At 34.1% G+C, this 72089-nt stretch overlaps 1 pseudogene; it reads right to left on the minus strand.

Annotated features, from left to right (window-relative positions):
* Positions 1-15786: 15786 nt before the first annotated feature.
* On the minus strand, positions 15787-35967 carry LOC110209227 (nucleolin-like; annotated as a pseudogene).
* Between the last annotated feature and the right edge of the window lie 36122 nt (positions 35968-72089).

Raw genomic sequence — 72089 nt, forward strand, 5'->3', positions numbered from 1 at the left:
TTTTGCATTTTCTTTTTTTTTAAATTCTTTTGAATTTGTTTGATTGATTCTTGATGTCTTATAGAGTCATTAGCTTCCACTTGCCCAATTCTAGCTTTTAAGGAATTGTTTTCCTCAATTAGCTTTTGAACTTTCTTTTCCATTTGGCCATTTTATGCTTTAAGATATTGTTTTCTTCAGTGGATTTGTGTATCTCCTTTTCCATTTGGCACATTCTGCTTTTTAAGGAGTTGTTTCCTTTTTCCAAGCAGTAGACTCTTTTTTCATTATTCTCTTGCATGACTCTCATTTTCTTTTCCCAGTTTTTCTTCTACCTGTCTTATATAATTTTAAGCTCCTTTTTGAGCTCTTCCATAAGTGCTTTCTGGGCTTGAGATCATTTTACTCATAGATCTTTTCCCATTATTGTTCTTCTGAGTTTGTGTCTTGATGTTCCCTTTCCCCATAATAACTTTCTATGATCATATATTTTTGTTATTTTTTGCTCATCTTTTTTGGCCTTTTTCCTTTCTTTTAAATTTGAGTTCTGCTCCTGGGCTGGAAGGGGCACTGTTTAAAGCTTTTTGTGCCGGGAGATGCAGGCACTGGCTGTTTACCTGGTACTGCACTGAGGTGGTTGTATGTGGGGTGGTTAGCAGTGCTGGAGGCTGTAGGGGTCTAGCAGCTTAACTGTTGCTGAGCTGGGGTCCTGCTGGTGGTGTCTGGCATGTGCAGTGCTCATGTGGTATTTCTGCATTTCCCTGGGGCTACATTGAAGCACATGGTGGTCTGGCTGCTGGCAGTTGCCTGTTTGCCCCAGCCTACACTGAAACAAGTGTCACAGATGGCAGCTGCCTATTTGCTTAGTCAGTTGTGGGGTGGGTGTTTACCTGTTTGCCCAGGACTACACTGAAACACATGGAATTTGGCCACTAGAGGTTGGCTCTCTACATGGAGCTATACTGAAGCAAGTGGTGGTTCTCAGAGTTGGAGTCTTCCAATTCTCCTGGCTATGCAGAGGTATGTGGTGGGTCTTGGCATTGATGTTTGCTTTCTCCACTGCACTGGGGCTCAGGATCTACCACTGGTTTGCTGAGGTAGAAGTTGCTGCAGGCTTACTGGGAGGTTTCCTATGCTAGACTGTGCTTCCCTTCTACCTGAGCAAGACAGACCTTTCCTGGGGATCTTCCAAGTTTCTTGGGCTGAAAGATTGCTTCATCATTGTTTTTGCTGCTTCTGCTGTTCTAGAATTTGTTTTGAGGCACTGTTTTTTAGTTGCTTGGAGGTGAATATGGGAGAGTTATGGCAATTTACTGCTTACTCCTCCATCTTAGCACGCAGAACCCAACTACCATTTTAGGCAATCAATTCCACTTTTGGATAACTTTAATTTTTTCCCCTATACATTAACCTAAATTTTTCTCTGAAACTTCTAAGTCTAATTTTGCCATCTGTGGCCAAGCAGAATAAATCTAATCCTCTTTCTACAAGGCAGTCCTTTTAATTCTCGAACGCATTTTTTTTATCCTCCTCAGTCTTTATTATCCAGTTTAAATATCTCCATTTCCTTCAACTGATCCTTGTATGGAATGATCTCAAGGCCTGCAATCATCCTTATGACACTCTCCATCTTATCAATGTCCTTTTTAAAATGTGTTACTGGAAAGTGCACATATTGTTCCAGATTGAGGCTGACCAGGGCAGAGAATAGAACTATAACCTTACTAGTTGTTAACACTATACCTCCATCAATGATTAGCTACATTGATTGTCTAATCACACTGATTGTACTGAACTTGTAGTCTACTGAAGCCATCAGATCCTTTAAAGACCAATTACTACCTAAAAATGCCTTTCTCCATAGTATAGTTACTCATGAAGTTGATTTCTTGAACTACCATGGAAGACTTTACATTTAATTTTATTCAATTTCTTAGACTTATCCTGGTGTTCTACTTTATCACAATTCTTTTGGATCTTGACTCTGAAGCTATCCTTTCTTGCTGGCTCTCCTTTTGTATTTGTTTTGTCATTAGAATGTGTATTTTTTTGAGAATAAAGATTGTTTCATTCTTTCTAATTATACCTCCAGGGCCTAGCAAGTAGGTGCTTTGTTTGTGATTGATTAGCTAGTGTGATAAGCATGAGTTCTATGCTTTTATCAAAGTTACGGACAAAAATATGACACAGAAGCAAGCACACATTTCTTGTGAAACTAATATGTAGGAGATTAAAAAAAGAGAGAGACAGTGGCTCTACCTTGTGGGTAGATACTATGGTCTGCATTTCAACCAGCTATTTAATTGTGTATAGGAAACTCTGCCGCTTATCCCATATATATGCATTGTATAGCTCCCTGAAAGAAGCAATTACATTTTAGGAACATGTCTAAAATTTATTTCAACAAAGTAATCATATTTCTCAAACACAGCATGTAATAAAAAGAAAGTGTTAGACATTCACAGTACATAATAAAAGCTTTTGTAACAGCTGAAAAACAATGTAAAATCTTTGATAATTTCCCTGGAGTTGCATGATTTTTGTGTGTAGGAGCTTGGAAAATTCCAAGGAAATATTTATTTCTTATACTGTTTATGGCTAATTTGGCTTTCTTAGGCTATAGTCTATGGTCTACAATAACATGCTTTTCAAACTCCAAGAGAGATCAATAGCAATATAAGAATTTTGGCCAAGATGGTTACTTAAATGCCTAGCTTACAAAAACTACTCCCACAAAAAAATGAAATTTATATATAGTTAAATAATTATCAAGAAATTTAATAAGGAACTAAATGACTTAGTCATTAGAGTAGAACAGTATGAAAAGTCAGGAATGGCTTTGGAAAAGGATCCCATGAGAAACAAATTAGAGCTAATGCAAGCAAATAATATGGAAGCCTTTGAGTGTGACTAGAAATAGGCCAGAGATAAATGCAGAAATGCAGCAATAACAGAACCCTGTAGAAATCACCAGAATGGTCAGAAATCAACACTGTCAACCTTGGGAGTAACCATGAGGAGCAACAATCAATGTGGCCATGGAAGCACTCAAATGGGAATACTTTGGGGGCAATAACTTTATGGCCTTAGAGCTATGTGTTGATATATCAAAAAAGGCCTGGAAGATCCTGAATTCTGAACCTGGGTGAAGGTAGCAGGAAGGCTACAACCTATCTCTTCTCTTAGGATGGACACACCCAGGGAGGTAGAGGTGCAGGGACCAAAGTGACCCAGGTAGAGCCTAAAGGATCAACAACCCTACTCACAAATATAACATTGCTCATAGCCTGGCCCTGACACAAAGGCCCAATTCAGAACTTAAGGCTAAAGAGTAGAATAAACAGAAAATGACACTGACTAAAATAAATTTTTTTTTAGATCCAGAGGTATCTAAAAATCTAACCTAGAAGGAGACAGTAATTCCCTAACAACTATAAGCAGAAATAATGGGAAAAATGAATTTTCCATTAGAAATGTATTAATACTTGGAAGAAATGAAGCAAGAAGTTTTTTTTAAAAAAAATAAAGAAAGGGATCTGCAAGAAATAATAGAAAGGAAAATAAAAAGCTTAGAAAAGAAAGTAGTAAGCTGCGTTAAAGAACTGGAGTCCCTTAAAATTAGAATAATCCAAAGAAAAGTCATTGACTACATGAGACAATGTCAAATCCAAACAAAGCAAATAAAAGCAAAATAAAAAAAATTAGAAAGCTATTAACTATTATAAACAACTAACCTGTAAATTATGCTAGTGACGCTTTAAGAATCATTAGACTACCTGAAAACCATGATAAAAAGTGAAAAATTGAAAGAATCCACCAATCACCTGTTAAAAGTATACCCTCTCAAAGAAAGAAGTCCTGGGATGTCATAACCAAAATGCAGGTCTTTACATGAAAGAGAAAAAAAAACCAGTGCAAATAGCGCAAAAGAAAGTGTTCACCTACAAAAGAACCATAGTCAGGAACACATAACATCTGGAAGCTTGTGAGAGGAGATCTTGTAATGCAGTATTCCACAAGACAAAATATGTAGGCTTATTTGTACCTTTCAAAGTTGAATATAATCCTACAAAAGTAAAAATATTTATTTCAATGGAATAAAGGCTTTTAAAGTATTCCTGATGAAAAGGCCAGAACTGAGGAGAAATTTTGAAATGGCAACACATGTTAAGAAAACACCTTTAAAAAAGTTATTTGCTCATGTAGAAGAAACTTTATAATGAGGAATGACTGAGTTTTTAATTTAGGAGAAGAAACATGTCTTCAAATGGCATTTAGGAAGTTAAATAAGTCAGAGGACCTTGGGGGAGATTAATTCTGTTCTGTTTAAGTTGGGGGTAGAGAAAGGAGGGTAAAAGGAATAGTGCTATAGTAACAAGAAAGATGGGGACCTCTTTATGCTAAGTGAGATGCGTAAGAAGAATAGTTTACAAATATGGAGAAAGGGAATTGGGGAAGTGGGCATGAAATAAAACTTAATCTTATTGGAATTGGATAAAAGACAGTTGGTCATACACATAGAACTTAGTGTAGGCATACATCAAACTCAACAGAGATACAGAAATAACAGGTAAAGGTTAAAATGGGGGATAATGCTGTGGACAGAAGAGTTGCAAGGAAAATAAACTTCAACTTAGAAGAATGATACTGAAGAGAGAATTACAAGAGGAAGGGTGGGGGAGGAAAAAAGTCAATTATTTCTAAAAATTTTTGTATTTGATTGTAATGCAATATTCAGAGAATTCTGGGAATATTTATATGAAATGATGCAGTAGAAAGTGAGAAGAACCAGTAGAACAAATTTGTATAATGATAATATGATAAAGAAATACGACTGAAAGATTTAAGGACTCTCATCATAGCAATGTCCAGCTATAACTCAAAAAGACAATGATGAAGCATTGTTCTTGCTTTCTGATGGGGAGGTGGTAGGCTCAAGGTACAAAATGAAGACAAACATTGTTTCACATGGCTACTGTACATTTTTGTTCTGTTATGTTTTTTTTTCTTTTAACGTTGGAGATTTGAGGGGAGGGGAGAAGGAGCTAGTGATAGTAATGCAAAATTAAAAGATAATTGAAATATTTTCTTTAAATGCACAAAGGAGAAGTAAGTTTAGAAGGAAGCATAAATAGGGAATATTTGAGAATACTGTGTTTACATATATGTATATGTTTCATTTTTGTGTTGTTATTTTTCTTTTTTTCTTATTTTATTTTAAACTTAAATACTAAAACTTAAATACACAATAAGAAAATAAAAGGAAACATATGAACTTAAATATAAAATAAAGAAGAGCATCGCCATGTGCACAGCAGAATGTAAGAAAGGATTCAAAATATACAGCAATAAATTCCCATGTAAAGAAAGCCTATATAATAAATGCCATACATTGTGTTCAGAGCTGTCCATCTTTTCTTTGCTTCCTTTTAAGTTTTCTTTTGTTCTCTGCTGTGCACTTTTTACTTTGTTCTCTTCTTCAAAAAGGAGGGGGCCCTTTTGGATAATGTAGCAAACTTTGAGCGCATCCTTTGATTCACTTTGCTGGGTCAGGGTGCTGAATCAGTTTAAAAGGAGAAATAACTTCCATTGCCTCTCTCTTCCTTTCTCATGAATATTTAACATGCCAGATTTCCTCTCTGAGACTTATCGTGAAGGGTAAAAAGGGGAACCTTCTACTCTAGGCAAAAATAGTGCCTTGGCAGCTAGATAAGGGGCTTTGTTAGACAAAGCTGAAATTGGGCATCTGATTACCTCTTCTCCTTTGTATATATTTTTGTGACTGTAATTGACCTAACAGTGATACTAAGCTGAGCATTTCAAGCACTAAAGGGAACCTTGCAAGTTCCAGAGCCTGGAAGCTGCTGGCAACCTTAGTTGGTGTTAGCTGCAGTAAAAGGAACCCAACTTCTGACTTTGCTTACCAGAAGTTATAAACATTAAGAGGGAAACATTAGAAAGCTAAAGTGAAAGTGAAATGCCTATTTAGAAATCCTACAATATGCTTTTTTTTCCAATGTTTCAAGTATCAACCTCCTGGTAGAGGCTCATTTATGTTAAACACATCTTTTGTACAATGAGAAATAACTAACTGTCCTATGACAGTTATATTGTACATTGAATGCATTTCTACTACCTTCCGGGGAGGGCCTAGAAATGACCCAAACATAATCTTTGAGTGATTATTCCAAGGATTCCCAGATAGGGATATAAAGTGCCAAAGGTGAAAAAAAATCATTCATTGTTTTGAGACCGGGCTTTCCCAGGACTGAACTGAATCCATGTACATGGCTCTAGAACTAGGGATCCCTTTAGAGTAAGAAGAAAAATGCTTCTCCTTCCTCCTTCCTCAGTTCCTGGGGGAGGAACTTCCTATAGCAATTCTACATAACAGCAGTTCTAGACATAGAAGTATCTAGAGTTTTGACAAGGCGGTTATGTTAAGAGAATGCAAGCCTAGCTCTCCTGTTTCAATTTAAGACAAAATTAAATATTCCAAATAAAGTAGAACACTAAAAATAAAAACAAGGAAGGGAAAAATCAATCTGCATAGGAAAAATATTATTTAAAAGACTAGTAGGAAAAAAAGTATTTTTAGGGAGGAGGGAAAGGGAAAAAACTACAGTAAGCAAAAAATTCATAATACAATGAACCAAGAAAGGATAGAGAAGAGAAAGATATTTGCAATAGAACAATATCACTAATGAATAATACATTATTGTCATTAATATGCATTTTTGAAAAATAAACTTCTTACATATCAGAAATTCAGATTTATAAGCTATCCAGTTTTTGTTCTTGTATATTTTAAAGTTTGTGTGTTGGTATTTACGATAAAAAGAATTATAGTAGCCATCAAACACTTCATAGAATTAGAAAAAATCATTTTAAAAAATTCATGTGGAGGAACAAAAGTTAAAAATATAGCACCACTGCTCCAAACCTTTCCTTTTCTGTTGATGGTACCTCCCTCCTTCTATTATCAGCCTAGGAATTATCATAAATTCATCATTCTCCTTATCTGCCAAATGTAGGAAGTTATGTTTTGTTTTGCCTCCACAACATCTTTCACAAACATCCCTCAACTCTATTCCCATAGCCTCTCTACCTTAGCTTAGGCCTCCATCACTTCTCCTATGATAATTGCTGGAATTTCTTAATTGGTATCCTGGTACCACTCTTCCCTACTCAAAGTTAACCCTAAAAACAGTATCCAAAATGCTACCAGATCTCACTTCTTAAAATTTTTACATGGACATCACCACTGTGTTTAGGATAAAAGTTCCATGTGGCATTTAAGTCTTTCCAAAATCTGACTCCCTTCTACCTTTCAATTTTTCTTTTATTAATTTATTTTAAACTTGAATACTAGAACTTAAATACACAAGAAGAAAAGAAAAAGAAACATATAAACTTAAATACAAAATAAGAAAAGGAAAAAAAAAAGCCCTATAGGTTATATTTGAAACTGAGGATAAATAAGAGATAGGACTACTCAACTGTTTATTTTTCCTATCTTAGATAAAAGTGGATACGTTAGAGAGATAAGAAATGGACTTAATTGACAAACAAGTAAAACTATGTGGAAAGAAAAAGAAGTGGAAGTAAGGGGCAATGGGGGAAAGAATATTTAAAGTCAGGATAAAATAAACTTAATTTGTTATCATATGGTAATCACTTAGTAAAAATGAACGGAACTAGGGAAAAATTGGAGCCTGGAGGTCCAGTGGTATTGCACCACGTTCCTAATTACCACATTTAATTTCTACATTAGAACAGATTAAATGGTTCATTTAGTCCAGTATTCTGTCTCAAGTACTAGGAGCAAAAGATATTTTATGCAAAGCATGAGTATCTTCCATTCATGGCATTCAATATCAAAAGAAAATTCCCAAACATCCCTAACTCCTGTTCATGGAGAACCTATTTCTCTTTCTGGTTTCTAATTTCTTTTGATAACAATTCTTAACATTTCATTTGGTCTGCTTAATAAACTCTATTTCCTTATACTGTAAGGAAAGACATACTGCTAAGATTGCTCCTCTGATATAAAGTACCACAAGCAATGTTAAGTCTTTAGGATTTATTATATTTTAATAGTTCAAGGAGCTGTAACTTGATTGGAGTAAGAATACTGACCACAATGAGTGAGTAGATGGTTTTTAAGAGTTGCTGTGGGCAAAAATTCATGCTATGACCAATTTTGTAATGATTTTTTCTAAATTAAGTTAGGACAGTCCTCAAATGAAAAACAGAGTAAACAAAACAATCTGTACCAAGACATTTCAGCTTTGTGGGACCTGTTAGGCTATTATGGTGCTGGTATTGACTTTTTCTGACACTTAAAAAGGTTTGAGAGACATACTTTCTGGGTAATTTAATCATTTTATTAATAAGGCCAGAAGGTTATTAATTAAAGGATGTAGCCATCTCTTATAGACCAAAGACCCCTAATGGTGGTGGGGTCACAGTTTATATGTCCTTCAAAGAGGAGGTATTCCTGAGGGGTGGCAATCAACTTAGACTGGTTAACACAAAGAGAGGTGTGGAAAATATTAAAATGAAGGTCTTAGGCTATGTGACTTAGGTCACTCAAATTTTGGTCAGAGATATCAAATTCTGTATCACCTGTATTGATAATAGGGAGAATCAACCTTTCCCCAGGCTTGTCTGAAGAAACACGATGATCAGGAATATAACCATTAGTACATGTTTAGAATTTGTTTTGCTGAATGATTAGATCTTGATCTGGGTAAATCTCTAAGAGAGATTTCCCACCCCGGTTGGTTTCTGGATGAGGAAGCAGAAAAAGGGAAAAGCCCTGGTCCTAATAAAATAATTAGTTATTGTATATAAAAGATAATATTATTATCATTTAAAATATCCATTTATTTTCCTAGCATACCAGGTAACCAATCTATGATACCACTGGAAAAAATAGGAACAAAATAAATGCACATTAACAATGCTTGTAATTGATACGACACTATACAAAATATCAGTAGGCAGAGAACTTTGGTGACAATATGACTGAGTTGCATGCTAAAAATAGCACATGCATAGCACAAGTATCTGCATACTAAAAATATATAACAAATAATGATAAGCACCAAAATAACAATAATGAAATCCTATCTAATGGAGCATAACAGTAATACAAGTTTATAAGTGAACATATTTGCAAGTAACAATTCAAGTATACTGTGAGGTACAGTAATTAACACGTATAGACTGATGAGTCGAGTTTCTTTGTAATTTAATGATCTCTTTGCTCCTATAGCCAAGCTAGTAGGTGGTAGGGCTAACCATCATGAATGTTATGGAATTGATTCCCTATACTTGGATGAATAACAGAAAAATGACAGGCATCAGTAGTTATGTGCTCTAAGAAGTGTGTCTGTACCTTAGGATCTTCCACAGTAGCAGATCTGAGCAAGAAAACAGTTGTAGTAGCTGGGTTTGGACCTTTTGCCCTCACTTAGAACACATAATCTACTTATTGAAAACATTTTTTTGGTACCCATGTCAAGTTCAAAGTATCTATAACTGATGGATACTTTATAGTATTCACCAAGGTGAGTATGCATCATTTCTTTCTACCTTTTCCAATAGGAAAAAGTGATTAAAGTGAATAAATCATTCACTTTAGAATACCCTCTTCTCTCTGGGTTTATTCTGTAAGTAGGCAAGCTGTCCAGTCTTTCAGAAACTTTGTATGAGTTAACTTTTGGTCAGACCTTTTAAACTGGTGAGTCTCTTAAATATAAAGGCTTCTTTTTTCCTCAGTAGATAGTATTTTATTTCTTCCAATTACATGTAAGGACAATTTTTAACATTCATTTTTTATATAAAATTTGAGATCCAAATTTTCTCCTTCCCTCTCTTCCCCCCTCCCTAATGTGGTAAGCAATTTGATATAGGTTATATATGTGCAATCATGCAAAACATATATCCATGTTAGTCATGTTATAAAAGAAGAAACAGAGCAAAAGAAAAAAAGAACCAAAAAAATAAAGCGAAAATAGTATGCTTCAGTCTGTATTCAGACGCTATCAGTTCTTTCTCTGGATGTAGATAGCATTTTCTATCATGAGTCTTTTGGACTTGTCTTGTATCATTGTATTGCTGAAAAGAACTAAGTCAATCACAGTTGATCATCAAACAATGTTGCTGATACTATGTACAATGTTCTTGTGGTTCTGCTTACTTCACTTTGCATCAATGTAAGTAAGTCTTTCCAGGTTTTTCTGAGAGCATCTTGCTCATTATTTCTTATAGCACAGTAGTATTCCATCACAATCATATACCATAACTTGTTTAGCCACCCCCAATTAATGGATATCCCCTTAATTTCTAATTCTTAGCCATTGCAAAAAAAGCTGCTATAATTTTTTTTTTTTACATGGGGATCCTTTTTGCTTTTTTAGGATCTCTTTGGGATATAGACCTAGTATTGGTATTGCTGAATCAGGTGTATGCATAGTTTGATTGCCCTTTGGGCATAAGTCCAAATTGCTTTTAAGAATTGTTGGTTCAATTCACAACTTCACTAACAATGCATTAATGTCCCAATTTTCCTACATCTTCTTTGCCTTTTTTTTTTTGTCATATTAGCCAATCTGATAGGTGTGAGGTGGTACCTTAAAGTTGTTTTGCTTTGCATTTCTCTAATCAATAGTTTTGGCCAGAAGCCCTCAGAGTGTTCCCTTCCCAGATCTATTTTTTTAAAAATGCCATTCTTTGCCATTTGGTATTAAGCCTTAATCACTGAATGGGCACTGCCTCAGTCAAACAGAAATATGCTAAAGACCTTAGCTTGAAAAGACCAAGTTCCCCCACTGCATCCTGGGACATCTCCAGTTGTCCTGGTCCATATCTGGCCCCAGGGACCAGATGGCTCTGGAGGAGAAAGTAAGGCTGGTGACTTTGCACAGCCCTCCCTCACTTAAATCCAATTCACTTGCATGTCATGGCATCACCTCCCTGATGTCATGGTCCTCTTCAAGAATGAAAGACAAACAGCAGCAAGTGATTTAGAACATTTTAAAAATATGACTATAGATAGTTTTGATTTCTTTATCTGAAAACTGCCTGTTCATATCTTCTGACCATTTATCAATTGGAGAAGGACTTGTATTCTTATAAATTTGATTCTGTTTTCTATATATTTAAGAAATGAGGCATTTATCAGAGATATTTACTGTAAAAATTGTTTCCAAGCTTTTAATTTTCCTTCTAATCCTGCTTGCATTGGTTTTGTTTGTGCTAAAGCTTTTAAATTTAAAATAATCAAAATTATCCATTTTGCATCTCGTAATGCTCTGTATCTTTTGCTTGGTCATAAATTCTCCTTTTCTTTATAGATCTGACAGGTAAATGATTCCATGCTCTTTTAATTTGCTTATGGTATCATCCCTTATGTCTAAATCATGCACCCATTTTCACCTTATCTTGTTATATAGTGTAAAATTTTAGCCTATAACTAGTTTCTGTCTTATTGTTTTCCAATTTTCTCAGTTTTGTCAAATGGTGAGTTTTTGTTCCAGGAGCTGTGGATCTTTGGTTTTCTCAAACATTACATTACTACAGTCATTTACTATTGTGTCTTGTGTACCTAATCTTTTCCAATGATCCACACTGTATTTATTAACCAGCACCAGATAGTTGTGATGATTGCCATGTTATAATTTAGCTAGAAATATGGTATGGGTAGGCCACCTTCCTTTGCAAGTTTTTCACTTATATTGAAAGTGATATTCTTGACCTTTTGTTCTTCCAGGTGAACTTTGTTGTTATTATTTCTAGCTCTATAAAACAACTTTTTTATAGTTTGATTGATATAGCACTGAATATATAAATCAATTTAGGTAGAATTGTTATTTTTGTTTTCTTGGCTTGGCCTTCCCATGAGTAATTGATATTTTTCCAACTGTTTAAATCTGACTTTATTTGTGTGAAAAGTGTTTTTTGTAATCGTGCTCATAGAGTTCCTGGATTTGTAAGTAGACTGCCCAGTATTTTATATTGTCTACAGTTATTTTAATTGAAATTTCTCTTTCTATCTCTTGCTGGTGGGCTCTTTTTGGTAATACACTGATGATTTATGTGGATTTATTTTTTTCCACTTTGCTAAAGTTCTTAATTATTACAACAAATTTTTAAATTGATTCTCTAAGTATACCACCATATCATCCTTAAAAGGTGATTGTTTTATTTCCTCAATGTTTGGTCTAATTCTTTCAATTTCTTTACCTTCTCTTATTGCCAAAGCTGGAATTCTAGTATGATATTGAATAATAGTGGTGATAATGGGTATCGTTGTTTCACCTCTGATCTTATTAGGAAGACTTCTAGCTTATTCCCATTACAGATAATGGTTTTGGATAGATGCTGCTTATTATTTTAAGGAATGCTCCCTTTATTCCTATGCTCTCTCTATTTTTAAAATAGGAATGAGTACTGTATTTTGTCAGAAGCCTTTTCTGCATCTGTTGAGATAATCATATGACTTCTGTTGGTTTTGTTATTAATATGGCCAATTATGCTAACACTTTTCCTAATAGTGAACCAGCCCTGCATTCCTGGTATAAATCCTACCTGTTCATAGTGTATGATCCTGGTGATATATTGCTATAATCTTCTTGCTAGTATTTTTTTAATTTTTTTTCATTAACATGCATTAGGGATATTGGCCTATAGTTTTATATCTCTGTTTTTGCTTTTCCTGATTTGGGTATCAGCACCATGTTAGTGTCATAAAAGGATTTAGTAAGGCTCCTTCTTCGCCTATAGTTTATATAATATTAGAATTAATTGTTCTTTAAATATTTGGTAGAATTCACTTGTAAATCCATCTGGCTCTGGGGTTTTTTTCTTAAGGAGTTCATTGATGGCTTGTTCAATTTCTTTTTCTAAAACAGGGCTATTTAAGTATTCTATTTTTCTTTTCTGTTAATCTGGGTTATTTATATTTTTGTAGATATCATCCAATTGATTTAGGTTGTCCAATTTTTTGTCATACAATTGGGCAAAATAGCTCCCACTTATTGATTTAATTTTTTCTTTATTGGTGGTGAATTCAACCTTTTCATTTTTGCTAATAGTAATTCAGTTTTCTTCTTTCCTTTTTTTAATTAGATAACCAATGATTTATCTATTTTATTGTTTATTTCCATAAAACTAGAATCTGGTTTTATTTATTAGTTCAATGTTTTTCTTACTTTCATTTTTCTTACTCCCTTGTTTTGATTTTCAGGATTTCCATTTTGATGTTTAATTGGGGCTTTCAAAATTTATTCTTTTTCCACTTTTTTAAATTGCATGCCCTATTCATTAGTCTGTTCTTCCTCTATTTTATTGATTTAAACACTCAGAGATATAAATTTTCCCCTAAGTACTGCTTTAGCTTCATCTCATAATTTTGGGGTGTTTTCTTATTATTGTCATTCTCTTTGATGAAGTTAGAGATTTTATTCTTTACAATTAATTTATTTAGCTTCCAAACAATTTTAAAATCTGTCTTTCCTTGGCCTTTTGTTAAGTATAATTTTTACTGCATAATGACTTGAAAAGGGTGAATTTAATATTTCTACCTTTCTGCATTTGATTGTGAGGTTTTTATGCCCTAATACATGGTCAGTTTTTGTGTGGGTACCATGCACCACTGAGGAAAAAGGGATATTCTTTTCTTTTCCCATTCATTTTTCTCCTGAGGACTTTCTTATCTAACTTTTCTAAAATTCTATTCCTTTCTTTTGTGGTTAGGTTTATCTAGTTCTGAGAGGGGAAAGTTGCAGTCCCCCACTAGTATAGTTTTACTGTCTATTTCCTCATGTAATTTATCTGACTTCTTCTTTAGAAATTTGCATGTTATACCATTTGGTGTATATATGTTTAGTATTGATATTACTTCACTGCCTATGGTTCCTTTTAGGAAGATCTTGCTTCTTTCCTTGTTTCTTTTAATTAGATTATTTTTTCTTTTGTTTTGACTGAGATCAGGATTGCTACCCCTGCCTTTTTTCAAAACTTCAGCTGAAGAATAATATATTCTGCTACAGCCTGTTACCTCTACTTTATGTGTGTCTCTCTGCTTCAAACATACTGTAAAATTCTCTGCTATCCATTTCTGTTTTATGGAGAGTTCATTCTATTCACATTCACAATTATGGTTACTGTGTATTTCTTTCCATCCTATTTTCCACTGTTTATACTTTTTTTCTCTCTCCTTTCATGCTGTCCCTCCTCACCAGTTTTTTGCTTCTGCCCACCACTTCTTCAATCTCTCCCTCTTTTATTACCTCCCCTCCTTATCTGTTCCCCCTCCCCTTCCACTTTCCTATATGGTAAGATTGATTTCTATACCCAACCCCAAGTGTGTATGTTATTCCCTCTCTGAGTCAATTCCAATGAAAGTAAGGTTCAGACAATGCTCACTTAGCTCCCTTCTTTCCTCCAATATAATAGGTCTTTTGTGCTTCTTCATGTGATCTTCCTCTCCCTTCCCTCTTCTCCCAGCTGCAATCCTCTTTTTCATCCTTATTTTTTTATATCATACCATCAAAGTCAACTTATACCCATACTTCTAACTGCTCAAATAAAATACAGCTCTTAAGAGTTACAAGTGTCATCTTCCCATGTGAGGATGCAAACGCATTAACCTTATTGAATAACATGGTCTTTTCTACCTTCCTGTTTTCCTTTTTGTGCTTTTCTTAAACCTTATATTTAAAAACCACATTTTCTGTTGAGCTCTGGTCTTTTCATTAGGAATGTTTGAAAGTCCCCTATTTCATTGAATGCCTATTTTTTTTATCCAAAAGGATTATATTTAGTTTAGCTGGGATTCTTGGTAGTTATCCAAGCTTCTTTGCTTTCCAGAATATAATATTCCTATCACTCTAATCCTGTTATATAGAAGGTGCCAAATCCTGTGTAATCCTGACTATGACTTCTCAATATTTAAATTGTTTCTTTCTTGTTACTTGAATTATTTTCTCCTTGACCTGAGAGTTCTGGAATTTGCTTATAATGTTCCTGGGAGTTTTCATTTTGGGATCTCTTTCAGGAGGTGATTGGTGGATTTTTTCAATGACTTTTTACTATTGGGTTCTAGGAAATAAGGACAGCTTTCCTTGATAATTTCTTGAAAGATGGTGTCCAAGTCTCTTTTTTTGATCAGGTATTTCACATAGTCCAATAATTTTTAAATTATCTCTCCTGAATCTATTTTCCAAGATTAGTTGTTTTTTTCTCATGTGGTATTTTACATTTTCTTCTATTTTTTCATTCTTTTGATTTTTGTTTGACTGATTCTTGATGTCTTATAGAATCATTTGATTCCATGTGCCCAGTTCTAATTTTTAAGGAATTGTTTTCTTCAGTGAGTTTTTGTAGCTCCTTTTCTGTTTGGCCAATTTCACTTTGTAAGGAGTTGTTTTCTTCAGTCAATTTTTGTGCTTCCTTATCCAAATTGTTGACTCCTTTTTCTGTGATTCTCTTGCATAATTCTAATTTCTTTTCCCAGTTTTTCTTCCACTTCTGCTTCTACTTCTACATTTTCAACTCTTCCAGGAAGGCTTTTTGGGCTTCAGATCAATTCATACTTCTCTTTAAGGCTTCACATGTTGGTGTTTCAATGTTGTCATCTTTTGCATTTCTGTTTTGATCTTTCCCATCGCCATAATAGCTTTCTATGGCGAGGGCTCTTTGTTCTCATTTCCCAGCCTATTTAGTGACTTATAAAGTTGAGCTCCAACCTTCCTGGGCCAGGGGCCAGGGGTCTTGTCACTGGCTTACTGTTCTGGTTCACTTGTTGTGCTGGAGGTTCTGGGGGTGGTGGCTTGATTGTTGCCCTGGGATTGCCAGGTCACTTGCATCAAATCTCAGGACTGGCAGCTCACCTGTTGTGTCCAGGCTGGAGGCCTCACAGCTATTCCCCTGTGCTGCTGCCTGCTGAGCTGGGTTGCTGATCTCTGCTGGGGATAAGGGCCTGCCATTGGCTTGTGTGGACACCATTAGGTAAAATAGATCTTTCTTGCAGTCCTTCTTGGTCTGGAAAGTTGTTTCACCTTGTCTTTTTGTGGATTTTCTTGTTCTAGAATTAATTTTGAGGCTTGATTTACAGTTATTTTGAGGAAAAATGGGGAGAGCTCAGGAAACTTCCTGGCTTTTCTCTGCCATCTTGGCTCTCAATACAAAGGTTTCTACTACGAATGTCTTCTTGATGAAATTTTTGATGTATTCTTACATCAAATTATCTTTTGTTTCTGTCAGTTCATCTGAGCTGAAGTTGTGACTACTTGGCAGGCTTCTCTCAATTTCTCTCTCAACTGAGAAATGTACTGAGTTTGGCTATTCATATCAACACCTTTATCAGGAACTCCAAAACATTTCAATAAGCTGGCATGACTCTTGCTGAAACATGAGTAAGCATGGTATTCAACCATCATTTCTGATGAAATGTGTGTAATAGATATGAAGCATGTTAACTGCACAGAATTTTTGTTCTGGTCTTAAAGTTTCCAATAACATGTTCAAAAGTATGTAGTTGAAAATTTTAGAATGTGGGTCTTCTTTGGGTAATAAATTATAGTTCCAGATTTTTAAAGCCTGCAAAAACCAACATTTGTTTAAGTAATTTGCTTTCAAAGTCTCTGCTTTGTTCAGAGTCAGTCCTGTCAGGGAATACTTATGCTGGAAAAATAGCTTTCCTACCATAGCCAGCTGTGGATGCTTTCTTGTTTTTTTTTTGCATATACTTGCACATACCTAGAGAAATTATTTTTCATCACCAAGATAAAGCTTATATTTTTACTGTTGTCTTTAGAGATTAAAAATCAATGCAGACAAGTTCCAAATGCTTACTGGTTCTTATATGATCCAGTGTATGGCACAAGTTGGCAATGCTTTTCTTTGTATACTTTAGGCAAATATTTCACATTATTATTAATCTCTAAAGCCATCTTGGGCCGATCAAATCTGTTTGTTACCATTTTGGGGGTCCCTCTCAACACATATGTTCAAAGTCATCTTGGCTACAGAGTAAGGTATAGAGCATAACTCTGGGTAGCACCAACTACTTCCTGGTTTCCTTACTTAGTGTATATAATCTCCTTATTGCAAACGTCATTTTTGCAAAGATTGCAAAGCTCAGTCACAGTACAACATGGCATTCCATTGCACAGCTCCAATTTCTATCATGGTCTGAATAGCAAATTGACTTTGTAATAACTGGAACTTAGGATTTTAGCTTCAATTCCTTGCTTTTTGGCTTGTTGACTTATCCTTAAACTAAATCATTTCTCCTAGTCTCTCATGAACCGTTTATTCATAATTATTCTTATCTTCAGATAAAGAAGGTTGCTTTAAGGTTTATTCATCTATTTGGCACGGTGACTGATGGAAGTCCAAATCTCTTCGCTCTATTTCTACTTGATGATAGTTTAGCACTTTGAGTATCTCATAGAGCTTTCACAATTTCTCTATGTACTGCTACAGATTTGATATCTTTTATCATTTGGGAAAAGACAGCTGTGTCCACATTAGGCTTCCCAGGCCGGGAGTATTCTGAAGTCATAAATGCTACCAGTTTTTGGCTTGCAGAATTTAACTTGGCACTGGTCAAAATAGATTGTTAGTCAATACTTAGAAATTTGTTCCATATGTATAGTCTTTGAAATTCTGAAATAACTGACAAGTTAATAAGTCTCACTATCAATCAAGCCTCTCCTAGTGAATGAGGTCTAGTGATAATCACTCTCTTGGTACAGGACATCTCTCAAACCACTGTGGATAGCAAAAGGCTTATTTGGGTCTGCATATGCCAACACTAGTACATGTATAAGGCAGCCAATCAAGTCTCTGAAAGCTTTTCCACATTTGTCTTTCTGTCAATCTCCAAAGGCTTTTATGTATTTTAATATAATGCTGATTCTTTTGCCATTTGGGATCTGAGTCTTTTCAGTTATATATGCATTCATACGTAAGCAAAATCTTTCAATAATTTTCATCATAAAGGTTTTTTTTTCAAAAAATCAATGTCATCTGTTTCTTAAATCCTCATAGTTACTTAAGTATCCCAACTACTTCCATTTTCAGAGAGCCATCTTATATTATAAAAAGTATTTTTAAAAGGAAAAAAAATCCACACAACTGAACAATAGATAGAAAAGGTCTGAAAATATGTGCAATGTGTAATACCTGTGTACATCTCATTTTCTTTTTTTTTCTTTTTTCTTTTTGGTGAGGCGATCAAAGTTAAGTGACTTGCCCAGGGTCACACAGCTAATAAGTGTCAAGTGTCTGAGGCCGGATTTGAACTCAGGTACTCCTGACTTCAAGGCTGGAGCACTATTTACTGCACCACCTAGCTGTCCCTGTATTTCTCATTTTCAAAAAGGGTTAAATTGGTTGTATCATCTCATATCTCTTTAAGTAAAGACTGATCTTTATATTCACTTTTGATTCTCTGGTCATTCTTTCATTTACATTATTGTGGTTATTGTATATGCTGTTTTCTTGTCTTTGCTTTCTTCACTTTGCATTAGTTCATGTCAATGGTCATCTACTTTGTTTTCAATTCTTCTTTGCTATCACAAAAATTAATATATAAATATTTGGTGTATATGTGGACTTTCTTCTTACCAATGGGTTTCTTGGGGAATAAGTTTAGAACGGAGTCCCTGGTTCAAAGGGTGTAAACATTTTAGTCACTTTATTTACAAAATTCTATTATTCGCAAATTTCACAGCTCCACCAACAATAGTGTGACTATTATCCCACAAACACTCCAACATAGGATATTACCATTTTTGTCATCTTTGTCAATTTTCAGAGAGTGACAAAAATCTCAAAGTTATTTTGATTTTCCTTTCCTTATTAGTGATTTGAATCATAATTTCATGTATTTGTGAATATTTAGTAATTTTTTTGAGAAGAGTTGAAGAGACTGTACATATACTTTGACTATTTATCTATTGGGGAATGGTTTTCTCTCTCTCTCTCTCTCTCTCTCTCTCTCTCTCTCTCTCTCTCTCTCTCTTTCTCTCTCTCTCTTTCTTTCTCTCTATCTCCCTTTCTCTCTGCCAGAAGATACTGTGCTGAGTGCCAAGGATACAAAAAGAGGCAAAAGACAGTCCCTTCCCTCAAAGAGTTTACAATCTAATGGGGGAGGTGACATGTAAATAAATATATACAAAACAAGCCATATGCAAATAAATAGAAAATAATTTTCAAAAGGGAAAGCCCTGGAATTAAGAAAGGAGAGATTTTAAGAAGGTAGAATTTTAGTTGTGAATTAAAAGAAGACAGAGAGGTCAGTAGTCAGAGAGGAAAAGGGAACAGACATGGGGGACAGTCAGAGAAAATGCCTGAAGTTGAGAGATGAAATATCTTGTTCATTAGAACAACCAGGTTCCAACTAGTTCTAACAGTCCAATGAGTATTGGTGGGCCTGGACACAACAGAGACATAATATTAACTTTCTAGTAGGTACCAATAATGTCTTTAGGGAAGCTCAAACTCAACCTGATATAATGTATCAGAGGGCATGGAGATTATTTAATCTCTCAATCCATCATGCCTAAATCCTGCCATAGATTTTAGAATTTTTTTTTAAATGTCTTTAATAAAATGATTGGAAAATGATAGTAACTTGAGAAACACCCTCTAGATGTGAATTTAATTCCACATTTTTGGTCTTTACCATTAACTCAACATGGTGTCCTATGAGCCCAGCTGTGATATACACCTAAGAAACTGATGAAGAGGTTTGTGTGATTGGCCTCATGATCCTTTCCTCAATCCACTTAAATTTCTCAAAACTCAATTAGAGATTTTGTATAGAAAATTGCAGAAAAAAAAAGGCAACTACTTGCCTGCACTCTCCCCTAAATTCTTCCAAATATCATTAAGTAATGCCTTGAAACAATTCTAGAGGGACAATACCCACAAAAGGACAGAATAAAACAATTTTGCAGCCCAAGACAACTTAGAAGATCAGAGGAAAGGTCTATTGCACCAGGATGAGAGTGGAGCACAGTCTGGCACAGGCTGCATCAGCACAGGCTGAGCCCCAGCAAAATAGGAGCAGACCTTGTGGGGACCACTAAATCAGTGTCATTCCCTCCAAACATGCAACACAATTATCATATAAACTTCCTTTTCCTTCCTTTTTTCTTTTTTCCCCCTTCTCCTCACATACCCAAGACATGGCTACCACCAGACACAAGTAGAGACAAATACAAGCAAACCATTTCACACAAACCTCCATTCATCAGTTCCTTCTCTGGATGCAGATAGCATCCCTCCTTATACATCCTGCATGGTAAGCCTGGATATTTACTGTAGCCAAAATGGCCTACTCACTCAATGTTGTTCCCAATATAACACTGCTGTCGCTGTACACAATGTTCTCCTGGTTCCACTCATCCTGCTCTTCACTGCTTCATGCAAGTCTCTCCACATTCCTCCAAGATGATTGAGCTCATCATTTCTCACAGCACAATCATACACCACAACCTGTTTAGACGTTCCCCAATTGATGGACATCTCTACAGTTTCCAGTTCTTTGCCACTACAAGACAGCTGCTACAAACATTTTAGAATCGTCTTTGGAATTAGATCTAGAATTGGTATTGCTGGTCAAAGGGTGTAGGCAGTTTAATAACTCTTTGGGTATAATTCCATATTGCTCTCCAAAATGGTTGGATCAGTTCATAATTCCACCAACAATAAATTAATGTCTCAATTTCTCCATATCCCCTATAACATTTGTTGCTTTCCCTTTTAATCATTTTAGCCAATCTGGTAGGTGTAAAGTGATACCACAAGGCTGTTTTAATTTCTTCAATTAATAATGATGTAGAGCATTTTTATATGACTGTAAATTGTTTTGCTTTCTTCATTGGAAAACTGCTTATTCATATGATTTGACAATTTATCAATTGGGGAATGACTTGTATTTTTACAGATTTGACTAAGTTCTTTATATATTGGAGATATGAGACCTTTATATGAGAAATATATAAATTCCTCCCCTCCCCCCAATTTTCTGCTTTCCTTCTGATCTTGGTGATATTTGTTTATTTGTACAAAAGTCTTTTAATTTAATATAATTGAAATCATCCATTTCACACCTACCATTGCTCTGTCTCTTGTTTATTCATAAATTATTTGCCTATCTGATAGATATAATAAGTATTATGTTCCATGTTGTTCTGACTATCTTGTAATAGCTCTCTTTATATCTAGGTCACATAAGTCCTTATCTTGGTAAATGGTGTAAGGTATTGGTCTATGCTCAGTGTCTGCCATATTGCCTTCCAGTTTTTCCAACATTTTTTAAATAAATAATCAATTCTCATCCCCAAATCTTAAGTTTTTACACTTGTTAAATACAAGGTTTTTATATTTATTTGCTGCTATAAATTGTATGTCTATCTGTTCCATTTATCTACTTTTCTATTTCTTAGCTAGTAGCAGATAATTTTGATAATTACTGCCTTATAATATAGTTTGAGATCTGGTATTGCAAAACTTCCTTCTTTTACATTTTTTATTGGGTCTTTTAATATTCTTGATTTTTTGTTCTTCCAAATGAATTTTGTTATTATTTTTCTAATTCAGTAAAATAGTTTTTGAGTAATTTAATTGGGATGGTGTTGAATATATAAATTAGTTTAGTTAAAAATGGTAATTTTTATTATATTGACCCTTCCCATGAACAATCACTGTTTCTCCAATTATTAATCTGATTTTATTTGTGTAAAATTTTTAAAAATGATTTTGTTCATATAGATCCAGGTATTTTATACTGTCTAGAGTTATTTTAGATGGGGTATCTTTTACTATCTCTTCTTGCAGTGTTTGTGATATATAGGAATACTGATGTTTATGCAGATTTACTTTCTATCCTACTATTTTGCTAAAAGTTTTAATTGTTTCGACTAACTTTTTAGTTGAGTCTTTGGGATTTTCCAAGAATATCATCATATCATCTCCAAAAAGAGATAGTTTTACTACCTCATTCACTTTTTGGATTTCTTCTATTTTTTCTTCTTCTCTTATTGCTATTGCTAGGATTTCCAATACTATATTGAATAATATGGTGACAACAGACATCCTTGTTTCATATCTGATCTTATTGGGAAGGCTTCTAGCTTATCCCCTTTACAAATAGTGCTTGCTGATGGTTTTAGATAAATGCTTTTTATCAACTTAAGAAAAAATCCATGTATTCCTGTACTTTGAAGTGTTTTTAATAGAAATGAGTATTGCACTTTATCAAAAGCTTTTACTGCATCTATGGATATAATCATGTAATTTTGTTTCCTTTTATCATGGATATAATCAATTATGTTAATAGTTTTTCTTATGTTAAACCATCCTTGCATTCTTCGTATAGATCCCACTTGATCATAATGAATAATAATGCGACTTTCTAAATAAAACATGCCATCAACAAAGTTCAATGTGGCATTGAGACAAACATATTCTTTAGCAACACCATTTAGATGTTATATACCTTTTAAGTTAGTTAATGTCTTATTTTCCCGTTTGTTGATGTTTCTATTTTATTTATTGAAAACTAAAAACTGGGCCTTTCTTTTCTTATCCAGTCCATCCCTCTGTTTCATTCTATTGGATTGTTTAATTCAATCATATAAAGTTATTAGTCAGGTTTATATTTTCTTTCATTTGTCTGTGTTTTTTTTTCTGAATTAAGATTTGTTGATATCTTTCTCTAAAGACAATATTTTGTCTCTTCTATTATTTTGATCAATCTACTTTAAGCCAAATTTATTCCACAGGTTCTCTTCCTTTACTTCATATTTGTCATCCCTTTCACTAGTGTTGAAGTTTCATTTAACCAATTGTATCCCTTTTCTTTCTTGTTTTTATCTAGCTATCTTTACCCCCATTTCTTTGCTGTCACCTAAATAGTCAAGGAAATCCCACTTCTACTCATTCCCTTTAACTTGTTTGCTACTTTTAAAATTTAATTTCTTTGATTTTTTTTCTAAAACAAGATTTCTTTCCACCATTCCATCATTGCTTATATTCCCTTTCTGTGTAGCCTAGACTTTTATTCTTTGATTCATAGCCCTTGTTATTATTTATAACGTTTTTTAGTCTTTGTAGTTCTCTTGCATGATCAACAACTTTTAGGAAAAAAAATCTTAATGATCCTTTTGTTATTTTATTATTGTTAGTATTATTTTAACCTACCTTACTTTTAAATTTTATTTTAACTTTTTAAACTTCACTTATTTTAACTTCATTTTTCTAGTTTTTTCATTTCATTTCTGGGGTAATTAATTTTATTTTCTAAGACTCTTTGTTGGTTTTATTTGTTTACTTTTCTTGTATTTCTGTTGCCTGAGGTATTTATAAAGTAAATAATCAACTTACTTTGTTGTTTTTGCTAGTGTTAGAGGAATGTTTCAAATACCATTGTTTTATTGCATTTCCAACTTTTTTTTCCATCATTTTCAGATTTTTAGAGTATATCACTTTGAGTTATATTCTGAGCCCCTTTGCTCTTTGGAGCATATTATTCCATTCCATTCTGCAGTCTGGAGCTTGTACATGTTATGTTAGTCAAATTTTCTTTCAAGCATAATAGAAGGTCTTTTTCCTGATTGCTAGAAGCATTTGTTATTTGATGAAGCATATGTTATTTGACATTGAAATTGTTAAATTTAATCAGTGTAATATTTTTAAGAGTTAATTAACAATTTATTTTTGTTTTTCTGGAAGCAATCTGTGGATCTCTTTTTTACTGTGCTCAGAAGTTCTGGGTGGTTTTATTATTATTTCTTGCATTACGGTGGTTAGTTCTTTTGACTTGTCATATTCTTCTGAGGGAATTGGAATTCTTTTTTTTCTTTTTCTTTTTATTTGTTTTGCTAGGCAATTGGGGTTAAGTGACTTGCCCAGGGTCATACAGCTAGTAGGTGTCAAGTGTCTGAGGCCAGATTTGAACTCAGATCCTCCTGACTCCACAGCCAGAGCTCTATCATGCCACCTAGGTGGGACTGGGGACTGCAGTTCTTATATTGCCTTTACATGTTCTGTCTTCAAGGTCAATATGTTTTACTTGTGTAAATATTATGTTTTTCTTATTTTATTTTATTTTATTTTATTTTGCTTTTTTGCTTCTCTTTTGGATTCCTGATTGGTTATTCTCTGTTTTAGTTATTTTGGTGAGACTCACTCAAATATTTTTTTGATGAAAATTTGGATTCAATATTTTCTATTCTGCCATTTATTTTTGCTGTATGGGCTTTTATGATTCTTATTTCTCTATTGAAACATTTGCAATATCTTGCTATGGTTCCTTTCTGGAGAATCTATGGATCTTTCTGCCTCATCAGGTATTGATTAACTTTTGATTTGCTTTAAAATATTTATTTAGAGACTTTGGATTCATTTAAGTGTCCTAGAGGTCATCTTTTATTCTCTGATTATGTTTTCCCTGTTAGTTTATCTGCTTTTGGTCAAAACTTTTAACTGCCTCTCATTGGCCTCTTTATATATTTTTCTCTCTCACACTATTTGACTCTTCCTTTGGTGGTGGTTCCTGGGGCCTGAATCTTAAAGCTCTTTTGGCTCTCTTCCAGACTAGGGACTCCACATTTTACAAGCCTCAATCTCAGTCTCTGGGGAAGAGAACTGGCCTCAGCTGGATATTGTTCTCTTTTTCTTTAAGCCTCATGGAGCCACCCTCTGTTCCTTAGTTCTCTGGCTGGGTTGAGTACTTCTAAAGCATAGTGCTTATGCTCTCCTGGTAGAGAAGGTTTCTGCTTTCCTGTATGTCTTCCCCTTCAGGAGGGTGAGGGAAGGGTAAAGATGAGTTCTGTTGTTTGTTGTCACAGAATATTTGAGGGAAGGCAGGAGTAGGAAGGTATGCTGATAGAGACTACTGTAGCAGCAAAGGAATTGCCTAAGAGTAGAAAAAAGACAAAGTAACTTAGAAGAGAGGACTTTAGTGTTTGAGGGAAGCAGGCAAAGCCTAGTGTATACAATGATGGCTGAGTTGGGCCTTAAAGGAACAAAGGGACTCTATGAAACTGAGGTAAGGAAAGGTATTCCAGGTATGTGGGACGATGAACGCAAAGACACATATATGGTAGATGGAGTGTTGTGAGTGATGAAAATAAGAAGTTAGGCCTGTCTGGCTTATTTCAGAATGAGAATAGGGAATAATGTCCAGTGAGGCTGGGGCAGCCCAGTTGGAGCAGGTTGTGAAGGCCTTTAAAAGCTAAACAGATGAGTTTATACTTTATCCAATAGTTAATAAGCATGTATGTATCTATACACATCGTGTAGATAAATATATAAACTATGTGTGTATATAATCTATATGTTAATATATTTGAAAAGATTTCTGTGAGACATATCAAATAACATTTAAACTCAGTAAACTGCTAATCTTGGAAAAAATAGCATTGCATTCAATTATCTCATTTTAAAGTTTTTTTTAAAGAAAATTTAAAAGCTTTTTTTAGAAGAACATTTTTAAGAACTTTAAAAAAATAACATTTTTAATGTTCCTTTTTAATTTAGGTTGAATTATCTTTAGTTGGTTCTCAAAATTGGACACTCTTTCTCTCTGTGTGTACAGTCCTATGGCACAAAAGACTTTAGTATTAATTTGTATGTTATATGTCTGATGAAATTGCAGTAAAAATGTTTCATTTTTTGTCATTTCCATTGTCATAGAATCTTATAGAAAGAAGGTTTGGTACTCACCTTGTGATGCTCTATTAGTCAAAATACTTTTTTGGCTATATATTCAAATGGATTGTAGAGGTTATTAACTTGTCCTTGGTACAAAGATTTATTTTTCTAGGGCAAATGTCTTAATAAATTCTATGTTTGACAGTTTTATTGCACACTGTAAATTGACTATCCTGTCACATTTTTATGACAGCCATCACTAACTCATTGGATCTTTATTACTTTTCAATCCTTTATATACCTTGAATAATCTTTTTTAATGATTAGCAAGTCCATTTTAGCACATACTTAAAAAATAACTTGTTTCTACAGGTGTTTTTATGTTGCTTTTTTATATGGTTCTGTCAGTAAATGTTAATTTTAAGTCTCTTTATAATTAGAGTCAGCCAGTTTGAATCTGTGTGTTTGTCCCCTCTCTTTCACCATGATATTATGTTTTTGCACAGCTGAATGACTTTGGTGACCTAATATAGTTTCACTCCTGTGAGAATTTATTTAAATTACTATTGAATTTCTTTTGCAAGAGATGCTTTATCATTTGACTCATTGGTCAAGTGCCCAATTACATAGTTTTTTTTAAAAAAGTGCTTTATGTGAAAACAATCACATTTAATATTATATCCATTTATCAGTGGATATAAGTTCTAATGTTCTCTAGCTTAGAACATTTTAAATTCACTACACATAGTGAATACAGGATTTATTTATCTCTTTGAGAGTTCATTAAGCATGCTTCGTATTTAGTGAGGAAATACAACACCTTATTTTCTCAAAATTAAAATTGTGAAATGTAATGCTATTTTAACCTATTCTGTTCAGTAAATTAGTAGCAATTATAAATTTCCCCAGTTTCTAACCTTTTTCAACTCTGGATCACCAAAAATAGGTAATACTGGCATGATATCCAATACCCTGACCACTGAACATACAGAAATATTTTAGTGTAATAAGTATTATCATTAATATTAATAGTAATGATAATAATAATTAACATGTTTATGATGCTTACTATATGTCAGGCACTATGCTAAGCACTTCATAATTATTATCTCATCTGATCCTCACAACATCCCTGGGAGATAAGTGCTATTATTATTGCCATTTTTCAGATGAGAAAATTCACTTAGAAGGGTAAATGACTTGCCCAGGGTCAGATAGCTAGTAAGGGTCTGGGACTGATTTTGAGCTCAGGTCTTCCTGACTTCATGCCCAGCACTCTATGTTCTGCACCACTTAGCTGCTTCATAGGTCATCAAATCACACAGATCCCATTTCTTTACTATATATAAAATATTTGATTACTAAAATAAACCCAAAGTTGGATACTGACAACTTTTGCTTCACAAAAACTTTGGAGTCAGTTTTCACACTTTAAAAATCAGAGTAAAGATTTACCGCATTAGAGGTAGATCAAAGTGTAGGAGTCAATGATATACATAGGAAAGATTAAATTAAATGGGAAAAATATGCATGAATTAAAAATATTTACACATTACTTGTAGTGATATTCTTAAAATCAGTACTTTTAAGGTATTTGGCAGGGGGGGAAGGTTGGTACCTATTCCATATTCTGTATTCCACTGTTATGAAGTTCTTAGTAATTTAGTTGAAATAAATTCAACAAACAATTTTTAAACTTTTATTATATGAAAGACACTGTAAGATATAATGAAACAAAATTCAATTAAGTGTAATTTGACAAAAAGGGAACAATAAAGTTTGTCACAACCTTCCTGGCCCTAAATTTCCTCATCTGAACAATGAGAGTCTTGGAATAGAAGGGCTCTGAAGTTTCTTCTGACTCTACATTATATATTCCTTTGATCATATCACCTTGGTTCGTTTGAATCCTGGCTCACTCACTTAGATGTGTGATGTGAAGAAAATCACTTAATTTCTTTGGGCTTCATTTTCCACATACATAAAAAAAGAGGGTGGCCTAGAAAACCTTTAAAGTCTCTTCCAGGTGTCAATTTACAGTTGTACAGACACAATTACTTAATATGTGAGCAGCAAAGTATGGAGATACAATGATTAAAAATGAAACCGCTCCTTGCTCTGAAAAATCTTATGTTCAGCAGGGCCTGTAATGTACAATCAGATATTTAAAAGTATCTGTGATATTGTTTATGTGGATATTTTCTCCACTGATGCCCATCCATGCATGACAACAATGTGAAAACAACTATCCCCCCAAAAAAAAGCCTCAAAGAAAAATGCTAATTGGAACCAAGTCCAACAAGAATTCCTAGAAGAATTCAAGAAAGAGTGGTAGATAAAAAATTGGGAAAACAAATGAGAGATATATAGGCAGAGCCAAGACACAAAGAAAAGGCAGGGACTCACCTGAGCTCTCCCCTAAATCCCTCCATACACCTTTAAATAACATATATAAACAAATTCTAGAGTACTAGAATAAAAAAAAATAACAATGATGGAGTGAAATAACTTTCTAGCCCAAGACAACATAGAAGATTTGCAGGACGTATAAGGGACTAAATAAAATTAAATTGTATGGGAACTATGTAAACTATATAAGAACTCTAGGAGGAATTAAAGTATAATTTTCTAATTCCATTTGCATTTTTTTGCCTTTTTTTGAAATATGGCTAATATAGAATTATGTTTCTCATGATTTTACATGTATAATTGATATCATATAGCTTGCCTTCTCAGTGAGTGGGATAGGGTAGGGGTGCAGGATGAGAACTCAAAATTTGAAAAGAAAAGAATGTTTAAAATAAATAACTAATACATCAAAAATCTCTAAATTATTGTGCATCTAAAATATATTTATTGATATACATTGTCTCCCACAATAGAATATAGGACTCTGAGAGAAAGGATTATTTAATTTTTGTGTTTTTATACTGAGAACCTTTTATACAAATAAAGTCAGGTTTAAATAATTGGAGTAATATTTACTGTAGGTAAAACCAATAAAATAAAAAATGACAATCCCAAGTAAATTACTAAAAAATTATCTTACTGAGTTAGAAAAATAACAAAAAAAGTTCATTTGAAAGAACGAAAGGTCAGGAATTTCAAAGAAACCAGGGGAAAAAAGATGTAAAGGAAGGAGATTCAGCAGTACCGAACTTAAACAGTATTTGAAGGTGCAAGCATTGTTGAATTACAAAATGGATAATTTCAATTACCTTAAATTAAAAATTTCTTGTATAAATAAAACCATTGTAGTCAAGAATGTAGAAAATTGGGGAAAATGTTCATAGATAATGTCTAAGATGAGAGGTTGTTGTGTTGGAATACTGCTGTGTTGTATGAAATGGGAGGTGGCAGATTTGGAAAAACATTTTTAGAAAAAAAAAGATTTGTACCTATGAAGGAAGATGCTATTTACCTGCAGAGAAAAAGATGACAAGTGGAAATATACATGGCATGATCTTTACATATATGTGTATGAGTGTCTATGTGTATGTATGTATATGTATATACATCCATATTTAATAGTAATCTTCTTTTGGGAGGAGAAAAAAATGAATAAAAAAGTGCACAAAAGAAAGCCTACAAGAAAGCAAAGAAAATCTAGGTAGCTTTGAAAACAAAGTGTAATATTTATTATAAAGGTTTTCTTGAAATGGAAAATTATTTTATATTGAATCATCTTTTATATTCTGCTGTATACACAGAAATATTATTTCTTTTCTTTTCTTGTATTTAAATTTAAAATGAATAAAAAATTTACAAAAAAAGAAAAATTGGAAATAAATAACTTATTCCTAATGAATGAGTAGGTCAAAGAAAAACATTTAGATATAATAAAAAATTGTACTAACGATGGTGACCAGGAGACTACATACCAAAATATGCTGGATTCAGCCAAAGTTGTACATAAGGAAAAATTTTACGTCTCTAAAAGCTTATGTCAATAAAAGAGAGAAAGAGCAGGTCAATGGATTGGGTGTGAAAATAAAAAAAAAACTAGAAAAAATGACAAATTAAAACTAATTAAATAAAAAAAGAGAAATCCAGAAAATCTAAGGAGAGATTAATAAAATTAAAAGTAAAAAAAATTGAACTAATTATATTAGGAGTTATTTTTATGAATGAAATCAAATAAGCATTTGGCTAATTTGATTTAAAAAGAAAGAAACTCAAATTGTGTGTCAGAAATGAAACTATCATAAATTAGAAGTTATTTAACTGCAAATAAAGACTAAGGAATATTTTGCTTAAACCAAGACTTCTGGTTGATAGTAGCTGCATGCAAATATTTGAAGGGATGTTATATAAAATTAGTCACTAACGTGTATATTTCTCAAGAGAATAATTTGGACAAATGGGTAGATATTACAGGTGGTCAGGTAGCATGACTTTAAAATAAGCAGAAATTTTCTAACTAAAGCTGTGATAGAATGGAATGGGCCATTTTGAGATAGTGAGCTCCTTCCTTGAGGAATTCAAACATATGTTAATCAGTTAATAAACATATATTGAGAGTCTACTATGTGCCAGGTACTGCATTAAGTGCTCAGGATACAAAAAAAGAGGCAAAAGAAGTTCCTGACCTCAAAGAGCTGAGAATCTAATTGGAGCTAAATAAACAAATATATATACAAATGAGGTATATACAGGGAAAATGGGAAATAATTAATAGAATGGATTGCTAGAATTTAGAGAGGCTAGGTAAGATCAGATTTTAGCTTGGACTTGAAAGAAAGCCTATATAATAAATACTGTGTGTTGTGTTGTGAGCTGCCCATCTTTTCTTTGCTTCCTTGTTAGTTTTTTTTTGTTCTCTGCTGTTTTTTTTACCTTGTTCTTTTTCTTCCTCCCTTCCCTTCCCCCACCCCACTGAATTAAGCATGGATATATTTATGTATAGATATAGATATGTAGATACACACATATACATATATATATATACATACACACTTTACTTATATATATAATATACTTTCCCTAATATATTCTACTTCTGATCTTTGTTTTTGTGTGTGTGTGTGTGTGTGTGTGTGTATCTCTTATTTTTTATCCCTCCTAACTCCTCTACTTTACTTCTACCTGCTACCTTGTCCTCCAATTACTTAACCTACCCCCCTCCAAGGATCCCTCCCTTGTCCTCCCATTTCCATTAATCTAAATACCCTTCTATGTATCTTTTAACCCATTCCCTCACCCTTCCCTCTAGAGATCCTTCCCTTATCCTCTCCCCTCTAAAGTTCTAAAGAAAGAATTTTGGTGTTTGGTAATGTATCTTGCTAGGTGATCATCAGAATTTTCCTAAGACAATTCAAATAGAAGCAATTCAGTTTCCTGGCATGACACTAGTAGACTGTCCAGGTTTAATAGGCATACAATAATGAGGTTGTCACAGTGGATCTGTAGACTTTCAGTTTGGGAGGTAGCCTAATTCCTCTTTTCTCCCATACTTTCCTTTGAAGATTTCCAAACACTAAGATGGCTCTGGCAATGTGTGAGTCAACCTCATCATCTATGTGGATATTTCTGTTGTTTTTATTTTATTTTATTTTGTGATTTTGGCTAGGCAATGGGGTTAATTGACTTGCCCAAAGTCACACAGCTAGTAAGTGTTAAGTGTCTGAGGCCACATTTGAACTCAGGTCCTCATGGCTCCAGGTCTGGTGCTCTATCCACTGTGCCACCTAGTTGCCCCCTATGTGGACATTTCTGGAAGAATACTGCCAAGATAAGTGAACTTATTCACTGTATTCAAAATTTCTCCATTTGCTGTTCCACATACAGATGGTGTGCTGGTTGGTGGAGAACCTCTGTTTTCTTGGTGTTAATCATTAGGCTAAAATTAGCAGCAGAGAATTGATGCATATTTTGTTGCATCTTAGCTTCAGAGGCTGCATTAAGTGCATAATCATCTGTGAACAAAAAAATCATGCATCAATTCTCCCTCCACTTTAGTCTTGGCAAGTGACAATGACAATCGTAGCACTGATGAGTACCCCAAATAACAAACACTAGGACCATTATATTTTAGTCACCATGGGGTGTGTCTAGCAAATTAAACAGACACTTCCTCATATGTATGACATAAATATTCATTGGTGTAAAGGTAAGCCTGACTAGAAAGGACCCATTTTTTCAGAGAATATGAAATTTCCTCTTTCTAGTATAAAGCCATTTGTACATTTAAAGAGCTATCAAGCTCAAAAGTGTGTGATGGAAGGGTAGCCATTTGGTTGACTGTTGTCCATGCTCAGAGAGGACTAAAATTACATCACCATGTCTAGGTCAAGGTGTAGTGTGTCTAACAGTGGCTGATCAGACCAATCTCAGCCTCCAAGCTTTACCACAGGAAAGGAACAAAAAATAGTTTATAAGAACATTTGGAGTGGAGATGTCTCAAAATCTGCACATCTTATATTTCTTTTGAGCTGCTGCAATTCTGCTTTGCTCATATAGAGCATAGCACCTTCTTTGATATGGGCATACCATGGTGGGTTGTCCTGTGCCAACGTCTCCCATGTCTCACAATTGATTCCAAATTTCTTCAGAGAGACCTTGAAAATGTCCTGGTATCACTTTTTCAGAACTCCATGTGAGTTCTTGCTTTGTGTGAGTTCTCTATAAAATCTTCTTTTAGGAGAACATACATTTGACATTTGAACAACATGGCCAGCCCATCAGAGTTACACTATCTGCAATAGAGTTTGAATACTTGGCAATTCAGCCTAACTGATGAAGAACATGTGCAGATGTTCTCTAGCTGATTACTGCTGGCTTACTATATGGTGGTGAAAAGATTCTTAATTGGTGTTTGAGCCAGAATTGAGTGGGAATACAAAATGTAATATGCAAACAGATGAAATTTCTCTCTTTGGTGTTTTTCAAGTAGGAAGAGGAAATGCTGTGAGCCTTCATGTGGAGGGAGAAAATTGCAGGCATAAGGAACAGCCAGAAAAAATATCTGGAGGTAAGAGATAGAGTGTCTTTATCCAGGAGGCCAATGTCATTGGATCAAAGAGTATGCAACAGAGAGTAAAGTGTAAAAAGACTGGAGAGGTCATGAGAGACATTGAGACAGGTACTATTGGAGATGCCTTATCTTCCCACTGGGTCACCATGTGTCTCTGAACATATGGTACTTTTTTCCTTCTGTTCCTGCTGTATCTACTCTTTTCTGATCTTAAGTAAGTAAGCATCAAAATTGAAACAGAACATATTACCATACTGTGAGTTTCGGAAAAGTCAGAAGAGCATTATGGGTCCATTAACTAGAATTCATAATAGAGACTGGAAGTTGCTGCAGCCAAGAATGGTCAACTCTGAATAAGCCATAGAGAGTGACCTGCTTCACCTTGTATAGCTGTCTTGCAATCAAAAGAGTAACTTCTCATGAGATATGCCACACCAGGAAAATAATCAAATATTACTAAAATGGAAAAGTCCTTCATCTCATCCTCTAAGCCTCAACCAAATTTAGAGAAACTTTTTATTTTTAATGTCTTACTGAATTCATTTATAAGACAAACTTTTTTAATGGCCTCATGATTTATTTTTTCTAGACCAACTTCTTCATTTTATTTTTAATTATTTACTTTTTTTAACTTTAAAAAATGAGTTTTGAATTTGCTCCCTCCCTCCTGCCCCTTCCCCACCCAATAAGAAGGCAAGGAATGTGACATCAATTATTCTTTGAAATCATGAAAAACATACTTTCATATTAGCCATACTCCATAAGAAAACCAAATAAGTAGCAATAAACATAAAGAAAGTGAAAACGTATGCTTTGATTTTATTCAGAGTTAATCAAATCTCTTTCTGGAGGTGGATGGAATTTTTTATTATAGGTCCTTTGAAATTATTTTGGATCATTGTAGCTATCTTTTGGATCAGAGTAGCTAAGTCTTTCACATTTGATCATTCTTACAATATTACTGTTATTGCTCCTAAAAGTCTTCCTAAGTTTTTTTTTTGTGAAACCATCCTACTTTGTCATTTCTTATAGCAATATATTGCTCTATTGCAATCATATAATACAACTCATTCAGCCATTCCCCAATGATGGGCAGCCCTTCTGTTTCTAATTCTTTTTTTTTGTTAGGCAATTGGGGTTAAGTGACTTGCCTAGGGTCACAGAGCTAGTAAGTGTCAAGTGTTTGGTCTGAAGCTGATTTTGAACTCAGGTCCTCCTGACTTCAGGGCTGGTGCTCTGTCCACTGTGCCACCTAACTGTACCCAGTTTCTAATTCTTTACCATTACAAAAGAACTGTTATAACTATTTTTGTACATGTACATCCTTTTCCCTTTTCTTTCATCTCCCTGAGATATAAATGTAGCAGCAGTATTGCTGAGTCGAAGGGTATGCACAGTTTTATAACCCTTTGGGCATCATTCCAAATTTTTTTCCAGAATAGTTGGATCAATTCATAACTCCATCAACAATGCATTAATTTACCTTGTTTTCCCCACATCTCTTCTAGCACTGATCAGTCCAGAGTTATTGTTTCTATCAATCTCCCCATCTTCCATGGCCTCTTTTGCCATTTTCACATTTTCTTCTGAAGTTGAAGTCCACAAAACCAAACCTTCAGGTGATCCTGTTTCCCTATCTGTGACAATCCTGGCACCTACAGAGCCATGAAATGCATCTTTGATATTTATTCTGTCATCTTTGGACAGACCTTTGATGAATAGAATTTTGTGGGACTGGCTCCTTGGTGCTGCATTAGCTGTGTTCTGTCACTTTAGATTCAGCCAGATGCTCTACCTTCAATTTCTGTGTTGTTACTAGAATTCAAAGCTTTTTTTCACATTTTCCACAGAGGTGAATTCAATGAATATGTACCATTTGGGTCAGTCTTAGTTATTCTGGGGCAAGCTGATGGATATCACCTTCACAAACAGTTTCTGTAGACTTTCTTCCATGGTGCTGCAGGAGAGGTTATCTAGCACTGGTGTCTTTTAGTCTGTTGGTTTACTGTTGTTCCCGCTCCAGAAATTATTTTTTCCACCTCTCTTGTCCTTTACTTTTTTCCCCTGTGTAGTCCAGAATGAGTGCTTGACAATCATTTGTGGTCACCTCTTTCTCTTCCAAGGCCTTGGCAAATCTACCTTTGTTTTAAATTCAATGTAGGCAATTCCTTCAGATGTCTCATCCTTGGTGCAGACCAGTCTGAACTCAATAGCGTCTTTAAACACTTCTTTGAGCTCCTCTTGAGTAGCTCTATAAGATAGATACTTGATGAACAACATCCTTGCTTCTATTCATATTCACTTTGGGTTTTTCCAGCTTCATTTCAGAGGCGAACACTTTGGTGCCACTGAGTTTCAGAACCTTTTCCAAGTCTTCAGTGGATTCCGAGTCCAGGTAGCCAAACTTCAACAATGGACATCCACAATGATCAGGTTCTTTTTTTTCAAAGATGTCTGTGATTCTAGTTTTTAGCTCAGAAGTGATTTTTTTGAAATTCAGATTACCAACAAAGAAATTGAAATTTGGAAATGCTTCAGTTTCCAGTTTATGTTTCTTGGCTTCAGGGGATTTCTGTTTGCTCATTTCCTTTTTTTCCTCTTTCCTGGTGCTTTTTGGATGGGCACCTCCTCTTCCTTTTCTTCCTCCTCCCCATTTTTCTCCTTTTTCTCCTCTTGTACTCATCTTTATATTTCTCCTCATTTCCTCAGAGCTTTCCCAGTTGTTCCATGGGCAGAAGCTGCCTTCCCTTTGAAAGCGTGACATAGATTCTTCTTCAGAGTCATCCTTATCTTCAACCTCATAACTATATTTATCCTCCTCATACTCAGAGGTTTGTTTGGCTGGAGCTGCTTTAATGTTTGTGGCTTTGGTTGGCTCAATTTAAATTCTACATCCTCCTCATCTTCACTGTCCTTGTCTTTGGATTCACTGCCCTCTTTCTTGGCATTCTTCTTAGTTTGTTTTTGCTCTTTCATCAGGAGAGGAACTGCTGCTTTAGCTGGAGTGGCTCCCTTCTTGCCTGGTGTGATGACAGCTTTGACTAGGGTAGCTATTTTCTTGGCAGGGGACACAGGGGTCTTCTTACCAGGAGTCATGCCTGCTTTCTGTAAGGTATGATGGCAAGAGTGGCTTTTTTTGGCTAGGGGTACCATCATTGCTGGTATAGTCATAGCCTTCTTGACCATCTTCTGAGGGAAAATAATCTCTTCTGCACCACATTTTTTTCATCTGCTGACATGTCTTCATCCTTACTGCCATCTATATCCTTCGTGGGGGGAGCCATTTTCTTTTGCTCACTTTGATTTCTAGCAGTCTCCCTAAGCTTCACCATAGTGGCTGCAAATGACTAGGAAGTGCAGGGTACAGATCCATTGGCAGAGACATAGGCAACATTGGTGGTGGAGAGCACAGTCTGTCCCTGAGGAGTCCTTTGCTGATTAAGATCAAAACAAAAGACTGAACCTGCTCTCTTGGCACAACTACATCTTTAAGCAGAAATTTTTATTATTGAAGTTGTGTACTTCTTTTTCCATTTAGCCAATTCTTCCTTTTAAGGAGTTATTTTCATCAGTTAAGTTTTGTACCATTCCCTCCCCTCCCCCACCAATTTGGCCTATTATATATTTTAAAGTGCTATTGTGGAGACTTTTGGGAGCCAAGATGGTGGAGTAAGCAAGGAATCACCGTAACTCTTTCATATTTACCTCCAAACAACAGTAAAAATAGCACACTGAAATAAATGGGTGAAACAATATCTTAGCAGAAGGAACTTAGAAGGTTGGCAGGAAATGTCTGTCTCACTCAGGTAGAAGGGGAGAACACTCTAGGGCAGGAAACATTCGAGCAAGCCAGCAGCAAGTCTTGCCTCAGCAAACTAGGGGGAGATCCTGAGCCCCAGTGTGGTGGAGCAGGCAAGTGCTGATACCAGAACCTCATCATATGCCTCAGCATAGCCAGGGGTATGAACAGCTTCCAGCTCCAAGAATTACCAAATGTTTCAGTTTAGTCCTAGGCAAACAAGTAGACACCAACCCTATATGTGCCTAAGCAAATGGGCAGACACTAGCGCCAGAACACCACATATAATCCAGCATAGTTAGATAAACAGGTAGCCACCAGCCCCAGAAATGCCATGTGTCTCAGTGTAGCTTGGGTATACAGCAGAAGCCAACGTAGAAACACCCCATCAGTGTCAGCACACACCATACACCAGCACTGGGATCCAGCTCAGCACCAGGTAAGTTGTCAGAGCCTCCAGCAGCATCAGACAACCCCCCACTCCACTCCATCAGAGGAGCACCAGGCACCAGGATCCCCCATGAGCCTCAAGGCAACATTAGTGTAGCACTAGTTAAATAGCCAGGGCCTGCAGTCCCTGTAACAAGAAGCCTTAGGTAGTGTCCCTTCAACCCTGGAAGCAGAGCTCAAATTTAAAAGAAAGGAAAAAGGCCAAAAGAGATGAGCAAAAAAACACCAAAAAAAAAAAAAAGAATCTGACCATAGAAAGTTATTATGGTGGTAGGGAAGATCAAGACACAAATTCAGAAGATGAAAACAATATCAAAACACTCTGAGTAAAACACTAAAGAAAAGTGGGAAATGGTGTCAAGCCCTAAAAGAACTCACAGAAGAGCTCAAAAAGGAGCTTAAAAATCAAATGAGAGGTAGAAGAAAAATTGAGAAAAGAAATAAAGTAATGCAAGAGAATAAAGAAAAAAAGAGTCAGCACCTGGGAAAAAGACAATTGCTTAAAAATGAGGCACAAAAGCTAACTGAGGAAAACAAAAGTTCAAATTGGGCAAGCAGGAGCTAATGACTCTATGAGATATCAAGAATCAATCAAGCAAATTCAAAGAATGAAAAAATAGAAGAAAATATAAAATAATTCATGGGAAAAACAACTGATCTGGTAAATAGATCTAGGAGAGACAATGTCAGAATCATTGGACTACCAGAAAGTTATAATGAAAAGGAGGACCTGGACAGCATCTTTCAAGAAATTATCAAGGAAAACTGCCCTGATATCCTGGAAGCAGAGGGCAAGATAGGCATTGAAAGAATCCACTGATCACCTCAGGAAAGAGATCCCAAAATAAAAACTCCAGGGAACATTATAGCCAAATTTTAGAACTATCAGGTCAAGGAAAAAAAATACTACAAGTGGTCAGAAATAATTCAAATATCAGGGAGCCACAATCAGGATAACCCAGGATTTAGCAGCTGCAACATTAAAGGACCTAAGCTCGTGGAACTTGATAATCCAGGAGGCAAAGGAGCTAGGACTGCAACCAAGAATCATCTACCTGGTGAAATTAAGAATAATACATCCGGGGGAAAATGGTCATTCAATGATATAGATGAAGCACAAAATTTTTTAAAAAGAAAAGAAAATATAAGCAATTAAATAAAGCCAAACTCTTTACATTTCTACATGGGACAATGATACCTGTAATTCTTAAAAATTGTATCGCTAATAGTACATTTAGGAGGAATATACATAGACAGAGGGTACAAGAATAAGGTAAATTTGAGGGGATGACATAAAAACATAATTAGAGGATGAGAAAGAGGAGTACACTAAGTGCAGAAGGTAGAATGGAGTAAAATATTTTACATGAAGAGGTGCAAAAAACCTATTATAGTGGAGGGGAAAATAAGAGGGTAGGTGATGGGCATCGCTGAACCTTACTTTCATCATTATTGGCTCAAAGAAGGAATAATATACACAGTCAGTTGCAAATAGAACTCTATCTTACCTGACAGGGAAGTAGGAGGAGAAGAGATTAGGTAAAGGTGTGCGGGGAACTGACAGAAGAGAAGGCAGATTGGGGGAGGAGGTGGACAGAAGCAAAACACTGGTGAGGAGGGAAAGGGTAAAAAATGAGAAAGGACAAACAGGGATGGAGGGAAATACACTAATCATTACTGTGAATGTGAATGGGATACTCTCCCATAAAATGGAAGAGGAAAGCAGAGTGGATCAGACACCAGAGTCTTACACTATATTGTTGACAAGAAACACACTTGAAGCAGAGAGGCACATATACAGAGTAAAGGTAAGGGGCTAGAGCAGAGCCTATTATGCTTCAACTGAAGCAAAAAAAGCAGGAGCAGCAATTCTGATCAAGAATCAATCAAACAAATTTAAACAAAAATCAAACAAATTTTACAAAGTAAAATCAAAATTAGACCTAATTAAGAGACATAAGGAAGGAAACTGCATCTTGCTAGAAGATACCATACACAGTGAAGCACTATCAATGTTAAACATATGTGCACCAAGTGCATTCAAATTTTTAAAGGAGAAATTAAGTGAGTTACAGGAAGAAATGGATAGAAAAACTATTCTAGTGTGGGATGTCAACTGTCCCCTCTCAGAACTTGATAAATCTAACCAATAAATAAACAAGAAAGAAACTGAGGAGGTGAATGTAATATTGGAAATTTCAGATATGACAGAATTTTGGAGAAAACAGAATGAGAATAGAAATAAATATACCTTTTTCTCAGCAGCACATGTTACCTACACAATAACTGACTATGTATTAGGGCATGAAAATTGTGAAATCAAATGCAAAAAGGCAGAAATATTAAATGTTTTCTTTTCAGACCATAATGCAGTAAAAATTACACTCAAAAAATAAGAGTGGAAAAATAGATTACAATTAATTGGAAACTAAAAAAATCTAATCCTGAAGAATAAGAGGGTCAAAGTATAAACCATAGAAACAACCAATAATTTCATTAAAGAGAATGACAAAATGAGACAACATACCAAAATGCTGCCAAGGCATTGCCTGGGGAAAATTTATTTCTCTAAATTCTTACGTCAACAAAATAGAGAAAGAGCAGATCAATGAATTAAGCATGCAACTAAAAAATTTGGAAAAAGAACAAATTAAAAATCCTAAATTGAGTACCAATAGGAAATCCTGAAAATCAAAGGTGACATTAATAAAATTGAAGCAAAAAAACCTATTGAGCTAATAAATAAAACTAGGAGCTGATTTGATGGAAAAAACCCCTACCAATAAGACAGATAAGCTATTGATTAATTTGATTTAAAAATAGAAGGAAAAAAAAAACAATTATCCAGTATCAAAAATGAAAAAGGTGAAATCACCACCACTGAAGAAGATATTTAAACAATCAGGAAATATTTTTGGCCAATTATGTACCAAAAAATCTGACAATCTGAGCAAAATAGATGAATATTTATGTAAATAAAAATTACTCAGGTTAACAAATCAGGAAATAGAATGCCTAAATAGCCCCGTCTTTGAGCAAAAAATGAACAAGCCATTAATGAACTCTCTAAGAAAAAATCTCCAGGGCCACATGGTTTCACAACTGAATTCTATCAAACATTTAAACAATTAATTCCAATACTATGTAAACTACTTGGAAAAATAGGTGAAAAAAGAGTCCTATCAAACTCCTTTTATGACACAAATATGGTGCTGATACTTAAGCCAGGAAGAGCTAAAACAAAGAAAGAAAATTATAGACCAATTTCCCCAATGAATATCAATGGGAGATATCTGAAGAAATATTAGCAAGGCAATTACAGCAATATATGAACTTTGAATGCAGATTGAAGCATACTTTACAATTTTTTCTTTATTTTTCTTGTTTGTTTCTTGTTTATATTTTCTTTTACAGTATAGGTAATATGGAAATGTTTTATATGACTTCACATGTATAATCTGTATCCAATTACTTGCCTTCTCACAGAAGAGTGAGAGATAGGAGGGAGGTAGGAATTGGAACTCAAAATAAAAAAATGTTAAAAATTTTACATGCAATTAGGAAATATTTAATAAAATAATTAAAACACAGTAAAAAAATAAATGACACATTAGTGAATGTACATTAGTGAAAAAAACGTGCAAGAAGGTGAACTAGCCATACCAGAATCTTGAACTATATTGTGTAGCAGTAATTGTCAAAACTGCTACTAAGAAAGAGAGTGGTGGATCATTGGAACTGATTAGGTACACAAGACACAGTAGTAAATAACCATAGTTATCTAGTGCTTGTTAAACCCAATTCTTACTGAAATAAAATAATTATTGAAATGAAGCATTTTACTTTAGAAAATATTTTGTGTTCTTTGATCTATGATTTACAATTTAATCCATCATTTTATGTAACTGTTGAAGAGGTCGAAGACTTTTGGGGTGCTGCTGGGGGACACCCCAAGATCACAGTACCAGGCCCTGCCTGAATGAATTCAACTCAAATCTTCTTCAAGCCAGAGGAAAAGTTTATTAGTGATAAAACACATAGGCCGGCATGAGAGGTTCTCAGCCTTGTGGGCCTGAGATTCTCAGCCTATTAGCTGAATGTTAGTAACGCCCACGGGGATGAGGAGGCATGAGAAAGTCTCACCCTTTTGAGCATGAGGTTCTCAGCATCTGAATGGGGCCAGGGTGGATCTTAAATGCTAAAGTAACCTTGTGTGGCCAGAGAAGGGAGCTGGGAAAAGGGTCTAGGTAAGAACTCTAATTGGGGAGGTCTGAGAGATTGAATAGACAATGAAAATAACTGATGGAGGGAACAGGAAGGCATCATCAAAGGGAGAAAGGGGAGTAGTTTTAGTGTTTTTATGGGGCCTCTAATGGGAGGGTGCTGGAAGGCATCTTAGTAAGGTCAAAAGGTGAAGGCTAATGCTTCCAAAGGGAGATAAGGAGCTGGGGTCTGTAGACAAATGGGAGCCAGATTCCCCTTGGGGCAAGGGGGGGGGAATCTCTGCTTGAGCTCACCCCATCAACTATTTCCTAAAATAATTTTTTGTGTCTCAGTAATGCAAATTTACTTATTTTTTCCAATAACATTACATTAGGGAGTCTAGTGTTTCCTATGGAAACATAGTAATGACACTAGTAATAATGGCGCTAATCATTCTAAATATTGCCTTAAGAGTAACAGTGTGAAGTATTTGGGGCTCATTTTACAGTTGGGAAGAAAAAGGTTGAATGAAGTTAGATAATTTGTCCATAATTGACAAATACAGATTTCTAACCCAAATCTTCTGTATCTTTGATACAGATCTTGGTAGCTCTGAAGAATTAGTGGCTATTTTTTGGTAAGAAGCCAGTAGATTTTAGGTATATAATTAGTACATTTTGAAAACACATACAGACATATCCAGATTTAGATCCAGAAAGGGCTTTTTATTTTTTTTTATCAATTAAATAATTTATTTAGCATCTCCTGTATTCAAAGCACTGTGCTTACATCTCAAAACAACAATATAATTGTTCCTACCTTCACAGAGCTTACTTTCTTTTTTAAAAAATGTATTTATTTTTAGTTTTCAACATTCACTTTGACAAGATTTTGTTTCAAATTTTCTCCCAACCCCTCCCTCCCCCTGCCCCAAGACAGCAAGCATTCTGAATACCCCTTCCCCCAATCTGCCCTCCCTTCCATCACCCCTCCCCCTTCTCTTATTCCCTATTTTCCTCTAGGGCAGGATAGATTTCTATACCCCATTGTCTGTATATCTTATTTTCTAGTTGCATGTAAAAACAATTTTTAACATTTGTTTTTAAAACTTTGGTTCCAAATTCTCTCCCTTCCTTCCTCCTGACCCACCCTCATTGAGAAGGCAAGCAACTCGGTACAGGTTATACATTATGTAGTCATGCAAAACACTTCCATAATAGTTATGTTGTGAAAAACTAACTGTATTTCCCTTCATCCTATCCTACCCTTCTGTTTGTTCTCTCCTATGATCACAGGGTCCTCAAAAGTGTTTGCTTCTGATTACCCTCTCCCCTAATCTACTCTCTTTTTTACCATCCTCCTCTCTCTTATCCCCTTCTCCCCTATTTTCCTAAAGGGTAAGATAGATTTCCATACCCAATTGAGTGTGTGTGTTATTGCCTCAGATGAAGGAAAGAGTCATTCATTCCCTCTCACCTTTCCCCACTTTCTTTCCACTGTAAAAGCTTTTTCTTGTCTGTTTCATGTGAAACAGTTTACCCCATTCTACCTCTCCCTTTCTCCTTTTCCCAGTATAACTCTCTCATACCCCTTAATTTTATTTTTTTAGATATCATCCCTACATCTTCAACTCACCCTGTGCCCTCTGTCTATATATACATATATATTCTCTCCAATTACCCTAATACTGAGAAAGGCCTCATGAGTTACGAATAACTGACATTTTCCTACTGACCTTCTAAGTTGTCTTTGGCATTTGTGGTGTGAGAAGTCTGGAAACCACTACAGCTGCTAGTGATTTAGCCCCCTGAGGCCTGTTCCAGGTTTGGTAAGACTGAGTCTTTGCCTGTGCAGCCCATGCTGAGCTGTGCTCCTCTCCCAGTCTGTTCAATAGACCTTTCCAATCAACCATTCAGGTTGTCCTGGGCAGGAAATTTGTTTCACTCTGTCTTTTTTTGGGTTCAGCAGCTCTAAAATTTGTTTAGATCCATTTTTACAGGTATTTGGAGGGGTTTGGGGGAGAGCTCAAGCAAGTCACTGCTTTTGCTCCACCACCTCTCTTCCCCCATCCCAGAAAAGGACTTTTTAAAAGATATTTTGACCAACCTTCTGATTTTACAGTTGAGAAACTGTTAGAGATTTGAATCCAGTTCTTGTGACCCCTAAACAAGGGCTTTTAAAATTCTGTTACACTGCCTCTGATTTGTGGAGAAAATTACTTTGTATATAATAAATACAAAGAGACAGATTTCTATTATAGTCCAGCTGGTGCTAAAGAAACCAATGTTTTTTTTTAACCTTTTGGTAGTATTTTAGATGGTATAATCACTAATTATACCTGATTCATACTTAAACCTTGGAGTGAGAATATATGATGTTTTCAGTTTTGGGGAATATATTGAATTGTGGTAATATTTAATAAGTACAATATGCTTTGATAAAGTTATCTTGATACCAATGCAAATAAATGATTGGTAAATGTACTTCTTTCGATTAAAACTGACATAAACCACAGTCTGCTTACATCCTTATTACATGGTAGTGTTCAAGGGTCTCTCCCTGCCTAACACCCAAATCATTGCTCTTCATTAAAGCAGAAAGCCTGTTTACTTTCAGGAGGTGAGGGAAAGGTCAAGTCATTTCCAAATGATTTATGAATAATTAGTATAAAGGAGATTCAGTTCTATTTTAATGTCCCAAAGAATAATAAAAAGAGTTCAACTTTGAAGCATTTCTCCTTTTCATATACTGGAACCCTCCTGCAGATGCATACTGTATTCTCAGCCCTCAAATATTCTGAAATGGGACTGTTGCAGTCATTTTCTGTAGCAGTTTTTCCTAGGTGTTTTTCCAACCCATCACTACCTACCCAAATCAGTGACACCAGCTCTCACTAAAGCCTTATTACTCTTAAAAGAGCAATTTGGTTGGTTGCACAGCTATTGGGATCACAGAGTCAGGCTGAAAGCTGTCAGTACAACTGCTCATCTCTTTTCACAATCCTTACATTTTGTCTCCTTTTTTTCTAGACATAGGCGTTACTGTTTTTATCATTCTCAATCAAGCTCATACTGAAAGGCAAGGATATATTCCCACTGAAACCAAATTGAGAAATAGAAATTATTTTACAGCTTTTGTAAGCAATAGCAGTGCTGGCTGCATGTTATGTGTAAGGAACTGTATCAGTGAAAAATGGAGCTTTCCTTAAGGCTGCATCACTGGCATGTTATTTCAGTATCTACGGATGGCAAAGCAACTCAGGGCTGTGTTTTGAATGATTAAACATAGTTTAAAAGGTGAGCAGGGGGGTGAGGAAGATGTGAGACATTTCATGGAAAAATTTGTGGAGATGCTATCATTAAAGAAAGTAAGGAAAATTACTGTGTTTGAACTTCTCATCATTTTGATATTCTTTTCTGGACCAACTCTGAGTAAAGTGACTAGGACCCCCTGGAAAGGAAAACCATGGAAAGGCGGTAAGTGATGAAAGTTTTGTATTAAATTTCTGAATGTGATTAGAAAAGCTAGTTAACATTAACTTAAACACTGGCGCATGTTATTTCACAGTAAAAATGGAATAAGCATTTCCCTTTGAAATGATATTTTAATTTTAGGGAAGAGCATTTGTAGTGTTGCTTTTGGAAAAGAGATAGGTAATTTTTTTTTCTAGGTTATTTGAGTGTTTATTTTAACACATAGCTTTCAGCGAAGAGACCTACATAGAGCCAAATGCATAGTGTCTTAGTGAAAATAAATATGTATTATGCTTAGGAAGCTATATGGCTCTGGAGAAACAGGTCCTCAGCATACCAGCCCTGGATCATAAGCATATTTTGACAGATAATAAGACATAAGTGTATGAATGAGCATGTTATAAAATAGAGTACCAGCAACATTAGTTTTGTCTCTGACTATATCCTTTACCTTGTGGTGAAAAAGAAAATTGCAGGTAATTTATTGAAAACATGTTTTGATTTAATAAAAATCTTATACATGTTTTAAATGTTCAACACCTGAAGAAAATAAACTAAGGTAAAGAGAGAAAAGGAGGGGGCAAAAACAGAGGCTGAAATCTTCCAATAAACATGCCTTTTTATTAATTCAGTCTGTTCACTTCCCCATTGTGACATTTGTTTATGTAAAACACAAATTGTCTAAGTATGCTATTCAGAGATTCATGTTACTCAAAATGGTGCTGCATATGCTGGATGGTATTTTAAAAATTATTATTATTATGTGTGTATTTTTGATAATTTTGGTGAAAATTTTCCTAGGATTTTTTTTTCTTCAGAAGTCCCTTTGCCGCAGATATTTATCTCAGTTCCTGCAGTGTTTTCTGGTCTTTTGGGGTTTGATTTGTTTCACTTTACTTTTCTGCCGTCAGTGTCATAATATGAAGTTAAAGAGTAGGAAGAACATTAAAAAGAAGTTTTAATTATTTATTACAGCATCTCAGCAGGAATATCTAAGCACCTCAGTCCCCTATGTTCCTACATTTACTTTTGTTGAATTAAAGGTATTACAAATCTTTCACCTATTATACAATTCAAAGAAAAAGTTCCGGAAGGCACTTAATTTAGATGGTTAATTCAAAGTATCCAGGACCATACATACTACACATTATTTTCTGGCCATGGACATTATATCAGCATGTTACTCTATATCCTAGTATTTTCAGGTGATTTTTCTCCCTTACAAACTATAAATTATTATTTCTAGTAGTCTGTTTGGAATTGGCATTGGACTTGGAGATTATGACATTGTCAACTTTGGGAGATGTCAATATTAGCTTTGAATTTTTCTCAGCTTTTGAGAGAGTTGACAGTCAGCATGCAATTTTGTTGTTGTTTTTCAGTCATTTCAGTCATGTCCAACTCTCTGTGACCCTATTTGGGATACTAGAGTAGTTTGCCATCTTCTTCTCCAGCTCATTTTGCAAATGAGGAAACTGAGGCTAATGGGGTTGAGTGCCTTCCTCAGGGTCACATAGCTAGTAAGTGTCTGAGGCCAGATTTGAATTCAGGAAGATGAGTCTTTCTGAATCCAGGTCTATGCTATATCCACTTCACCACCTAAGTGCCCCTACCATGCAGTTTTAGTCTCCTACATTAAACTAAAATAGAAATCTTTGAAGACTCGGATTGAAAAAAAGAAAGGTAGCTTGAAAATTAGTTCTCATTTAAAAAATATTGTTAACTTAATCATAAATGTGTACTTTTAGGTTATTATAAAATTTCAAAAGTAGAAGGAGGCATAAATAGTAATGATCAGGATGTCAGCTGAAAATAATTTCTGAACTATTTGTTCTCTGAAAAATAACTGTCACAAATATATTTTAATCTGCTCAGCTAAATTTTTTTTTAGCCAAGTTTCAGAATGCAGTTACAGTATCATTTCTTTTCCTACTGAAAAAATTTGTCCTTTAAAAAAGTTGAGTAGCCAAAATACTTTTAAAATAAAAATGTTCTCTATTTGTGCTTCCTTTTTTAAAAAAATGTATTTTGCGTCTCAGAAAACAAATAGCTATTTTGTTTTGGTACTGAATTTTCTGATAACATATTCATTTTGTTATTACATGTCTTCTACAAACTCTGGGTTCCTAAATCTAACTTAAACTCGATGTTTATCTTGATTTAAGCATGTATATTGTATACATTGGAAATATTTATTCATAATCTTAGCTCTTGCTGGTGGTATCTTATTTTATATATTAATCAATTCAAAACTCTACTTAATTGTTTCTTGGCTATTAATTACAACAAGCACTTCAGTCAACATGCATTTCTTAAGCACTTACATTCCAGGCACTGTGCTAAGAACTCAATATAAAAATACAAGCCAAAAGAAAGGCAATACCTCCCCTCGAGTGCATTACATTCTAATGGAAGACAATACATAAAAAGAAGCTGAAAGTAATTGAGTAACACTCTTAACCCCCATGTCTACAAGGAAGGGAAGGAGGTACATTCTTGTCTTTCTTCTTTAGCTATTTAGTCATCATAATTACTCACTGTTCAGTTTTGATTTTGTGTGTATATGTGTTGCAGTCACTGTATGTATTATTTTTATTGTTCTGTGTTGGTTAACACTTTTTCAGAAAGTGGTGATAGTATGGTTCTTCTTTAAAAAATATTCCTTCAATCATATGAGTTAGTAAATGTAAAACTTTCTGAAAATTTAGAAAGCATTATATAAATACCAACTGTTATTATGTTTATTATTATCATTATATGACTGATTACCCATTGGGGAATGACAATCTTAGAGGTTTGAGTCAATTACCTAAGATTTTCTATTCTATGTATTCTAGGCTTTTATCAAGTGTACTTCATATTTTTACCTGATCTGTAACTTTTCTTCTTATTCTAGCTGCATAAATTTTATTTCTAGAATAATTTTTACTACTTTTTTATAATTGAATTTGTCTATTTTAAATCATTTATGATTATCTCTTCCTCTAAACTGGTTTGAAATTCATCTTCTTTCCACAACTAAAGTTCTTTTTCCAGTGTGGTTAAAAAAAATTACAATATTTGGAATATGAAGAAAGTTGGGTTCAATCCTGACTACCACTTACTACTATAGGGCTATGGACAAGTACTTTGACCATACTGAACTTCTATTTCCTCACCAATAACATGGGTCTAATCCAGTCATTTTTTAAATGCTCTCTCTCCCTGCCAAAACCAGACCAGGTAAAAATTTTTTGACTTTCTTTAGTGATAATTTCATTCTTCATAAAGTGGAGGGACTAACCAGGAGAAATTAATTTCTGTTTCTTACTGATAGGGAGGGACTGGTTAGTTTGATGAAAATGATATAAAAATGGAATTTTTAAAGGATGTGGTCAGTTTCAGATTATTGTGTTTTTTTCTGGCCTTAAATTTATGATTATATCTCCTAAATAGAACTAGATATGACTTCCAATTAAAAAGAGAGAGAAAAAAACACATTTTAAGTCACATGATGTACATGGATACCATTGGCCTATAATGCTCTATGAAAATACAGCTTAATCCTAGCCAAATTTGCTTTATTAGTATAAATGTTTTGACATACTTTAATAGAAACTGGAGGCTTCAATCTTACATCTATAGATTACATAGAATTATTTGTAAAGGTAATATGTACAAATATTTGTCTCCCTACCCTATGTAAAACACATTTAAGCAATACAAAGCCTACACAATATTAGTCTTAATGTACATTTTCAGAACTGTAAAAGGTACCATAATAGATTTAGAAAATATCAACAAAAATCCCATACGTTACAGTAGGTCCAAAAAGTCTTAGTGCAGTTTTTAGGTACTAAAGTTTAAAACTGTTCTAAGACTTTTGGGACATCCCAAATTAACAAAACACAAAATTCATCGCCGTAAGGCTGACATAAGGTATTAATATGTCTTTGCTAAAAAAAGAATAAAGATAATTAATATGATGACCCCCTTTGAATACATGACAAACAGGTCAAAATCCCAAAGAAATGCTTTTGAAATAAGCAAATATCATTACACCAAGGAATAGGAAACCCTGATAATAGCAAAACACTATTGAATTTGTGGAATAACAAAAAAAGTGTGTACCTATAAATGGACCTTATTAGATGGCTAAAATCTAAATACAGAAACAATAAGACAATAAGGGGAACTTCTGCTCAGCCCATGATATATCCAAAAAAGAGTCATTGAATCAGTAGCTGAGTTATATGGATTTGACAAATCAGGACAGCAAATTGCCTTACTAAGATCAGACTTATTGCTTGATTCTGATTACATAATATTACTGTAGACTATCTAGAAAGTCATACTTGGTGGATAGAATCAAAAATGGAAGCTTGCTAGGCTTTATAAACTAAGATGACAAATTCCTGAACCACAAAAACACTCCAAAGAATATCATTTAGAACAACTAAATTGTACTCAGAATGGAGCATCATTAAGTAGAGGATTTCTATCCACAATTTCTTGGATGTGAAATTAGTCCATAAAAATTTAAAACAATGTTTTGAATTCTAAATTTCTAAAATGATGTGGAAGCAGGAAGGCATTCATGTCTTCTCTTTCAACTTATTTGCTACTAGACTTTTATTAAAGATGCTTTTAAAGAGTCTACAAAGGATGAACTTATAGGATATAAATGATGAACAATGCTTTTATTGAGTCACTAAAAGCAGGCATTTTTAACTACCTAACAACTTACCACAACATTAAACATAAATGAATAATAGGATGATATTAACATATCCAAAGACAATATTTATCTGAATAGAGTGAAAAATGATAAAAATTGATAATATTAACAATCCCATTATCTGTTCAATAATTATTGAACAGTCTCCTATAAAACACTATAATATTTTTGCTGACAATTATCCCAAAGCATAAGTCAATTTTATACTTAATGATTAACAAACTCTGTACTCTTCATGGCCAATCTGATAGGTGTGATGTGGTACCTCATTTTGATTTGCATTTCTCTAATCAACAGTGATTTAGAGCTTTTTTTATATGACTATAGATAATTTTAATTTCTTCCCCTGAAAACTGCCTGTTTATATCCTTTCAGTATTTATCAATTGGGGAATGACTTGTATTCTTATAAATTTAATTCATTTCTCTATATATTTTAGAAATGAGGCCTTTATCAGAAATATGGGCTGTAAAAATTGTTTCCCAGCTTTCTGATTTCCCTCTAATCTTGGTTGTATTGGCTTTGTTTGTGCAAAAACTTTTCAATTTAATGTAATCAAAGTCATCCATTTTGTATTTCAAATGTTCTCTGTCTCTTGTTTGGTCATAAATTTTTCCCTTCTCCATAGGTCTGATAGGCAAACTATTCCTTGTTCTCCTAGTTTGCTTAATAGTATCAGTCTTTATATCTAAATCATGTTCCTATTTTGACTTTATCTTGGTATAGGGTATGAGATGTTGGTCTATGCCCAGTTTCTGTCATACTATTTTTCAGTTTTCCCAATAGTTTTTGTTACATAGTGAATTCTTATCCCAGGAGCTGGGGTCTTTGGCTTTATCAAATAGTAGATTACTATAGTTATTGATTGCTATGTCTTGCATACCTAACCTATTGCAGTGATCCACCACTCTATTTCTTAGCCAATACCAAGTAGCAAAGTCATTCTTAAAATAATATTCTCTTGGTTCTGCTCATTTCACTCTTCATTATTTTGTGCAAGGCTTTCCACATTTTTCTAAAATCATTGAGCTCAGCATTTCTTATAGCACAATAATATTCCATCACAATCATATACCACAACACATTCAATAATTACCCAATTGTTGGGCATCCCTGCAATTTCTAGTTCTTTGCCACTGCTATAAACATTTTAGAACATATAAATTCTTTTCTTTTCCCACTAATCATCTTTGGAAATAGACCAAGTACTGGTATTGTAGGGTCAAAGGTAGTTTAATAACTTTTTGGGCATAATTCCAGATTGCTCTCCAAAATGATAGGATTATTTTACAATTCCACCAACAATGAACTAGTATCCCAATTTTTCTATGTCCTCTTCCACATTTGTCACTTTCTTCTTTTATCATTTTAGCCAATCTGGCTAAAATTACATCTCAAGGTTGTTTTAATCTGCATTTCTCTAAATCAATAATGATTTAGAGCATTTTTACATGTCAATAAGTTGTTTTGATTTCTTCATTGGAAAACTGCCTGATCATATTTTTTGACCATTTATCAATTGGATAATGACTAATATTCCAAAGATGATTAGGAAAACAGGAAAAGAAGTTGTATGTTCAACAATGTTTATAGCAGCTCTCTTTGTGGTGTCAAACAACTGAAAATTGCAAGGATGCCTGTCAATTTGGGAATGGCTTAACAAGTTGTGGTATATGATTGTGATGGAGTGTTACTGTGCTGTAAGAAATAATGAGCACAATGATCTTAGACAAACATGGAAAGACTTGCACGAATAATGAAGAGAGACATAAGCAGAACCAAGAGGTAACAGCAATATTGTTCTAAGAACAACTTTCAATGAATGTCTTTTTGACTATTATAAATACCCAAATTAATTATAAAGAACATATGAAGAAGCTATTTGCATCCAGAGAAAGAACTGATAAATAGAAGTATGTATAGAATGATTTTATATATTTACATATTTATAATATAGGTATATATAATATACATACTATACATACATACATATATATATATATGTATATGATTGTATCTAATAGTAGCCATTTCTAGGGTCAGAGGGGGGAAGGAAAAAAAGGGGAAAAAAAGAAAATTACATGGTAACTTTAAAGGAATATCAAGTTGTACATAATAGATTTCCAGTTTCATGTGCAATCATTTTATCATAGTATGTTTTATCCCATAAATTAAAAATAAAATAAGTTAAAATTACAAAAAAATTACAGTTTTAAAAACATTACATGACTTCTAGTGCATCTAACCATGTCATTTGTCGTCAGTACAATGGTTTTAAAATGAGTTGAAAACATCCTTTCTCCTTACATTAAGCACAAAAAGCAACACTTAGCTTTGTGAATTTTGAACTCTGCACTAAAAGTTTTAAGAGGTAAGAAGCCTTTTTTTCTGTCAGACTCACCATCAGACTGAATAATGCATAAACATGAAGAAAGATTTAAGGTTCCACCAAGGATCACAGGATAACTTCATTTAAATTATACATCATTTTCAGATGCCACACATAGTACAGAATTTTGACTGCAGTTACAATAAAAGTTCGATATAGTTGTGCATTTTTTTTCCCTCAAGAAAACAACAAAATTCCTTCAAAACTCCACTTAAAAGAATAAAGTGGAACTTCAGCATTGGGAAATGGTGAAAATATTACGAGGTGTCAATTTCTCTGGAAGGAACAAAAGGTCACATACATAAACATATGCAGGGAGAAATCGAATGCTTTTGAGTCATGACACATTATGTTACTATTGAACTAAAGCCTCATGATCTTTTTTATCTAACCTCTGCAGTTATTCTGATCTTTTCTATGTACCTTAAATTAAACTGAATTTTTGTAGATACCAATAAGTATTGATATTAAGATATCATTTTATCTGGGGATATTTGGAAAAAATTAAGACAAAAAAACTCATGACAAAAAATAAATTTCAGTAAGTTGCATTTTCTACATTGTGGTCATTTAATTTTTTTAATGATGTCTTATTATAATCTTATAATGGATAAGTGAATCCTTAACTGTATATTAATATGCAATGGACAAAAATATTATTCTATTACATCTCTAAATTAGATGGTCATTAGTCTCCTGTGGTCTTTGACATTCAGTTTCTATATGCCACAATGCAATAAATTCCAAACTTATGATTATTATCTGACCTCCAATAAAGTATAACATTTTTATTAATTTTTTTAGAATTATTATGAAGCTTCTTTTAACTTATAGGTATTTCTTTTACTTAAGATCTACTAACTATTCTTCTATCATATCCAATCCTAAAAGAAAAAAATACTCTTCTCTGATTTTTTTCTTGAAATCTCTTTGTATTTCTCATTTTCTTCCTTGAAAGTTCTAAAAAAAGGTAAATTTCAAGTGTGATAATCAAGTCCAGGATTTCAGACAATAGTCAATTTCACACTCTATACTGATCTAGTATCAGTATTTTTTATACTTACAAACCACTGTTGAACATAATCATTCATGCAAAAACTGAAAGGGAGATATGTAATATGTTATACCTCATGGCAAATCTATAGGTCCCTGTTTTTGTTTTGGAAAGGACATCATATATGTACTACTCCCAGGAATTCAGCTCTCTCTAGAAATATTCATACCCCAGAAGGTCTAAGGCTACTAAAGCCTATAGAACTTTGTTTGTTGAGGTGCAAAGGTTATCTTGTAAGATATAATGCTAGTACCCTTTGTCCTGCAGTTTACATTGTATTTACATTTAGGATATGAACAAATTTGGGACTGTTTTGTTTTGTCTTTGGACACAAAGAACTTAGCACAGTACTTGGTGTGTAGCAGGTATTTAATAAATGTTAGTTGATTGACATAATTATTGATGACCAGTCTGCATGCTGATTCTAACAGATCTGAGCAATTTTATTTTGTGACTTTTTGAAACATCATTCAGGATTTTGTAATGTGGTCAGTTTTCAGTGTTCCCAATGATTTGTATGCAGTAATACATGGGCAAAGTTGCTGCTGGGCCCAGTGGATTTCAGATTCTTGCTCTCCTTCTCTATTAAGGGGTTCTTTCCAGCTTTGGACACATAAACATGGATTGAATTCAAGTGTAAGAAAATCTGGCTCCTAGAGAGAGGTCAGACTATATATGTTATAAACTTCTCTGGCTCTTTATAACTACTTCCTTTCTCAAGCCCTTAGACAATCACTTAAAACTCAGGTTTGGCTCATATCTAGATGCAAAGAAAGGTGAAAATAGTTCCATCTCTCAAGGAGCTCATAATAGAGGAGACAATATGCAAAAATCTATGAACAAACAGGAAGTATACAGGATAAATTGGTGACAATCTTAGGAGGGCATTGGCATTTAGGATGACCATGAAAGACTTTTCCCACAAACTGGAATTTTTTTCTGGGACCTGAAGGCAAGAGAAAAAGGAGAAAAGATATTTAGACCTAGAGGATAGCCAGTGAAAATTCAGTCAGGATGTAGAATGATATGTGAAAGGAACAAAGAGGCCAGTGCCACTGCATGACAGTATTTGATGCTTTACAAAGGGTACATTTGTCCTTTTAACAACTTTACATATGTATGTTTATAAGTCTTTTAGACTCTAGTATGTGGTTAATTTTTAAAAATGTTATCATGGTGTTCTAGGCCAGGCTTGACTCAAGCCAGTCCAGGATTCAGGGACAGGTAATAACAAGTAATAACATACTTGTTGAGCAATTTATATTGAACAAAAGGAGGTTTACTCAATAGTAGCATACAGAGTATATTCAGTAGAGATACTACATTTGTTCATTTGGGCAATGCCTGATCATTCACTGCTGGGGACTGTTGGTATTGATCTACTTCTTTCATCCTCTCAGTTTTGTTGGCATGTAACTGTGCACAGCAGGTTCTGATAATTCATCCTCCTTCTTCTAGATTTGTTGTGTTTTCCCATCGGTAATTTTGAAAAAATTGTCTTTTTTATTTTCTTTCCTCTTTTATCCCTTTGTTTAGACTTTTCAAAGAACCAAATTCTAGTTCTTTCCCCCCATCAATTCAGTAGTGTTTTGCTGTTTCAAATTTATCCGTCTCCTCTAAATTTTAATATTTCCTCTTTTGTGCTATTTGTGTTTATTTAATGGCTTTCTGATTTCATATATTATACATGTGATGTTTCATACACCTATATTTTATACTGATCTTTATTAATGTTCTTTTTTTCTATTTTGTAAGGAGATATGTTAGAGATGCAGTTTTTCCTCTGAGGACTTCTTTACGTGATTCCCCCCCAAAGCTAATATCTTGTCTCATTATTACTAATGCCTATCATATAATTACAAATTGTTTCTGTGATTTACTCTTTGACCAATGTAACATTTAGGATTTCATTATAAAGTCTTTATTTATATCTGTGTGTTTTGTTGGTATTTCCTGACTTCACTACCATTTTATTGTGAATTCACTATACATTTCATTGTGTATAAAGGGTTGTTTGGTATGACTACTTTTTATATTTATTTAAAATTCTCTGCATCTACAAGGTCTTGAGTATAGGAAATATTTCATTTTTTTCTTTATATCTTCAGTGGCTGTCTTACTGTGGCATATGATAACACTTACATTTTGTTTGAGCATTAGGCAAAAAATGGGAAATATATTTTTTTAACATTTTTATTTATTTTTTAATTTGGGTGAAGTAATCAGGGTTAAGTGACTTGCCCAGGGTCACACAGCTAGTAAGTGTCAAGTGTCTGAGGCCGGATTTGAACTCTGGTCCTCTTGATTCTATCCACTGTACCACCTAGCTGCCTTCTCCTCTTTTTTTTTTTTTACATTTTTATTTAGAGCTTTGAGTTCCAAATTCTATCCCTCTTTTTCAAACCCTCTTTGAGATACTAAGCAGATATAGGTTATACATGTGTAATTATGTAAAACCTTTCCATATTAGTCATTTTGTACAAGAAGACCAAAATAGCAGAAAAAATGAAAGAAAGAAAGTGAAAAAATAGCAGTATCAGTTCTTTCTCTGGAGGCAGATAGTATGTTTCATCCTTAGTCCTTTGGGAATGTCTTGGATCATTGTGTTGCTGAGTTCTTCACTGAAAAATATTGCTGTTAGAGCACAACATTCTCCTGGTTTTGTTTGCTTCCCTGTGCATCAGTTCATGCAAATCTTTCCAGGTTTTTCTGAAATCATCCTGCTTGTCATTTGTTATAGCACAATAATATTCCATTACAATCATATATCACAGCTTGGTCAGTCATCCCCCAGTTGATGGGCATCCTTTTAATTTCCTATTCTTAGCCAGCATAAAAAGCTGTTGTAAATATTTTTGTACAGATAGGTCTTTTCCCCTTTATTTTGGATGTTTTGGGTTATGGATCTAACAGTGGGAGGGTTGGATCAAAGGGTATTTACAGTTTATAGCCCTTTAGGCATAGCTCCAAATTGCTCTCCAGAATGGTTGGTTCAGTTCAGAACTCAATCAACAGTGCATTAGTGTCCCAGTTTTCCCACATCCCCTCCAACATTCAATATTTTCCTTTTGTGTCAATATGAGCCAATTTGAGAGGTCTGATGTGGTACCTCAGAGTTGTTTTAATTTTCATTTCTCTAGTTGATTTAGAGCATTTTTTTCATGTTACTATAGATAGCTTTGATTTTTTTTCTGAAAACTGTACATACTCTTTATTTTTCAATTGGGGAATGACTTGCATTTTTATAAATTTAACTCAGTTCTCCATATATTTGAGAAATGAAAGCTTTTTCAGACATACTTGTTATGATACCCCCCATTTTCTGCTTTCCTAATAATTTTAGTTGCATTGATTTTATTTGTGAAAAAACTTTTTAATTTTATGTAATCAGAATGATGTATTTTACATTTCATAATGCTCTCTACATTGTTTTGTTCCTAAATCCTTTCCTTATCCATAAATCTGACAGATAAACTATTCCATGTGGGCTAAATGCTATTTTGTTTGGCCTAATAAATACAATATTGTTATCATATCATATTATATGTGATATGATATATAATAATTACCATAATACCATTCTAAATATCAGTCTAATAACTATATGAGTCCAATTATTTTTATTTAATGTTATTCAAAATCTTTGCCATTATTTAAAACATAAAATGATTAACATAGCAGATTTTACCCAGATTTCTTTATGATAGAGAGAGATTCACACACACACACACACATATACTCTCAAGATCAATTATTCACCAAATCCAGGTCTGCTTGTTCTCCCTACAGGATGTATTTTCCCATATGGAATACTGGGAGTGCAGAACTGTGCTAATCATATAGCTACTTCTGCCAAGGTTGTGTTATAATGATCTTCAAAATGCTGAATTATCATTTTCAGGAATTGAGATATAAAAGGGAGGGTCTATTCTTTTACTTCAGTAATTCCAAGTCACAAAAACATTGACATTCAACTAGTTTCTAATATTCCCTGTCCCACTCTCTCCTAATAACACTATGGGGAAACATGGGAAAAATCTTCATTCTTTGTAGAAAGAGATTTTTTTTGACCAGAAAACAAAAGATAAGTCGATTACAAGTAACTCATTTTCAGTAATAATAATTTTATTGAATCTGAAACAGATTAAATGATTCTTTTGATACTGTGCCCTTACTGTATTTATTACAATTCCATATAAGTGATGGTATGTACACACACACACACACACACACACACACACACACACAAAAAAGATGATTTCATTCTTTTTTATACCTGGTCTACTTACATGTGTACATGAAGAAGGAACTATTTTATATCATATTTTATCTTTAATATCTCCATTACACTATTTTAAGGCACACAAATTAATGAATATTATAAGTGTAATGGAAATCATCTATCAATAATGACTTTTATTTGCATTGTACTTCAAGGTTTTATTTTTGTTTTGTATTAAAAACATTTATTTATACTTTTTGCATTCATACCAGACATTTTTTAATATATTTTATCTCCTTATCCTTAATGACTTGAAACCTTCTCTTGTTACAAATAAAAACAGCTAATCAAAAATAATTTAAAATAACAGTGATTCTGTCTGACAATAAATGTAATGCCACAACCTGTCTCTGTGCCAGGAAAAGAAAGTTAAGCATCATTACTTTTCTCTAGGCCCAAGATTTGATATTAAAATTACTCAGAATTTGATTACCTTTTAATGTTCTTTTAATTTATGTAGCCATAGTTGTTGTATATATTGTTCTTCTAGTTCTCCTTATTGATTCTAAATTAGTTCATGAACATTTTCCCAATTTCCTTTGAATTCTTCATATAAACTTTTAAAAATATAAAATAATTTTTAGAACTTTGATAGATTGGACCTTATATGATGTAAGATACTGGTCTAAACAATATCTTTTCTTAAAATTTAAATGCTATACTCATAGGCCTAGAGAACATCTTAAACTTCTCTCTTAATAATTTTCTTATTAAACTACAGAAAATTGCTGTCAAAGTGTTATCTTGTTTTAAAATTAATTTTTATTCCTGGTACCTAGAAATAGAATTTTATTGGACTTGAGGATGAACAACGTTAAAACATGTGGAGTGTTGGTTGTGTCTATCAAAGAGAGACATGTTATTGTCAAGAGCTAGTAGATGACTAGGGTTAAGTTTTATCTTATATAAGCAATTATTGCTATATGGTGTGGAGTCGCTATTTTTCTCATATTATGAGAACTTAACCTACCTTATTATTCTTCATGAGACTTCAATAGGTAGAGCACTGAGAATCTAGACTTTTTCTTTTTTAACCAATCAATGTACCATAGAAATGCCTGCTATGCTGACTGGTTTATAATTTAAAATGAAAATACATTATTTTGTAAACTCCCCATATGCTTTCTTGTAGCAGTGGCACTTTGCATCAATTTATAAAGCATAATGATATGTTCCCTAATGTGATGATGATGTAGCCTGATACATGCAAAAACAGCTTGAAAAGGTTCATTGCTTCTTTTACCTGAACACCTATAGAGAACTACACTCAGTTAAGAAGAATGCATGTCTTCTTCCTTGCAGTCAACAACTCAACTAGATTTGAGCAAAGAAGCTGGGAGACAGAGCATTCAAATACTAATCTTATTCTAATATAGGGTCTGGTGTGACCTCATTTTATTTCCTGTCTGATCTTCACAAACTGCAAGGCACAGATAATACTTTTTCTTACCTTAAGACTGATTAGTTGCTGTTTACAACATTATATGAGTAAAAAGTTACAATCAGAGCATTTTCTTCTCTAAGGGATTTTGTGGCTTGAATATGTTTATTTAAATTGAAAAAAAAAACCTGTTAAGAATTCAGGAATTTATGGTTGAAAACTTATGTACCAATGATGCACTATTGGTGGAATTGTTAAGTGGTCTATCCATTTTGGAAAGAAACTTGAGATTATGTTAAGAAAGTGACAAAAATATTCACAGTATTGAACCACAGATACCAAGAAGATTTCAGACAAAAAAAAACTCCACATAAACCACAACACTTCTAGAAGCTCTTCTTGTGGTAGCAAAGGACTAGAAATAAAAGAGATGCCCATTGATTGATTGGGCAATGACTAAAGACATTGTGGTATGCAAATATAATGGAATAATATGGTTTATAAGAAATTATGAATATAAAGAATAGAGAAACATGGGGACCGTATTCATATTCAAAGTTAAGTAAGCAGAATCAAGAAACCAGTATGCACATTAAAATGCAAATCAAAAGAGCTACCAATAAGCCATACAAATAAAAGAAAATGAATTGTGTGTAATTATAATGCCTAAACTTGGTTTCACACAAGAAATGGGAAAATATGTCTCCTTTCATTCTTTGAAGAGGAGGACCATCAGTGAAGAGCATTGTATTGAGGATACTATCAGACTGATTTGACTGCTTCTTAGCTTTGCTGAATTGCTTTCTCCCCTTTTCTTTTTTATATTTTTATTTTTTTTAAATTGGAGATGTTCCTCTGGCTTCACTTTTTCAACTAACCACAGTAGCCTCTTGGTCTGTGCAAGCACGACATATTGCCCATAGCAGATGCTCAATTAATGTTTGTTGAATTTAATTTTGAATTTAATTCATAGGCAACCATAGGAGAAAAACAATTGCCAACAGAGAAAAACATAGATATATAATCCTCCAAAATATTACAGCTTCATGGGGAGCTTGTGGCTCAAGGGTATAGGAGGAAGAACACTGATATCCCAACCTCTTTTAAGAATTGAATCTCTATTAGGACAGTTAGAAGTATAGATATATAAACAGGGCAGGTATGATTTGACTTAGATGGGATGACATAAAAAAATAAAGGGGAGAAAGTATTTTACTGGAAGATGGGAGAGGGGGAGGCAGAATAGGGTAAATTATATCATTTTTCCCCCTGAAAGATTATGCTGTTTTGTTGGGTAGTTGATTCTTGGTTGTCTTATCTTCTTTGCCTTCCAGAATATCATATTCTAAGCCTCTTATCCTTTGATGTAGAAGCTGCTAAATCTTATATAATCCTGACTGTGACTTCTTGATATTTGAATTGTTTCTTTCTGACTGCTTGCAGTATTTTGTCTTTGGCCTTAGAGTTCTGGAATTTGTCTATAATATTCCTGGGAATTTTCATTTTGGGATCTCATGTAGGAGCTGATTGGTAGATTCTTTCAATATCTATTTTACCCTCTAGTTCTATATCTTGATGATTTCTTGAAAGATGGCTTTCATGTAGTCCCATAATTCTTAAATACCTCTCCTGGATCTATTTTCTAGGTCAGCTGGGTGTCCAATGAGCTATTTTACATTTTCTTTTATTTTTTCATTCTTTTGATTTTTTATATTGATTCTCCTAGAGAGGGTTGAGAAATCAGTGCTCTTCTTGTTATACCCTGGAGCCATAAGTCTCCCCATGAAGTCATTAACTTCCATTTTGTGAAAGAAGAAACAGAATAAAAGTAAAAAAAAACACGAAAAAAAAGTAAAGTGAAAATGGTATGCTTTGATCTGCATTCAGAATCCATCAGTTTTTATCTGGACATGGATAAAATTTTATCGTGAGTCTTTTGGAATTGTTTTGGATTATTGTATTGCTGAGAAGAGGTAAATCATAGTTGGTAATCTTACAATGTTGCTGTTACTGTGCACAATGTTCTCTTGGTTCTGCTCACTTCACTGTACATAAATTTATGTAAGTCTTTTCAGTTTTTTTCTGAAATCTGCCTGATCATCATTTCTTAAAGTACAATATTATTTCATTGCATTCACATACCACAACTTGTTCAGCCATTCCCTAAATGATGGGCAAATTTTCAAAGAATTCTTTTCTTCAGTTAGCTTTTGTACCTCCTTTTCCATTTGGTCAATTCTACTTTTTAAGGCATTATTTTCTTATGTGAAATTTTGTGCTTCCTTCACTAAGCTGTTGACTCTTTTTTTGTTACCCACATGAAGAGCCATGAAAGACATTGAAGTAGAGGGAGAAATGGAGGGGGTGAGCATTTCTTGAATCTTACTGTTATTGGATTTGGCTCAAAAAGGGAATAACATACACACCCAGATCTAGGAATCTATCTTAGCCCACAGGGAAGTAGGAGAGAAGGTAGTCAAGGACAGGAAAGGGTAAAAGAAGGGGGGAGATTGAGTAGTGGCCTGAAGCAACAAACTGGTGAGGAGGGACAGGGTAGAAAAGTATAATTGGGGAAAAATAGAATGGAGGGAAATACACAGTAATTATAACTGTAAATGTGAACATGATGAATGCTCCCATTACATGGAAACCAATAGAAGAATGGATTAAAAACAGGGTTCCTACAACAGATTGTTTACAAGAGACACACACAGAGTAGAGGTAAAAAGGCTGGAGCAGAATATATTATGCTTTAGCTGAAGCAAAAAAAAATTGATTCTCTTGCATAATTCATTTATTTTCACAATTTTTCTTCTATGTCTCTTGTTTGATTTTTAAAATCCTTTTTGAACTCTTCTACGAGGACTTTTTGAACTTCAGACCAATTCATATTTGTCTTTGAGGCTTTTCACGTAGAAGTTTTGGCATTGCTGTTTCCTGAGTTTGTGTTTTGATTTTGTCTGTAACCATGGCTTTCTATGGTCAGAGTTTTATTTGTTCCCCCTCCTCCATTTTCTAGCCTATTTCATGACTTTTAAAGTTGAGCTCTGCTCCTGGAATGCAGGGAGCACTGTCTGACGCTTTTTTGTGCTGGGGGCCAGCTGGGATTTCTGGGGATGGTTGCTTTCTTGTTGTGCTGGGATTATTGCCTATTGCAGCAGGGCTCCAGGGTTGGTGGTTCCACACCTGTAATGGGGCTGGAGATCTCACAGCTTGTGTGCTGTGCTGCTTACTGTGTAAGTCAGGACCAGGGACCTTGGTTGCAAACCCATGCTGGGTCTAGGACCTTCAGCTGGCTACCCTGGACACTGCCTGCACTGGGCTATATTCCCCTTTTACCCAAGTGAGAGAGAGACCTTTCCAACAGTCCTAAGTTATCTTGGGCTCACAAATTGTTTCACCCTGTACTTTTTTGGGTTCTGTTATTCAAGAATTTGTTTTGAGGGTTGGTTTAAAGTTTTGAGGGAAACTGGGGAGAGCTCAGGTAACTTCCTGCCTTTTCTCCACCATCTGGGCTCCACTCCCAACTCTTATCTTTTTAAAAGAAATTTCACTGGCTGTTCTCAACTTATTTTCTCTAGGTTACCCAAATACTTTGGATTGACAAGCAGTACAACAACTGAAGAATAGATTACATTTGAGATAAGCAGACATGATGATTCTGAAAACATGTTTCTAGCATTTGAAATATGTATTTGAAATAGCACACAAAATTTCACAAGATGAGATTTAATCCATGGAGCACAATTCCTTGAAAATATAGACCTTTTTGGTTTTGTCTCTGCATCCTTAGTACTAAATAGAGTGCTTTGTATAGACTAAGATCTTAATAAGTAGATTTGTTTTATTCATACATCATGCTAATATAAATAAGGAAAACTATTGATGCATAGGCTTTCATTCCATTATCTGACCCAATTCTGATCTTCTGACATGTGCAAACATCATTTCATAGATCTTATAAATTAGAATGAATGAAACAAACTGGACCCCATAATTTTGCATTTCCTTGCTCTATATTCATGACCTGGATAAGTAAACAGTTATGGGAAGTAATTGGGCACTTCTGAACAAGTAGCATTTATCTTCCTTTGGACCTTAAAGAGCCCTTAAAAAACTATTGTGTATGTTTGTCTATGAATATTAAGTTGTGAATGCTTAATGCCTCACAATTCTCTAACTCTATTTTAGGATGCATACTAATTGCCTGACCACCTAGCTATCATCAAATAACTAACAATTAAATACACTTTGAGCTACTAAAAATAGCAAGAATCATATGGTTTCTGACAAAAAGATCATAAAAGGAACATGTTGAACATGTTATTTTGAATTTTTTTTAAAAAAAGTGTCCTGTACTGTTTTTTTTTTGTCTATTTCTTGGTTTGCCAAGGATGGAGACTCCATCACTTAGTGGCCAAACTGTTTGACATTAGCTTCTCTGTACTTACAAACCCAGACCATTAATGAACCATTAATTAAAAACTTTCCAGCGTGGTTTAACTTTTGTAGTGCTGGTATAGTTAACAAACACCTTGGGTCGCCCCCATACAATAATGAGGCATTAGAATACAATCTCAAAAGAGAGTCACACAGGAAAAACAAAGTGGAAGGAGAATGTGTATTGCACAGCTGATAACATTCAATACTTCCTTATTCAGTATACTCTAGTAAACCATTACATTTGGTTTGTCCGGCTTTATTTGCTCTAATTTGAATAATTTTTATGAAAGCTGTAGGTTTTTTATGGTTATGCTATGAACTTATCAAACACACTCTAGTACAAATCAAATAGCTAAATGTTTCCCTTGAGAAGAGTCAGAAAGTTGTTTGAAAGCATCAGCAAATCCCAACTTGCTTCATGCACATGCTAGCAAATTCATTTCAATCAAATATGTAGAATAGTTGAAACTAAAAATGATCTCAGAAAGCAGCAACATTAGATGCCTGACATCTGTTTCTCTAGCTTAGCTTTAAAAGTCAACATAGACTGAGCATTTCAGATTGAAAAAACATATTACAAAATCAAGGAGCATTACTACTCAAAGCTGTCTTACCATTTTTCACAAGATTGCTTATTTCTAAACTGAATAAGAAATGAAGGGTTCATATATGTTAAAATACATTTTTTTAAATCATGTTTTAAATTTTTTAAAAATAAAGATTTTGTACAAAAATTACTTTACATATTTTCCTTCACTGAACTTTTTCTTTTAAAAATATTAATATTTTATTTTTTCTTGATTACATATAAAAACAATTTTAACATTCTTTTTTTCAAATGCTGAGTTTCAAATTTTCTCTCTCCATCCCCTTCCACCATCATTGTGAAGGCAAGCAATTTGACATAGGTAATATTGTATAGTCAAGCAAAACATATCTATGTAAGTTATTCTGTGAAAGAAAAGAGGAACAAAGAAAAAAACCTGAAGAAAAATAAAGTAAAAAAAAGTATCTTTGATCTGTACTCATTCTTTACCATTTTTTTTTTTCTGGAGATGGACAGCACCTTTCACCATAAGTCCTACAGAATTGTCTTGGATAATTGTATTCCTGAGAATAGCTAAGTTATTCATAATAGATCATTGTACAATATTGTTGTTACTATGTACAATATTCTCCTGATTCTGATCATTTTACTTTGCATCAGTTCATTTAAGTATTTCCATGTTTTTCTGACAGCAACCTGCTCATCATTTTTTAAAGCACAATAATATTCTATCAAAATCATATACAGCAACTTGTTTAGTCATTCCCCAGTTGATAGACATCCCCTCATTCTTTGCCACCACCAAAAGAGCTCCTATAGATATTTTTGTACAGATAGGTCCTTTCTTTCCTTTTTTTTTTTTTTTGGTCTCTTTGGGATGCAGACCTAGTAATGGTTTTATAGCCCTTTGGGCATAGTTCCAAATTGCTGCCCAGAATTTTTGAATTATAATACAACTTCACCAATAGCACATTAGTGTTTTAATTTTCTCACATCCCCTCCAACATTTGTCATTTTCCTTTTCTGTCATATTAGCCAATTTGACAGGTGTGAGGTAGTAGCTCAGAATTGTTTTATTTTGAATTTCTCTCATTAATAGTGATTTAGTGCATTTTTTCATATGATTATAGATAGCTTTGATCACTTTTTTCTGAAAACTGCCTGTTCATATCCTTTGACCATTTATTTATCAGTTGAGGAATGACTCTTATTTCTAAAATTTGACTCAGTTTTCTTTATGTTTGAGAAATGAAGCCTTTATCAGAGAAACTCACTGTCAATTTTTTTCACAGCAGTGAATACCAACTATGTATTCCCCTCCACCCTATTTCCCCCCTTTCATCCCACTCATTCTCTCTTTTTACCTTGTCCATTCTCAAAAGTGTTTTGCTTCTGACTTTTGCCTCCCTCAAACTGCCTTCCCTTCTATCAGCTCCCCCTTTCTTTTATCCCCTTCCTTTCCTGCTTTCCTGTATGATAAGGTAGATTTCTACACCCAATTTAGTGTGCATATTATTCCCTCTTTGAGCCAATTCCAATGAGAGTAAGGTTCATTTGCCTCCCTCCCAGCTTCTCTCATTTCCCCCTCCACTGTAAAAGCTTTTAGGCTTCTTATCTGTCAGATAATTTATCCCATTCTACTCTCCCTTTTCCCTATTCTCAGTTCATTTTTCTTTCTCATCCCTTAATTTTATTTTTTAAAAATAATTGTACCATCACATTCAACTCACACCTCTGCTTTCTGTCTATGTATACTCCTTCTAACTGCCCTAATAATGAGAAAGTTCTTAGGAATTATAAATATCATTTTCCCTTGAATCCCTTATGATTTCTCTTTCCTATTTCTCTTTTTGTATTTCATTTACATCTTGTATTTGAAAGTCAAATATCTATTCAACTCTGGTCTTTTAATCAGGAAAGCTCAAAAATCCTCTATTTCATTGAATGTCCATTTTCCCCCTAAAGGTGGGTGCGGCTTGGTTATAATCCTAGCTCTTTTGCCCTCCACAATATCATATTTCAAACCCTCTGATCCTTTCATGTAGAAGGTGCCAAAACTTATGTAATCCTGACTGTAGCTCCATGATATTTGAATTGTTTCTTTTTGTCTGCTTGCTGTATTTTCTCCTTGATCTGGGAGGTCTGGGATTTGGCTATAATATTCCTGGGAGTTTTCATTTTGGGAGCTCTTTCAGAGATGATCAGAGGATTCTTTCAATTTCTATTTTTTCTTCTAGTTCTAGAATATAAGGGCATTTTTCCTTGATAATTTCTTGAAAGACCCTCTTTTTGATCATGACTTTCATGTAGTCCCATAATTCTTAAATTAACTATTTTCTGGTTCTCTTGTTTTTCCAATAAGATAGTTCACATTTTATTCTATTTTTTCATTCTTTTGATTTTGTTTGATTGTTTCTTGATGTCTTATAAAGACATGAGCTTCCACTTGCACAATTATAACTTTCAAGAAATTATTTTCTTCAGTAAGTTTTTGTAGCTACTTTCCCATTTGGCCAATGCTACTTTTTAAGAAGTTCTCTTCAGTGAGTTTTTGTAATTCTTTTTTTTTTCCATTTGGCCAATTCTGCATTTCAATGCATTCTTCTCTTCATTGGATTTTTATGCCTCTCTTGCCATTTAGCCTATTCTATTTTTTAAGATGTTATTTTCTTCAGTATTTTTTGTGCCTCCTTTACAAGGCTGTTGACTCCTTTTTTCATGATTTTCTTGTATTACTTTCATTTCTTTTCCTAGCTTTCCCTCAATTCCTCTCTTACTTGATTTTTTAAATCCTTTTTGAGCTCTTCCATGGCTTGGAGCCAATTCATATTATTCTTTGAGGCTTTGGATGTAGTTATGACTTTGTTGTCTTCTTCTGAGTTTGAGTTTTGATCTTCCCTGTCACCATAACAACTTTCTATAGTCAGATTTTTTTTCCTGTTTGCTCATTTCCCACCTTATTTCTTGATTTTTAGGTCTGTACTAAAGTGAGGCTCTGCTTCCTAAGTGGATGAAACACTGTCCCAAGCTTCAGGAGTTTTTTGCAGCTATTTTCAGAGGTAATTCTGGTGATCTGTAAGTTTTTGGCTCTTCCATTGGGTATGATCTAGAAAGAGGTGCGTTTATTACTCTCCTGTACTGTGTAATGGTTTGCGAGTGACCTAAACATTCCTTTCAACCCTACTCCTCTGAGACCACAAGCTCTGCTGTGGTAGTATTCCTCTATGCACAGAGACTAAGAACCAGGACTAGGACCCAGATCCAAGGATAGGCAATGCAACAAAGTTTGACCCCTAGTGCCAGCAAAGGAACCCATATACATATCTTCTGTCCTGTTGTCTGATCCCTTATCTGGTCTGAGAGGTCTGGAAACTGCCACCACTGCCAAAGATTCAGTCACCCTGAGGTCTGCTCCTGGTCTGCTTGGTGCGACCTATGCTCCTCTTTTACCCTGGTGCAACAGACCTTTCCTGTCAACCTTCTAAGTTGTTGTGGGCTGGAAAATGGTTTCACTCCATCTTTTTGTGGGTTATGCCACTCTAAAATGTGTTTAGAGTCATTATTTTAAGGTATTTGGGGAGGTTAGGGGAAAAGTTCAGGCAAATCCCTGCCCTTATTCTGCCATCTTGGCTCTGCCCTGAACTTCTCAGTAAAAATAAAAGGTACATCTTAGATGCTTTAATGATATTTAAAACAAAAGTGCGTTTTTATTAGGGCAAATCCTTATCAAAACAAAATTTATGTGTGGGGAAATACATTTGCACCCAAATAAATGTTTCTTAAAAATGTTCTTTTAACTGATTAGCACAGCATTATATTTTTATAAACTGCAATTTAAATGCTAATACATGTATACTAATTTGCTACTTATCTTGATTTAGAAGCAATGGTTTTTTATTGTGACTATAAAATGATAATTCATTACTCCTTTGTTCTACGGAAAACATTGTACAAATCCTGCAACATATTTAAATCCTAATTTCCCTTCTAATGTCGGATGAAAATAATCAGCTAGATGTGACTAATTTTTGTCTAATTGCAGTAGACATCTTTATATACCCTGGGAAATTGACTTTCTAGTACAGACAACTTAAAAATTAAGACAACTAAAGTATGCCTCATGGAAAATCCCTTCTAAAATGTAAGAGATCTTGTCTTGAATCTAAAAGTTATTCCTTGTTGTTCCACTGTATTGGTCTTTTGGGAAAGTCCCTGAAATTAATTGTCCTTATTTGTGAAATGATTACACACCCACACCTACACACACACACACACCCACACCCACACACCCACACCCACACACCCACACCCACATTCTGCTTTGAGGTAATTCAGAGTGGTTACTATAGTCACATTTTACATTTCAATATAAATAGAAGGTTAAAACTTTAATTTACTCCTTGTCTAAGCATAGATCTTAAAGTCTTACCTTTTATATAATCATATTTATTTAATCTTAGTGATATTATTCAAGATTGACAATGCACCACAGAGATCATTTACTCCAACCACCTATTTTATATGTGAGGAAACTGAGTCACAAAGATGAAAAATGACTTTTCTATGATCATGCAAGCAGTTAATAACACAAAGTTAATTAGAAAATAACTTTCCTCATTTCTAATGCAAAGATTATTCCATTATGCTATGTTGTCTTTGAAGTCACATATGATGATATGTAGACTAACTGGATAAAATAACATGTTATGAGGAAATTCTCAATGGAGATGACTGTGACCTTCTTTTTAAAGTAAGAGCCTACTGTGGAAAGCTTTTGCCACCCAATCAGTACATAACATAAATGGACCTAGGAGTTTGGGAAGAATATATAATTGTATATAACTGCCCCTTTATCAATTACATAAAATCAAAATACTCATCAAATGGATAAATTCTACAATGTGTAGTTAGCTGGAATAAATGAAGATGTATTTTCCCCATTAAAATATGTCATACCAAAAAATCTCTCTGAATAATTTCTGCAAAAGGTTAAGTTCAAAGTGAAGGCAAAAGTAGCCCTCATCTATATCCATTTCTCATAAGTGAAACACTCTACCCACTACCATCTTATATTTATTACTATCAAATTCATTTCATCACCTCTCTTTTTAGCCCTCGTTCACAGTCTTGCTAATCCCCTTCTCTGCACCCAGCTGTTTTGTGAGCAAACTCTGTGCATTTGTCACAAATGTTTTCTCCATGCCCTGACCTTAAATTAAATCTTGTTTTTCACAGAGAACTCCAAGCACTCTCAAATCCATCTCTCTGTCCCTGACATATCTCCCAGATATAGTCCTGTATTTGTGTTTGAATGTCCCATTTATATGTGTTTACTTTACTCCCTACAGTTGCCTCAAAATCTTCTTTGGTTCATGTTCTAATTCTCCCAGGTTGCCCACTATGGTTCTAATCTCCCTACCCAAATACCCAGGGCCATACCCAGAATAAGATCACCATTTCCCTTCTTAGACCATCTCTTTTCAGTTATTTTCTTTTTCCTTTGATCTCTTTGAGGGTATAGGATAATAATAGGATAATAATGGTATTGCTGAGTCAAAGATATCCACAGGTTGTTTTTTTTTTTTAGTTTTTTGGGGTATAGTTCCAAATTGCTCTCCAGAATGATTGGATTACTATCTCTTTCCTATATTATCACTGACATCTATATTTTCTTCCTGGCTTAAGTCTCTCCCCACTCCAATCTATCCTCCAAACAACTACTGAAGGGATATTCCTTAAGTGAAGATTTGATCATGTCACCTTACTCAATAAACTCCAATAGTTCTCTTTTGCCTCTAGCAAATATTATTTTTTGCTTTTAAGACCCTTCACAACCTGTTCCCAACCTATGTTTCCCACCTCATTTTACATTACTACCTCTGCACACTTTGTGGTGTACTCAAATTGGCCTTCCTTCTGTTCCTCACACATGGCATCTCCCATCTTTGTCCCTTTGCACTGGTCATACCTCATTTCTAGAATCCTGGAATTCATTTCCTCTTTACTCCTGTTTCATGGAATACCACCCTTCAAGACAGAATTCAGTTTACTTAATGTCTAACTGCCTCAGTTTCTTCAACTGTAAAATGAGACTAATAATAGCATGAACTTCACAAGGTTGCTATCTATGAGGATAAAATGAGCTCATATTTGTAAGGTGCTTAGCACAGGGCCTGGAAGTAAAAGATGCTTAATAAATGTCTATTATTTTTCATTTCCAAACTACCTTTTAATTATCTTTCATTTATTTATATTTTATCTTCATATGTATCATATACACACACACACACACACACACACACACACACACATGCACACACACACAACTTGTACTTTTTTTCTCTTGTACTTGTTCTCTCTCCTGATAATCTTTTGAGAGTAGAGATTGATTCATTCTTCATATTTGTGTCTTAGTACCAAGTATAGTGCCTGATGTTTAGTAGGCATTTGATACATGATTGCTGATTGATTTATTATCATGCTTTCCAAAGCACCCCCATAACAACAATTTTAAAGAAATTGGTCATGGAAACTGCCAAAAGTCAGTAAGACAAGAAAATGAAAAAAACTATGCAAAAGAGTAAATCAAAGTAGATCTAAAATTCAGCTCAATAAATACTTTAAAATCAATAGATCAGTTATTTAGCATGCTGTGATGTTATCAGTGAGATGACTACTCTTTCCTATTAGGTGGAATATTGTTAGAAAGTATGCCATTAGCAAAATATTTCGAGTCTGATTTTTTTTTTTTACCAATTTCATAGGTGTTCTTGTCATAGCTTTATTACATCAGGAGAATCTGACAAACCCCAGTTTTCAGTGGGGTAGGTATTCTCATTGCACCCCAATAATGCCTACTAAATGTTGAAGACTGAGTCTTCCAGTCATTCACATATTTCTTTGTCAGAGTAAATCCACATATATAAGCAGTCATAAAGTAGTGCATAGAAATCTGGATTCAAAGCCAGACCTATGTTCAAGTCCATTTCTGACAAATAGTGACTGTGTAACTCTTAAAAAGGCAATTAATCTTGCAGTGCTCTGGGCACCTTTAAAGCTATAAGCTGCAGAGGAGGTGTAGACTTCTATTTGTTGAGGAATTTCCTCAACTGGGATTTTCCTATAGCAGTGAAATCAGACATTCAGTTACTATTTAAAAGATTTAAATAACTTGTCAGCTTCTGTTTAATCCTAATTGTTTATATGTGTAATAAAACTTAACATAGTTTTATCACTAGTTTCTGATGCATTTCCTTAACACATTGATTCCATGTATTAACAATTCAATAATGAGTTTTTTACATTCAATATTGTTATTTTGTTCCTTTACAAAATAATTTTGTCCTTCATCAAAATTCCTCCATATATTTTCTTTTTCTGAACAAGCTTGTCCTGAAGGTAATTGACTACAAATCACTTTTTTTTGAAATTTATTCTATCTTCTTTGAATCTTCGTTTGTTTGTCTACATGTTTGCAGACTTTAGTACTTTAACAATAATGCTGTGTATAGATTTCTTATATACCTTAACTTCAAAATATATCCCCTCCTGATGAATGTGGTTTATGACTTGAAGAAGGGTTTGATGGTTTGAGGAATGAATTTTTACTTTATCACCATTAAGGATTCAACTTATGGTTTTATCAACTTTATGTAAAGGTTATGATAAAGTCCAATTTCTGGCAGAAAATGATCCAAACTCATGTGTATGTGGGCTTTAAATAATTTTGAGTTTACTTGGCCGACTATATTTGGAAAAAGACAGTAAGAAGTGAAAATTTAGTTGAAATTTCCATTATTCTCTTATTCCTCTAGGATCAAAATGTTGCTTAAATGATTGGGAGACAATATAGGTATGCTTACATTACCATGATCTGAGTAAATGAACATTTATATAAAAAAGTCTGACTGTCAAAATGATCAATGCAGGTTACAAATTAAATAATTGGTACTTTGGATACATGTGTATCTTCCTATTTATAATGCTAACACCAGACTTGAATTTATACTTTCTGTTTTTCATTTGTTTTAATTTATTATACTCAAATATTTATTTTCCTAAGTAACATTAGTATTATTTGTTGATATTCCACTTTAAATAAGATGCAGTGAAAAAAATTATTCTTTATCTTAATATATATTGTGGTGAAATGAGGAGATCTACAAATTTTATGACATTTATCTGATGTGGCAAACATGCTTAGATTAAAGAAGGTATGTTATTTGCAGGGCCTTGAGAGGTAAGTGGTGTGGCATACAAAATACTATTAGAATAAAACCCTGACAACATGTAGTTAATGAGAATAGCTGACCCGAAAATCCAAGCAGACTACTCTCTTTTGTGAACTATGTATACATTTTCATTAAAAGCTACTAGTTTTCTAAGTGTCAAAGAAATTTCTGTTCAAGATATTCACATAGGATAGTGTGGTTAAACTTAGACTTCCTGAAGGCATTGAATACAGCAGAACTGACAGATGTCAGGGTACAGGCCTTCAAGTAATACTTCACAAGAACATTACTATTAAGACATAGGAAGAGATTAGATAACTGTTTATAGTAAGCAAATTTTAAATAAATTTTCCTTGTTAATTAAGACTATACATACACTTTTTGGGAAAGTGCATAGTCATTTCAATTAAGCTACATTTAAAAACAAAAATTAAATTTAGGAATAAAAATTATTTTCTTGTCTTCTTCATGTGAAGTGTTCTTTA

This window comes from Phascolarctos cinereus, unplaced genomic scaffold (genome assembly GCF_003287225.1).
Source record: "Phascolarctos cinereus isolate Bilbo 61053 unplaced genomic scaffold, phaCin_HiC Scaffold_7;HRSCAF=346, whole genome shotgun sequence".
NCBI classification, from domain to species: domain Eukaryota; kingdom Metazoa; phylum Chordata; class Mammalia; order Diprotodontia; family Phascolarctidae; genus Phascolarctos; species Phascolarctos cinereus.